Genomic DNA, 72089 nt, shown 5'->3' with positions numbered 1-72089 from the left:
ACCCAGTCAATCAAGGCACTGTCTGGTACACTCATGATCAGCAACAGGACATCCAAAGGTTCTCCAGTGCCACCTGGTCATGGGAATTTCAAAAATTTCATGGTATTTATCAAGCCATTTTTCCAGGATGAACTTGGAGGCACTGTGGGTTTCTATTCATTCAGGAACCACTAAATGGTGAGGAAGCTCATTTCAATGAAAGCTCTGGAGAAACACTCAGAGGCAAGGCTTCCCAAGACTGGCCAAAAGGTCACATCAAACCAGGCCCATTTGGGGTCTACAAGGTGAGGTCCATGTGTGTTTTGACTCTCAATTATGGCTGCCAGGTCTTTAAGAATAAAATCATGTGATATCCTGGCTGAGATTCCCAGTGCTCTGTGGAAAGCCACCCTGGGCCTAGATCTCAGTTTCCAAGGGGCAACTCTCATGCGTGGCCTCCTAAAATCCCAACACAATTCATGGCAATACTTCTCTGAGTTCAGTTCCAGAACTCAGTCTCTAAGGGGAATCACGCCAGAGTTCAAGCCCAGGTGGACCCAGTCATCCCTTCCAAATGCCTCACACATGCCCAAAATTCAAACCAAAACACTGCCACATGGCCCTCATCTTCTTCCATATAGACACTCATCATAACCTCTGGCTGGAGGTTTCCATGAGGGGGGCAGCCCAAGACAGTGTCTAGAATAAGCTCCCCTGCCCCTCATTTGCCTAATGTCAGGGTGGCCTGGACACCCTTCCTGTGAACCAGGAGTGATCAAATACGCCTGCCATTAATACTGCTCTGCTTCTCCAATTTGAGGCCTACTGACTTTCGGGTATAGATTCCTTGTGTGAATTGGAGACAGGAGAAAACCCAAGAACCTATGGGCTAGCCTCTGCAGGGCTTTGAAGAACTCATTTGACCCAAAGGATCCCTATTCTCACTTGATGCAGGTCAGGAACTTTCCAGAGGAAAGCGAGAGACTTCATCCACAATGACTGCTCTTTTTGCCATTTTGGCTTTGGATGCACACATGGGATCTTTCTTTAATCCATCAGGTGCTGAGAATCTAAGCCACAGCCTCACACAGGGCCAAGAGGCTGATTCACACACATCCCTTTGCACAGGAATTAAGCAAAAAGCCACAGGTGATGCCCATTCATTTCCATTTGAAAACTGTTTACTTCAGGCTTCACAAAGGGGTAGCCTGAGGCAAAGACCTTCCTGAGAGTCAGGGCAACAGAACAATAGGTAAGCAAAAGGCCCAAAGCAGGGTTTCTCCACTGACACTTTACTGGTCACACTGATATCTGAGTTTTCTGAGATGCTTGCCATTCCCTTCAGTTATCCAGTACATGGCCATGTCACAGAGCTGGGAGGTGGTACATATCTTGGACACAAAACCATGAGCCTATTCTGGAGAGTGGCCAGAATTCAGGAAGAAAACAGGAACTTAGCAAGATAGTAGGTGTTGCCCATAGATAAGGCAAGCCCCAGTCCATTCATAAATTGGAAAGGATGAATGCTGGAAAGTTTTCTACTAGACAGGACACATCCATTGATTCATTCTCTTTTCCAATGTCTACAACCAGGGATACAGTGGGATACACAGACATAGAAACACTCGCCTTGTCAAACGACTTACTAGAAACAGTCCACTCCAAACCAAACAAACTGCCTTTCCTACCTATTCTCAGAACATGACACAAAACCATAAACTCACACCCACACCCACTAAGGCACCTCCTTCCCCCAAGTAGGTCTGTGACTATCCGGAGTGTCTTCTGACTGGTGGGCCATACAATGTTCCCCCCAAATGGCCTGTCCTCTCTCAGATCTGGCCTCCTTGGCCTACTCAATGAGGTTGTCAGGAGCCACCAGTGAGCCAGTCACTACCTGCTTTCTCAGAAAAGTCCCCTCTTCAGAGCTTTCCTGGCATTTGGTCATCCTCACATCAGTAGGTACCAAGAAAGACTGACTCTGTCCTTGGTAAATGCAAACAAGTGAGCCCACTGGGACTGGGACTGAAACTGGCTCTGGGTGCCTGGCTTCCTGGTTGCCAAGTTCAGAGAGTTCCATCACAAAAGAAGTGAGGTGAGGTCACTTCCTTCAGGAACTGAATGAGGTCACTGCCTTGGCAACCAAATTGTCCTAACAGTTGCTTCCAAGGGTCCTATGAGATGGAGGCTGCCCCTGCTTCCTGTGACACTTTCACAAGTTAGAACGGTATATCCTCCATAGGCACCCAGGAACAGCTTTCCACACAGGCCTGGTTTGGTCCATCTTGTCTACATTAAGAAGAGTGCGGCTCATTCAGACACAACCCTTCATCCTGACCAGGTTGTTTGCCATGGAAGATGACTTTTGCTCTCTCATGTCCTTCAGAGCTGCCTACATCTTCTCCAGGGATCATTTCTGCATGGACCTTTGAGTTCTCAGCAGGTGGAAGATCCCCTACATTCCTCTATTGTAAGACCAACTCTGTCCCTGCTCTTCTGTAAAGTTGGATTGAGGGAACAGTGTATGGTTAGGGGTAAGAACATGTTTGATTTGGGTTAGGAATCATTCTACTGGATGAAGAATGGTATTGGGAACCTGTGATATTTATAATAATATATAGGTGAAGTATATGTATGAAAACAGAAATCTAAGTAAGCTTTGAAGCCCAGAAGGGCATTGGGCCCTTGACTGGGATACTTAGCTTTGAATTACATTCTGCACAGATGTCTCAGATAAATTGATATGCAATGGCATAAGACCTTGTACCTTGGATGATTGAATGTGGAAGAGAACATCCAGTCAAAAAGGGATAGTAGGTAGGATTAGGAAGATAGTAGGTTTAGGAAGAAGAGTGAGTATAACATTTGGACCTAAAGTTCTTTAGCAGTAGGGTGTCAGAGAGTAGATGTAAATGTCAGCACATGTGAAGGGTCAGTCACAATAATGAATATGGGAAATTATGTAGGAAAGCAGATATCAATAGAGACATTGGGAAATCAGTCAAAGTATAAAGTGAGTGATAGGATTAGATATTTTCAACAGGGTTGAGGTTGAATATGTAATCTTAGGACGAAGCAACTGTGTAGTCACCAATAGGATTGACATTTGAGAGCATTAAGCCCCTGGGCAAGGATGTTTTTAGTAATCCATGCTCACTTTGCATTTAGACTTTGGTACAATCATAAGTGTGAACTTTGCATTATGTGTCCAGAATATCACTGTGATAAAATGTATATGTAGATCAGGTGACATGAGTATTTCTTCCACCATTTCTGGGAGCAATATCTTGAAGACGTATTGATTAGTATTTGGGGGCACCAATAGGTGTACCCTGGGTCTATGAATATAGAGACAATGCATGAATAGACCATACTGTGAATAAATAATATAACTGGTTCCAATTTACATAATGGATTGAACTGATACCTGAAAATATATAGGAAATCTAATATTGATACAAAATCATTCATTCCAACCAGTTATATATCTAATGGTAATGTTAGGGTTATGGTTTACCATGAAGGCTGTGTGAGATTTGCTTGAAAAGTGATTATGGAAATCGAAAATAATGTGTTTGGAAAGAAGTCTCATGAAAAGGCCAGTCCAGAAATATACAAGAGTACATGTGTTCTGAAGCAGGAAGTGATTGAAAGTGAACCAAATGCCTGGAAATTGTGAACTTGTGGATGAAATATATATCCTATGCTGTGCATCAACTGAAGAAACAGTGATGTACCAGTGTCAAAAAAAAGAAACGTCAAAATACATATCATGTATCATAGGAATCTACTTGCATTGATGCTAAACTCGGTCAGTTACTGTAGAAATATTAGGATTTCTAAGCACCATTCACTAGGAAACAAATGTGTATTTCAGGTGGATGAATATTTCTGAGAATAATCTTTTGAAAAGATAATTATAAATCCACATACCTGAACATGAATGAATTTAGGGAGTGTATAATAAGACACATATATTTCATACTTTGAAAAATCTGGAGAGAGAGTGTGTGTGTGTGTGTGTGTGTGTGTGTGTATATATATATATATATATATACACACACACATTCAAACAATACAAACACACAGAGACTTCAAAAAGTAGAAATATATATGCCAATCAAAATTCATCATGAAATATATATCATCCACAGATCCAAAAATATTCAATTTACTGAATATGGATTTATGTATCATGTTGTTCAAGTAGAAAGCGCACCCATAGGTTGAATTTTCAGTTCCAACAGCGTTTAGGAGGAGTGATCTCTTCTCACAATTTGTATCTGCCATGTCAGCCTCCTCACAAGAATGTACGTGGGATACCAGGTAGGATTCTATATGTGCATGTAAAAATACATGTGCTGAATAGGCTACAGAGAAAGGGAGACAGGAATTCACATATTTGTTAACTTTACAAACACATGGAGAACGACTTCTCTTAAATTGGACTAGATTTATAACACCTAGCCTTTATAATGCCAAAGGAAAGTCCAATTATACACCATGCCTCCTCTGAACTGCATGTATTGCTATTCTGTTTGGGTTATTTTCCTCCATCATATCAGGATTGGTAATCAGAGTCTAGGAGGGTATGGGTTAGTGTCAGGGATTCAGTATTTTGAATGGAAAATAGGAAAATGAATCCAATGTGTATGCAATTATGTGCTACACAAAAATCTTCCCACTCTCATCAAGAACAATGCCTTGACATTACCTTTGCCCCAAGTAAGACACAATTCGAAGAGAAGAGTTAGAAAATCTGTGAATACATATATATAATGGAAAATGCTCAGGAGTTCACAAGCTTGGAGGTGGTAGAGGAGTTTCCATAAATAAGGGACAGGGTAAACACTCCACAAACATGGAGCTCTGCTGGCCTAAAGACTTCTTGGGAAACTGCCTCTGAGGTTGGACCCTTGAAATATATGTTGTTGTCAGCAGCTTTATCTTCCTTTGTAGTGAGACCATCAAAGCTTTTTCTGCATCTATGTGACCTGGAGGACATGGTTTCTGATTTTCCAACGAACATGAGGCAGCAGTGCTGAATTCTCTCTTTGTAGGTCAACTGTGGCCACTGGGGTCTAAGTGTTTCCCCGTGTGGACTGTGAGGCCATTTGGTCATCCTCCACTTTTCCTGGTGTTTCTTGCTGCTTCACTGGGAGTTTCCTATTTGCTTCATGAAATACAAGGAGTTCAACTGGGACACAGTGCTGGAGGGAGTTCTGTCACGTGTGCTGACTCAGGGTCCTAGGAGAATGCACCAACCAGGCTTCTATCCCACAGAGCTTGCCCCCTTGACCACAGCAACCTGATTCTGAATATTGCCCGGAAACCTCTCCATATAACAAGATGCCTTTACATATAAGGGTCTGCTGGCTGCACCGTGTCAGTCACAAGCCATGTGGAAGCCAATGGCAGATCCACATGGCCCCACCACAGATGTTTTATCACACACCTGCACACCACTGCTCTAGGCCCACTAATCAGCAGGCTCCAACTTACTGGCATCTCTGTTCTACACCATTTTCATGAAACCCAGTCAATCAAGGCACTGTCTGGTACACTCATGATCAGCAACAGGACATCCAAAGGTTCTCCAGTGCCACCTGGTCATGGGAATTTCAAAAATTTCATGGTATTTATCAAGCCATTTTTCCAGGATGAACTTGGAGGCACTGTGGGTTTCTATTCATTCAGGAACCACTAAATGGTGAGGAAGCTCATTTCAATGAAAGCTCTGGAGAAACACTCAGAGGCAAGGCTTCCCAAGACTGGCCAAAAGGTCACATCAAACCAGGCCCATTTGGGGTCTACAAGGTGAGGTCCATGTGTGTTTTGACTCTCAATTATGGCTGCCAGGTCTTTAAGAATAAAATCATGTGATATCCTGGCTGAGATTCCCAGTGCTCTGTGGAAAGCCACCCTGGGCCTAGATCTCAGTTTCCAAGGGGCAACTCTCATGCGTGGCCTCCTAAAATCCCAACACAATTCATGGCAATACTTCTCTGAGTTCAGTTCCAGAACTCAGTCTCTAAGGGGAATCACGCCAGAGTTCAAGCCCAGGTGGACCCAGTCATCCCTTCCAAATGCCTCACAAATGCCCAAAATTCAAACCAAAACACTGCCACATGGCCCTCATCTTCTTCCATATAGACACTCATCATAACCTCTGGCTGGAGGTTTCCATGAGGGGGGCAGCCCAAGACAGTGTCTAGAATAAGCTCCCCTGCCCCTCATTTGCCTAATGTCAGGGTGGCCTGGACACCCTTCCTGTGAACCAGGAGTGATCAAATACGCCTGCCATTAATACTGCTCTGCTTCTCCAATTTGAGGCCTACTGACTTTCGGGTATAGATTCTTTGTGTGAATTGGAGACATGAGAAAACCCAAGAACCTATGGGCTAGCCTCTGCAGGGCTTTGAAGAACTCATTTGACCCAAAGGATCCCTATTCTCACTTGATGCAGGTCAGGAACTTTCCAGAGGAAAGCGAGAGACTTCATCCACAATGACTGCTCTTTTTGCCATTTTGGCTTTGGATGCACACATGGGATCTTTCTTTAATCCATCAGGTGCTGAGAATCTAAGCCACAGCCTCACACAGGGCCAAGAGGCTGATTCACACACATCCCTTTGCACAGGAATTAAGCAAAAAGCCACAGGTGATGCCCATTCATTTCCATTTGAAAACTGTTTACTTCAGGCTTCACAAAGGGGTAGCCTGAGGCAAAGACCTTCCTGAGAGTCAGGGCAACAGAACAATAGGTAAGCAAAAGGCCCAAAGCAGGGTTTCTCCACTGACACTTTACTGGTCACACTGATATCTGAGTTTTCTGAGATGCTTGCCATTCCCTTCAGTTATCCAGTACATGGCCATGTCACAGAGCTGGGAGGTGGTACATATCTTGGACACAAAACCATGAGCCTATTCTGGAGAGTGGCCAGAATTCAGGAAGAAAACAGGAACTTAGCAAGATAGTAGGTGTTGCCCATAGATAAGGCAAGCCCCAGTCCATTCATAAATTGGAAAGGATGAATGCTGGAAAGTTTTCTACTAGACAGGACACATCCATTGATTCATTCTCTTTTCCAATGTCTACAACCAGGGATACAGTGGGATACACAGACATAGAAACACTCGCCTTGTCAAAGGACTTACTAGAAACAGTCCACTCCAAACCAAACAAACTGCCTTTCCTACCTATTCTCAGAACATGACACAAAACCATAAACTCACACCCACACCCACTAAGGCACCTCCTTCCCCCAAGTAGGTCTGTGACTATCCGGAGTGTCTTCTGACTGGTGGGCCATACAATGTTCCCCCCAAATGGCCCGTCCTCTCTCACATCTGGCCTCCTTGGCCTACTCAATGAGGTTGTCAGGAGCCACCAGTGAGCCAGTCACTACCTGCTTTCTCAGAAAAGTCCCCTCTTCAGAGCTTTCCTGGCATTTGGTCATCCTCACATCAGTAGGTACCAAGAAAGACTGACTCTGTCCTTGGTAAATGCAAACAAGTGAGCCCACTGGGACTGGGACTGAAACTGGCTCTGGGTGCCTGGCTTCCTGGTTGCCAAGTTCAGAGAGTTCCATCACAAAAGAAGTGAGGTGAGGTCACTTCCTTCAGGAACTGAATGAGGTCACTGCCTTGGCAACCAAATTGTCCTAACAGTTGCTTCCAAGGGTCCTATGAGATGGAGGCTGCCCCTGCTTCCTGTGACACTTTCACAAGTTAGAACGGTATATCCTCCATAGGCACCCAGGAACAGCTTTCCACACAGGCCTGGTTTGGTCCATCTTGTCTACATTAAGAAGAGTGCGGCTCATTCAGACACAACCCTTCATCCTGACCAGGTTGTTTGCCATGGAAGATGACTTTTGCTCTCTCATGTCCTTCAGAGCTGCCTACATCTTCTCCAGGGATCATTTCTGCATGGACCTTTGAGTTCTCAGCAGGTGGAAGATCCCCTACATTCCTCTATTGTAAGACCAACTCTGTCCCTGCTCTTCTGTAAAGTTGGATTGAGGGAACAGTGTATGGTTAGGGGTAAGAACATGTTTGATTTGGGTTAGGAATCATTCTACTGGATGAAGAATGGTATTGGGAACCTGTGATATTTATAATAATATATAGGTGAAGTATATGTATGAAAACAGAAATCTAAGTAAGCTTTGAAACCCAGAAGGGCATTGGGCCCTTGACTGGGATACTTAGCTTTGAATTACATTCTGCACAGATGTCTCAGATAAATTGATATGCAATGGCATAAGACCTTGTACCTTGGATGATTGAATGTGGAAGAGAACATCCAGTCAAAAAGGGATAGTAGGTAGGATTAGGAAGATAGTAGGTTTAGGAAGAAGAGTGAGTATAACATTTGGACCTAAAGTTCTTTAGCAGTAGGGTGTCAGTTAGAGAGTAGATGTAAATGTCAGCACATGTGAAGGGTCAGTCACAATAATGAATATGGGAAATTATGTAGGAAAGCAGATATCAATAGAGACATTGGGAAATCAGTCAAAGTATAAAGTGAGTGATAGGATTAGATATTTTCAACAGGGTTGAGGTTGAATATGTAATCTTAGGACGAAGCAACTGTGTAGTCACCAATAGGATTGACATTTGAGAGCATTAAGCCCCTGGGCAAGGATGTTTTTAGTAATCCATGCTCACTTTGCATTTAGACTTTGGTACAATCATAAGTGTGAACTTTGCATTATGTGTCCAGAATATCACTGTGATAAAATGTATATGTAGATCAGGTGACATGAGTATTTCTTCCACCATTTCTGGGAGCAATATCTTGAAGACGTATTGATTAGTATTTGGGGGCACCAATAGGTGTACCCTGGGTCTATGAATATAGAGACAATGCATGAATAGACCATACTGTGAATAAATAATATAACTGGTTCCAATTTACATAATGGATTGAACTGATACCTGAAAATATATAGGAAATCTAATATTGATACAAAATCATTCATTCCAACCAGTTATATATCTAATGGTAATGTTAGGGTTATGGTTTACCATGAAGGCGGTGTGAGATTTGCTTGAAAAGTGATTATGGAAATCGAAAATAATGTGTTTGGAAAGAAGTCTCATGAAAAGGCCAGTCCAGAAATATACAAGAGTACATGTGTTCTGAAGCAGGAAGTGATTGAAAGTGAACCAAATGCCTGGAAATTGTGAACTTGTGGATGAAATATATATCCTATGCTGTGCATCAACTGAAGAAACAGTGATGTACCAGTGTCGAAAAAAAAGAAACGTCAAAATACATATCATGTATCATAGGAATCTACTTGCATTGATGCTAAACTCGGTCAGTTACTGTAGAAATATTAGGATTTCTAAGCACCATTCACTAGGAAACAAATGTCTATTTCAGGTGGATGAATATTTCTGAGAATAATCTTTTGAAAAGATAATTATAAATCCACATACCTGAACATGAATGAATTTAGGGAGTGTATAATAAGACACATATATTTCATACTTTGAAAAATCTGGAGAGAGTGTGTGTGTGTGTGTGTATATATATATATATATATATATATATATATATACACACACACATTCAAACCATACAAACACACAGAGACTTTAAAAAGTAGAAATATATATGCCAATCAAAATTCATCATGAAATATATATCATCCACAGATCCAAAAATATTTAATTTACTGAATATGGATTTATGTATCATGTTGTTCAAGTAGAAAGCTCACCCATAGGTTGAATTTTCAGTTCCAACAGTGTTTAGGAGGAGTGATCTCTTCTCACAATTTGTATCTGCCATGTCAGCCTCCTCACAAGAATGTACGTGGGATACCAGGTAGGATTCTATATGTGCATGTAAAAATACATGTGCTGAATAGGCTACAGAGAAAGGGAGACAGGAATTCACATATTTGTTAACTTTACAAACACATGGAGAACTACTTCTCTTAAATTGGACTAGATTTATAACACCTAGCCTTTATAATGCCAAAGGAAAGTCCAATTATACACCATGCCTCCTCTGAACTGCATGTATTGCTATTCTGTTTGGGTTATTTTCCTCCATCATATCAGGATTGGTAATCAGAGTCTAGGACGGTATGGGTTAGTGTCAGGGATTCAGTATTTTGAATGGAAAATAGGAAAATGAATCCAATGTGTATGCAATGATGTGCTACACAAAAATCTTCCCACTCTCATCAAGAACAATGCCTTGACATTACCTTTGCCCCAAGTAAGACACAATTCGAAGAGAAGAGTTAGAAAATCTGTGAATACATATATACAATGGAAAATGCTCAGGAGTTCACAAGCTTGGAGGTGGTAGAGGAGTTTCCATAAGTAAGGGACAGGGTAAACACTCCACAAACATGGAGCTCTGCTGGCCTAAAGACTTCTTGGGAAACTGCCTCTGAGGTTGGACCCTTGAAATATATGTTGTTGTCAGCAGCTTTATCTTCCTTTGTAGTGAGACCATCAAAGCTTGGTCTGCATCTATGTGGCCTGGAGGACATGGTTTCTGATTTTCCAATGAACATGAGGCAGCAGTGCTGAATTCTCTCTTTGTAGGTCAACTGTGGCCACTGGGGTCTAAGTGTTTCCCCGTGTGGACTGTGAGGCCATTTGGTCATCCTCCACTTTTCCTGGTGTTTCTTGCTGCTTCACTGGGAGTTTCCTATTTGCTTCATGAAATACAAGGAATTCAACTGGGACACAGTGCTGGAGGGAGTTCTGTCACGTGTGCTGACTCAGGGTCCTAGGAGAATGCACCAACCAGGCTTCTATCCCACAGAGCTTGCACCCTTGACCACAGCAACCTGATTCTGAATATTGCCCGGAAACCTCTCCATATAACAAGATGCCTTTACATATAAGGGTCTGCTGGCTGCACCGTGTCAGTCACAAGCCATGTGGAAGCCAATGGCAGATCCACATGGCCCCACCACAGATGTTTTATCACACACCTGCACACCACTGCTCTAGGCCCACTCATCAGCAGGCTCCAACTTACTGGCATCTCTGGTCTACACCATTTTCATGAAACCCAGTCAATCAAGGCACTGTCTGGTACACTCATGATCAGCAACAGGACATCCAAAGGTTCTCCAGTGCCACCTGGTCATGGGAATTTCAAAAATTTCATGGTATTTATCAAGCCATTTTTCCAGGATGAACTTGGAGGCACTGTGGGTTTCTATTCATTCAGGAACCACTAAATGGTGAGGAAGCTCATTTCAATGAAAGCTCTGGAGAAACACTCAGAGGCAAGGCTTCCCAAGACTGGCCAAAAGGTCACATCAAACCAGGTCCATTTGGGGTCTACAATGTGAGGTCCATGTGTGTTTTGACTCTCAATTATGGCTGCCAGGTCTTTAAGAATGAAATCATGTGAAATCCTGGCTGAGGTTCCCAGTGCTCTGTGGAAAGCCACCCTGGGCCTAGATCTCAGTTTCCAAGGGCAACTCTCATGCGTGGCCTCCTAAAATCCCAACACAATTCATGGCAATACTTCTCTGAGTTCAGTTCCAGAACTCAGTCTCTAAGGGGAATCACGCCAGAGTTCAAGCCCAGGTGGACCCAGTCATCCCTTCCAAATGCCTCACAAATGCCCAAAATTCAAACCAAAACACTGCCACATGGCCCTCATCTTCTTCCATATAGACACTCATCATAACCTCTGGCTGGAGGTTTCCATGAGGGGGGCAGCCCAAGACAATGTCTAAAATAAGCTCCCCTGCCCCTCATTTGCCTAATGTCAGGGTGGCCTGGACACCCTTCCTGTGAACCAGGAGTGATCAAATACGCCTGCCATTAATACTGCTCTGCTTCTCCAATTTGAGGCCTACTGACTTTCGGGTATAGATTCTTTGTGTGAATTGGAGACAGGAGAAAACCCAAGAACCTATGGGCTAGCCTCTGCAGGGCTTTGAAGAACTCATTTGACCCAAAGGATCCCTATTCTCACTTGATGCAGGTCAGGAACTTTCCAGAGGAAAGCGAGAGACTTCATCCACAATGACTGCTCTTTTTGCCATTTTGGCTTTGGATGCACACATGGGATCTTTCTTTAATCCATCAGGTGCTGAGAATCTAAGCCACAGCCTCACACAGGGCCAAGAGGCTGATTCACACACATCCCTTTGCACAGGAATTAAGCAAAAAGCCACAGGTGATGCCCATTCATTTCCATTTGAAAACTGTTTACTTCAGGCTTCACAAAGGGGTAGACTGAGGCAAAGACCTTCCTGAGAGTCAGGGCAACAGAACATTAGGTAAGCAAAAGGCCCAAAGCAGGGTTTCTCCACTGACACTTTACTGGTCACACTGATATCTGAGTTTTCTGAGATGCTTGCCATTCCCTTCAGTTATCCAGTACATGGCCATGTCACAGAGCTGGGAGGTGGTACATATCTTGGACACAAAACCATGAGCCTATTCTGGAGAGTGGCCAGAATTCAGGAAGAAAACAGGAACTTAGCAAGATAGTAGGTGTTGCCCATAGATAAGGCAAGCCCCAGTCCATTCATAAATTGGAAAGGATGAATGCTGGAAAGTTTTCTACTAGACAGGACACATCCATTGATTCATTCTCTTTTCCAATGTCTACAACCAGGGATACAGTGGGATACACAGACATAGAAACACTCGCCTTGTCAAAGGACTTACTAGAAACAGTCCACTCCAAACCAAACAAACTGCCTTTCCTACCTATTCTCAGAACATGACACAAAACCATAAACTCACACCCACACCCACTAAGGCACCTCCTTCCCCCAAGTAGGTCTGTGACTATCCGGAGTGTCTTCTGACTGGTGGGCCATACAATGTTCCCCCCAAATGGCCCGTCCTCTCTCACATCTGGCCTCCTTGGCCTACTCAATGAGGTTGTCAGGAGCCACCAGTGAGCCACTCAATACCTGCTTTCTCAGAAAAGTCCCCTCTTTAGAGCTTTCCTGGCATTTGGTCATCCTCACATCAGTAGGTACCAAGAAAGACTGACTCTGTCCTTGGTAAATGCAAACAAGTCAGCCCACTGGGACTGGGACTGAAACTGGCTCTGGGTGCCTGGCTTTCTGGTTGCCAAGTTCAGAGAGTTCCATCACCAAGGAAGTGAGGTGAGGTCACTTCCTTCAGGAACTGAATGAGGTCACTGCCTTGGCAACCAAATTGTCCTAACAGTTGCTTCCAAGGGTCCTATGAGATGGAGGCTGCCCCTGCTTCCTGTGACACTTTCACAAGTTAGAATGGTATATCCTCCATAGGCACCCAGGAACAGCTTTCCACACAGGCCTGGTTTGGTCCATCTTGTCTACATTAAAAAGACTGAGGCTCATACAGACACACCCCTTCATCCTGACCAGGTTTTTGCCATCGAAGATGACTTTAGCTCTCTCATGTCCTTCAGAGCTGCCTACATCTTCTCCAGGGATCATTTCTGCATGGACCTTTGAGTTCTCAGCAGGTGGAAGATCCCCTACATTCCTCTATTGTAAGACCAACTCTGTCCCTGCTCTTCTGTAAAGTTGGATTGAGGGAACAGTGTATGGTTAGGGGTAAGAACATGTTTGATTTGGGTTAGGAATCATTCTACTGGATGAAGAATGGTATTGGGAACCTGTGATATTTATAATAATATATAGGTGAAGTATATGTATGAAAACAGAAATCTAAGTAAGCTTTGAAGCCCAGAAGGGCATTGGGCCCTTGACTGGGATACTTAGCTTTGAATTACATTCTGCACAGATGTCTCAGATAAATTAATATACAATGGCATAAGACCTTGTACCTTGGATGATTGAATGTGGAAGAGAACATCCAGTCAAAAAGGGATAGTAGGTAGAATTAGGAAGATAGTAGGTTTAGGAAGAAGAGTGAGTATAACATTTGGACCTAAAGTTCTTTAGCAGTAGGGTGTCAGTTAGAGAGTAGATGTAAATGTCAGCACATGTGAAGGGTCAGTCACAATAATGAATATGGGAAATTATGTAGGAAAGCAGATATCAATAGAGACATTGGGAAATCAATCAAAGTATAAAGTGAGTGATAGGATTAGATATTTTCAACAGGGTTGAGGTTGAATATGTCATCTTAGGACGAAGCAACTGTGTAGTCACCAATAGGATTGACATTTGAGAGCATTAAGCCCCTGGGCAAGGATGTTTTTAGTAATCCATGCTCACTTTGCATTTAGACTTTGGTACAATCATAAGTGTGAACTTTGCATTATGTGTCCAGAATATCACTGTGATAAAATGTATATGTAGGTCAGGTGACATGAGTATTTCTTCCACCATTTCTGGGAGCAATATCTTGAAGATGTATTGATTAGTATTTGGGGGCACCAATAGGTGTACCCTGGGTCTATGAATATAGAGACAATGCATGAATAGACCATACTGTGAATAAATAATATAACTGGTTCCAATTTACATAATGGATTGAACTGATACCTGAAAATATATAGGAAATCTAATATTGATACAAAATCATTCATTCCAACCAGTTATATATCTAATGGTAATGTTAGGGTTATGGTTTACCATGAAGGCTGTGTGAGATTTGCTTGAAATGTGATTATGGAAATCGAAAATAATGTGTTTGGAAAGAAGTCTCATGAAAAGGCCAGTCCAGAAATATACAAGAGTACATGTGTTCTGAAGCAGGAAGTGATTGAAAGTGAACCAAATGCCTGGAAATTGTGAACTTGTGGATGAAATATATATCCTATGCGGTGCATCAACTGAAGAAACAGTGATGTACCAGTGTCGAAAAAAAAGAAACGTCAAAATACATATCATATATCATAGGAATCTACTTGCATTGATGCTAAACTCGGTCAGTTACTGTAGAAATATTAGGATTTCTAAGCACCATTCACTAGGAAACAAATGTGTATTTCAGGTGGATGAATATTTCTGAGAATAATCTTTTGAAAAGATAATTATAAATCCACATACCTGAACATGAATGAATTTAGGGAGTGTATAATAAGACACATATATTTCATACTTTGAAAAATCTGGAGAGAGAGTGTGTGTGTGTGTGTGTGTGTGTGTGTGTATATATATATATATATATATATATATATACACACACACATTCAAACAATACAAACACACAGAGACTTCAAAAAGTAGAAATATATATGCCAATCAAAATTCATCATGAAATATATATCATCCACAGATCCAAAAATATTTAATTTACTGAATATGGATTTATGTATCATGTTGTTCAAGTAGAAAGCTCACCCATAGGTTGAATTTTCAGTTGCAACAGCATTTAGGAGGAGTGATCTCTTCTCACAATTTGTATCTGCCATGTCAGCCTCCTCACAAGAATGTACGTGGGATACCAGGTAGGATTCTATATGTGCATGTAAAAATACATGTGCTGAATAGGCTACAGAGAAAGGGAGACAGGAATTCACATATTTGTTAACTTTACAAACACATGGAGAACTACTTCTCTTAAATTGGACTAGATTTATAACACCTAGCCTTTATAATGCCAAAGGAAAGTCCAATTATACACCATGCCTCCTCTGAACTGCATGTATTGCTATTCTGTTTGGGTTATTTTCCTCCATCATATCAGGATTGGTAATCAGAGTCTAGGACGGTATGGGTTAGTGTCAGGGATTCAGTATTTTGAATGGAAAATAGGAAAATGAATCCAATGTGTATGCAATGATGTGCTACACAAAAATCTTCCCACTCTCATCAAGAACAATGCCTTGACATTACCTTTGCCCCAAGTAAGACACAATTCGAAGAGAAGAGTTAGAAAATCTGTGAATACATATATACAATGGAAAATGCTCAGGAGTTCACAACCTTGGAGGTGGTAGAGGAGTTTCCATAAGTAAGGGACAGGGTAAACACTCCACAAACATGGAGCTCTGCTGGCCTAAAGACTTCTTGGGAAACTGCCTCTGAGGTTGGACCCTTGAAATATATGTTGTTGTCAGGAGCTTTATCTTCCTTTGTAGTGAGACCATCAAAGCTTTTTCTGCATCTATGTGGCCTGGAGGACATGGTTTCTGATTTTCCAATGAACATGAGGCAGCAGTGCTGAATTCTCTCTTTGTAGGTCAACTGTGGCCACTGGGGTCAAAGTGTTTCCCTGTGTGGACTGTGAGGCCATTTGGTCATCCTCCATTTTCCTGGTGTTTCTTGCTGCTTCACTGGGAGTTTCCTATTTGCTTCATGAAATACAAGGAGTTCAACTGGGACACAGTGCTGGAGGGAGTTCTGTCACGTGTGCTGACTCAGGGTCCTAGGAGAATGCACCAACCAGGCTTCTATCCCACAGAGCTTGCCCCCTTGACCATAGCAACCTGATTCTGAACATTGCCCGGAAACCTCTCCATATAACAAGATGCCTTTACATATAAGGGTCTGCTGGCTGCACCGTGTCAGTCACAAGCCATGTGGAAGCCAATGGCAGATCCACATGGCCCCACCACAGATGTTTTATCACACACCTGCACACCACTGCTCTAGGCCCACTAATCAGCAGGCTCCAACTTACTGGCATCTCTGGTCTACACCATTTTCATGAAACCCAGTCAATCAAGGCACTGTCTGGTACACTCATGATCAGCAACAGGACATCCAAAGGTTCTCCAGTGCCACCTGGTCATGGGAATTTCAAAAATTTCATGGTATTTATCAAGCCATTTTTCCAGGATGAACTTGGAGGCACTGTGGGTTTCTATTCATTCAGGAACCACTAAATGGTGAGGAAGCTCATTTCAATGAAAGCTCTGGAGAAACACTCAGAGGCAAGGCTTCCCAAGACTGGCCAAAAGGTCACATCAAGCCAGGCCCATTGAGGTCTACAATGTGAGCTCCCTGTGTGTTTTGACTCTCAATTATGGCTGCCAGGTCTTTAAAAATAAAATCATGTGAAATCCTGGCTGAGATTCCCAGTGCTCTGTGGAAAGCCACCCTGGGCCTAGATCTCAGTTTCCAAGGGCAACTCTCATGCGTGGCCTCCTAAAATCCCAAAACAATTCATGGCAATACTTCTCTGAGTTCAGTTCCAGATCTCAGTCTCTAAGGGGAATCACGCCAGAGTTCAAGACCAGGTGGACCAAGTCATCCCTTCCAACCACCACAGAAATGACCACAATTCAAACCAAAACACTGCCACATGGCCCTCATCTTCTTCCATATAGACACTCATCATTACCTCTGGCTGGAGGTTTCCATGAGGGGGGCAGCCCAAGACAGTGTCTAGAATAAGCTCCCTTGCCCCTCATTTGCCTAATGTCAGGGTGGCCTGGACACCCTTCCTGTGAACCAGGAGTGATCAAATACGCCTGCCATTAATACTGCTCTGCTTCTCCAATTTGAGGCCTACTGACTTTCGGGTATAGATTCTTTGTGTGAATTGGAGACATGAGAAAACCCAAGAACCTATGGGCTAGCCTCTGCAGGGCTTTGAAGAACTCATTTGACCCAAAGGATCCCTATTCTCACTTGATGCAGGTCAGGAACTTTCCAGAGGAAAGCGAGAGACTTCATCCACAATGACGACTCTTTTTGCCATTTTGGCTTTGGATGCACACATGGGATCTTTCTTTAATCCATCAGGTGCTGAGAATCTAAGCCACAGCCTCACACAGGGCCAAGAGGCTGATTCACACACATCCCTTTGCACAGGAATTAAGCAAAAAGCCACAGGTGATGCCCATTCATTTCCATTTGAAAACTGTTTACTTCAGGCTTCACAAAGGGGTAGCCTGAGGCAAAGACCTTCCTGAGAGTCAGGGCAACAGAACAATAGGTAAGCAAAAGGCCCAAAGCAGGGTTTCTCCACTGACACTTTACTGGTCACACTGATATCTGAGTTTTCTGAGATGCTTGCCATTCCCTTCAGTTATCCAGTACATGGCCATGTCACAGAGCTGGGAGGTGGTACATATCTTGGACACAAAACCATGAGCCTATTCTGGAGAGTGGCCAGAATTCAGGAAGAAAACAGGAACTTAGCAAGATAGCAGGTGTTGCCCATAGATAAGGCAAGCCCCAGTCCATTCATAAATTGGAAAGGATGAATCGGCCCGGGTTGGATCCTCAGCAACATATACCAATGAAGATGTTGTGCAAGGAAGATGTTGTGTCCGCCGAGAACTAAAAAAATAAGTAAATATTAAAAAATTCTCTCTCTCTCACTCTCTCTCTTAAAAAAAAAAAAAAGACCAAGGGAGTCTGAAGGCTAATGACTAATATGACTAATACATAACTAATACATAACTCCCACACACTAACACATATACACAAACATTCCCAATACCTGAAATATAGAGACCTCTCTCAAACACCTTATCCCCAGATATTTCCACACACATGTAGACACCCCAGCATTCTCCAAACAAATACACTTTGATATAACAACCACATCTGAAAATAAACTTACGTGATTCATCCACCCCATAGATCAATATACATAAAGTAGTACACATGCCAAAGACCCAAAATATTCTCTAGCACACCGCTTAAAAATATACATCAGCCCCATGGCGCTCCTCCCTGGCGGGAGGGCGGGAGCTGTAAGGCTGGGAGGCGACAGCTGGGCCCCTGGCCAGGAGTGAGCGCGGCGGTGTGAGCGGCGGCAGTGAGGCTGCGGGGAAGGGGACTAGTAGATCCCGGAGATGCCAGAGTTCCTGGAAGACCCCTGGGTCCTGACGGAAGACAAGTTGAAGAGTGAACTGGTCGCCAACAATGTGACTCTCCCGGCAGGCCGGGGAGCAGCGCAAAGACGTGTACGTGCAGCTCTACCTGCAGCACCTCACTGCACGCAACCAGCCGCTGCATGCCGCGGGCGCCAACAGCAAGGGGTCCCCGGACTTCTCCAGCGATGAGGAGCGCGAGCCCACCCCAGTGCTCAGCTCCGGGCCCTCCACCGCGGGCCGCGGCCGCGCTACCATAGGCAGGAAAGCAGCAAAGAAAACTGATAAGCCCAGACTAGAAGATAAGGATGATCTAGATGTAACAGAGCTCTCTCATGAAGAACTTCTGGATCAGCTTGTGAAATATGGGGTGAATCCTGGTCCTATTGTGGGAACAACCAGGAAGCTGTATGAGAAAAAGCTATTGAAACTGAGAGAACAAGGACCAGAATCAAGATCTTCTACTCCTCTACCAACAGTTTCCTCATCAGCAGAAAATACTAGGCAGAATGGAAGTAATGACTCTGACAGATACAGTGACAATGAAGAAGACTCTAAAATAGAGCTCAAGCTTGAGAAGAGAGAACCACTAAAGGGCAGAGCAAAGACTCCAATAACACTCAAGCAAAGAAGACTTGAGCACAACCAGAGCTATTCACAAGCTGGAGTAACTGAGACGGAATGGACAAATGGATCTTCCAAAGGCGGACCTCTGCAGGCATTAACTAGGGAATCTCCAAGAGGGTCAAGAAGAACTCCAAGGAAAAGGGTGGAAACTTCACAACATTTTCGTATAGATGGTGCAGTAATTTCAGAGAGTACTCCCATAGCTGAAACTATAATGGCTTCAAGCAACGAATCCTTAGTTGTCAATAGGGTGACTGGAAATTTCAAGCATGCAACTTCTATTCTGCCAATCGCTGAATTCTCAGACATACCCAGAAGAACACCAAAGAAACCATTGACGAGAGCTGAAGTGGGAGAAAAAATAGAGGAAAGAAGAGTAGAAAGAGGTATTCTTAAGGAAATGTTCCCCTATGAAGCATCTACACCAACAGGAATTAGTGCTAGTTGCCGCAGACCAATCAAAGGGGCTGCAGGCCAGCCATTAGAACTCGGTGATTTCAGGATGGAGGAATCTTTCTCATCTAAATATGTTCCTAAGTATGTTCCTTTGGCAGATGTCAAATCAGAAAAGACAAAAAAGGGACGTTCCATTCCCGTATGGATAAAAATTTTGCTGTTTGTTGTTGTGGCAGGTTTTTTTTTGTTTGTTTTTGGTTTATCAAGCTATGGAAACCAACCAAGGAAATCCTTTCTCTCGTTTTCTTCATGATGAAAATAGAAAATCCACCTGAATTATATCACTTTGGCACATTCAACTTGGTCTCCTATTTTTAATAACTAGAAAAACATTTGTGTATATTTGTTGACTCGAGAACTAAAAATAATGTGATTTCACTTCAAATTTAATATTCCATGGAAAAGCAAACAAGATATCTGAATGAACTTCATTTAAATGTTTTGGACTTTGGACTAGTGGGAGATCACTTTGTGCCATATGGATAATCTTTTTTAGCTCTGGAACTTTTTGTAGGCTTTATTTTTTTAATGTGGACATCTTATTTCATTTTTGGGAAAATATATTGTTTTGTGTATTTGGAAAACAAGAAGGGCAAAACATGGTAGTATAATGTGAAATTACACATTTAAATACTTTGAATTCTTACAGAAAAGATTAAGAATTATTCTCTGCTGAATAAAATTTTACAGAGGTGGAACATTGAAATTTGGTAAGAGAAAGTAATTTGGTTGTACTTTTGTAACTGAAACAGTTTGACAGTGTTTATGAGGGAAAGTACAGCAATAATCTCTTCTGTAACTTATTAATAGTAATGTTGCTATTGTAGCCCTATCATACTCACTTTTTAAAAGATTTCTAATATCATGAATGTCCTCTTTCAGTAAGACCCATTTAAATATAATTGATTTTTAGCAGGGATCTTTTAGGGTGACATAATACTTGTTTAGAGAACTAGCTGGCTGTACATGTTAGCTAGCTAGAAGGCTAAAATTGGAAATTTATACTTTTTATTTACAACTGAAGATTCTGTCAATCCAATTTACTACCAGAATTTTTTTTTTTTAAGAAAAGTAAGTGTGTGTATGTGTTTTGTTTAAAAGTTAGAAATTTAAATACTGGTGTTGTTATATTTGGATTCTTTGTTACCTTGTCTTCTATTACCAAAAACAAACTTTTGCCAAATGTTTTATTTCCCCCCTATATTTCCAGCTATGGTTTAATTAAAAAGTAAAAAAGTATTTGCTTTTAAACTACATACAAGTAGTAGTTAAAGTTGTAAACTCTCAGTGCAAAGTGAGCATTATGATTTTGTATTCTCTTGAAATATGGTTAGCTTTATCTTTGTGGTTGATTTATTTTAACTTTTTAGCTAAAACTCACCTCATGTATAACTTGGTTGCATAAAATTGTAGGTGATGGAAAGAAATTTCAGTAGAATCAGGTAAAACATAAAAACTTTAAACTTAATCATTTGACTTGCAACTTTATCGTCATTGACCATAAAGCATACTAAAAACATAAGTTATTTTTAAAATACCATCCAAAATAAAAGATAATTTTAACAAAGGAAGAAATTGAAGGTGTATTTAGACCGCCAAACTTTTTGTTTGAACTAGCACTATTCTGATTTTTAGATTTTAGGTATTTTGTAGACATTTTTACTCAACTTCTGCAATTCAGACCAGACACACTTATAGGTCTGATTCTGCAGAGGCACTCATAGATCTGAAAAGCTTTCCTCTTTGAATTAAAATGTTGCTTTGAGATGAGCCACAGAGGAGGCATGTTTTACTCAACTTTTCAACTATCAGGTAATATCCATCTACACTATTTTTTTTTCAGACTTTGTTCCCATATTGTTTTCAGTTGTTTGGTTATAATTAGAAATTGTGAGGAACTCCATTTAATGTTTAAAAATGTGAGGAGATAAATCAGACTTGACATTTATGTAAGATCAGTTCTCTAATAGGAAAAGTATGGTACAAAATAGCAAAAGGACTGGGTAAAATGTGTACTCTTTTTTAAAAAAACAAACATGTATTTGGTCTTTTGTCTGTGTTTGTTTATTCCACTAGAGTAAATGTGTCCTTGTTGTATTAAATCATAGATGTAGATTTACAGTATAATTCAATAAAAAAAATAATTAAACTCTAAAAAAATATATACATCAAACCACTTATAAATTTAAAAAAAAATTAATTTTTAAAAATGGAAACCAGCTCCTACATCCCCCAAATACTAAGAAATACTTGTAGCATATTACATTCCTGTAATACGTACAAACATAATTCCCACTTTTTGGCATAAATGCACAAGCCCAGCATTCCATCAGATACAGACAGCCTTACTTCCCAGTTACATACTAGTAAGTCCTCACTTAAAATGCATTCCCCCAGAAGATATTCATCAAAACTGCCAGACCCCTGGAATACTTGTACCCATGTCCCCTGAACAATCTTACTTCACACAACTCTGTTCCTAAAACACCCTACAGACACCCAAGGAATGCTAGTAACTACAAATTCAATACACATGTAAATCTCCACAAGCATCAAATAGCTACATATAAATATGCAAATGTCCTATTATCTCACACTACCTGCATATACAAAGTCACACCTTTCCAGATATTCACAAAGATATAAATTATCCATCTCCCAAAATGGAGAATAACATACACTTCACAATCACACATGTTCAATTGCCACTCAAGATTAGTCATAGACCTGACCTCACACAAGGAAATACAAAAATCCATAAAACAACAAAAAGCAAACCCACAACTATACATGATATCCTGAATAGGCAAACATTCCCACTGCATTTCCCAAAATATACTATATACCCACCAAAAATACACCCAATGATGTTACTTAACATTGCCCATATGCACATGCACATACAGATATCTTTTCCAAATAACCCATGATACAAACAAAAATTGCAGCATTAGGGGGAGGGGGGACTGCAGAGAACCACAGGTGAAATACTCCAAAGCCAAAATACAAACACCTACACCAAACTCCCTGAGTTTATATGTATTATTTCCCACACCCTCCAAACGTAACCAGTCCTACTCTCTCATTAGAGATACAACTTTCTTTCAATAATCCATCCAGACACATACAAATCTCATATTCTCACCAGCCAACTTGAAACATAACTAACCCAAAACTATGAATGCAAATAACACATTAGGAATACCATCTTCAAAATGGACATGCAACCAAAAATTCATGGCCTCTAAATTTCCACAATCCCCAAGAAGGAAAAAAGTCTGCAACATAGTCAGATGCAACCATGCACCCCACAATTCTTACACAGTAGGCAAAGGCAAAATCAAAACGTATTAGCATCCCCAAAACCAAACTCTGACACCCCAGTGCCAATGAACATTTACAAAAAAGAACACATAACTTTACTCATGTAAAAGATGAGTACCACAAAATTTAATAATAATAAAACATGACTATTTATTGCACAATACTTGTGGTCACACAGTTCTCCCATCATCATTCAGGTGCTGTGTCTAGAGGCTCCCACCAACAGCCAACCTACGACAGCATGTCAGTCACGGTGTGACCACATGCCACTCAGCAAACTCGGCTCAGTATATTCCCTTAGTGCAAAGTCGCTAAGATCACAGGAAAAGAGCATCCTTCAGCTAACAACCCAGGTGCCAGCTGACGGTGTCCCCAACATTCACAGATTTCACAGGGAACAAGAAGTTGATCATCACCACTTCGTCTGACATCGACAGGAGCCAAGTCGAAGACCTGCTGACTGGGACCCTGCTTCTCAAGCACCGCACAGGTGCCCTGGAGCCCAGGGGCCGCACAGGCTGCAAAGGACATGGATGGACGACGCCTCGACGCCGCACTGGACAACACACCCCTCACTTCTGGGTCTGGTGCTGATGGTCCGCGTCCTAGGGGAGGCAAGGCAGGCTCCTGGGCTGCCCTGGGAGCACAGGACCAGGCAGGGACACACTGGGGACAGGAGAGGTTCGCGAGGCCAGTACCTCCGGGCCTATGGGACTGAGTCTGGACGCCGCCATGGGAGCCCGGCCGGCCGTTGGGAACCTGCCGTCAGCGCTCGCGCCTGCGCCTTGCCCTGCTGGAGCCCTAACAGACGCCAGAGCCCCAACTGACACTGGAGCCCTTGGGTGGCTGCCCGCGAGCGCCAAAGCGCCTCCAGCCAAGGGCTTGCGCATGCGCGAAGGGTGCAGGGTGGACTGGAAGCCCAGAGCTGCCTACAAGAAGAAGACCAAGGGGGGCTGGGGATGTGGCTCAGCGGTAATGCGCTCGCCTGGCATGCGTGCGGCTCGGGTTCGATCCTCAGCACCATATACCAACGAAGATGTTGTGTCTGCCGAGAACTAAAAAAAAATAAAAAAATAAATATTTAAAAATTCTCTCTCTCACTCTCTTAAAAAAAAAAAAAAAGACCAAGGGAGTCTGAAGGCTTCTGGGTATCTCAGGAAAGGCTCCCTCTGGCCCCTTTATGCCTGGCTCTGCTCCCCTGGGACCTGCTACCCCTTGCCCTACTCCCCTGGGCCCTGCTTCCACTTGTCCTTCTTCCCTGCTCCCCATGGGCCCTGCTCTTCCTGGCCCTAATCCCCTGGCCCTGCTCCCCCTGGATCTTCTCTCCCTGGTATTGCTGTCCCTGAGCCCTTCTCCCCTTGGCCCTTTTCCCCCTATCCCCAATCCCCCTGGCCCTGCTCCCCATGGGCCCTGCTCCCCTGGCCCTACTCCCTGTTGGCTCTGCTCCCCCTAGCCCTGCTATTCTGGGCCCTGGTCCCCTTGATCCTCCTATCCCTTGGTCCTGCTCCACCTTGTCCTGCTCCCCTGGGCCCTGCTACCCTTGGTTCTTCTCCTCCTAGGCCCTGGTCCCCCTAGACCTCGTTCTCTCTGAGTCCTGGTCCCCTCTGGCCCTGCTCCCCCTGGCTGTGTTCCCTCTAAGCCTGCTCCCCTGGGCCCTGCTCCCCTGCGCCCTGCTCCCTCTGGTCCTGATTTCTTGGTCCCTGATCCCCCTGTCACTGCTTTCCATGGGTCCTGATCCTCCTGGCCCTGATCCCATGGTCCTGCTCTGCTTGGGCCCTGCTCCACCTGGTCCTGCTCCCCATGGCCCTGCTCCTTCTGGCCCTAATCCCTTGGCCCTGCTCCCCCTGGCCCTGCTCCCCAGGTCCATTCTCTCCTGGTCCCTACTTCCCCTGGTCCTGCACCCCTGGGCCCTACTCCCCCTGGGCCCTCCTCCCCATGGACCCTGCTCCCCATGGGCTTGCTCCACATGGGTAGTGCTACCTCAGGTCCTGCTACCCCTGATCCCTGCTTCTCATGTACCCTGCTCCTCATGGCCCTGCTCTCTTGGACCCTGCTCCAACCTGGGCTCTGCTCCCCCATGGGCTCCGCTCCCACTGAGTCCTGCTCCCCCTTGGCCCTGCTCTCCATGGTCCTGGTTTTCCAGGCCCCACTCCTCTGGCCCTGCTCCCCATGGCCCTCTTCCCCCTGACCCTGCTCCCTCTGATCCTGTTCCCCTGGGCCTTGCTCCTCCTGGCCCTGCTTCCCTGGGCCCTGCTCCCCCTGGCCCTGCTCCCTGGGCCCTGCTCCCCCTGGTCCTGCTCCCCATGGGCCCTGCTTCCCTAGTCCTGCTCCACCTGGCCCTACTCCCTGTGGGCTCTGCTCCCCCTAGCCTTGATCTCCTGGGCCCTGCTCCCCCTGATCCTCCTCTCTCTGGGCCCTGCTCCCCCCGGTCCTGCTCTCCCTGGACCCTGTTCCACCTGGGCCTGATCCCCTGGGACCAACTCCCCCCTGTCCTCTACCCCTGGGCCCTGCTCTCCCTGGTTCTGCTCCCCCTGGGCCCTGATTTCCCTGGGCCCCACTCCCCCTGGGCCCTGCTCCACCTGGGTCCTGCTCCACCTGGTCTTGCTTCCCTGGGCCTGCTTCCCCTAGACCTCTTCCCCTGGCACAGCTCCCCTGGCCCTGATTCCCTGGACCCTCTCCTCCAGGCCCTGCTCCCTGTCATTGTGCTCCCCCCTGGTCCTGCTCCCACAGGACTTCCTCCCCCTGGTTCTGCTCCCCCTGGGCTCCCCTCCCACTGGGCCCAGCTCCCCCTCAGCCCTGCTCCCCCTGGTCCTGCTTCCCTTTGCCTTGCTCTCCTTGGCCTTGCTCCCCCTGGCACTGTTCCCCCTGGCCCTGTATTCCTGAGCCCTATTCCCGCTGGGCCCTTCTTTCCCTGAGCCCTGCTCCCCATGGACTTGTTCCCCATGGGCCCTGCTCCCCAGGCCCTTCTCCCCCTGTCCCTCTTTCTCCTGGGCCCTACTCCCCCTGGCCCTTCATCCCCTTGCCCTGCTTCCCCTGGGCCAGCTCCCCCGGGCACTGCACCCCCTGGTTCCGCTCTCCTTGGGCCCTTCTCCACCTAGCCCTGCTCCCCCTAGCCCTTTTCTCCCTGGCTCAGCTCCCACTGGCTCTGCTCCCCTGGGCCCTGCTCCTCTAGGACTGCTCCCCCTGGCCCTGCATCCCCTTGCCCTGCTTCCCCTGTGTCCTGCTACCCCTGGCCCTGCTCCCCTGGGCCATGCTCCCTCTGATCCTGCTCCCTCTGGGCTGTGCTCCTCCTTGCCATGCTTCCATGGGCTCTGCTTCACCCTGGGCTCTGCTCCCCCTGGGCTCTGCTCCCCCTGGGACCTGCTCCCCCTGGGCCCTGCTCCCCCTGGGCCCTGTTCCCCCTGGTCCTGATCCCCTGAGTCCTGCTTCCCTGGACCCTGCTCCCCCAACCCCTGCTCCCCTGGGCCATGCTCCCAATGGCCATGGTCCCCCTGGCCCCACTCACCCTGGCCTTGCTCCCCTGGGCCCTACTCCCTCCAGTCCTGCTCCCCTGGGTCCTCTCCCCCTGGTTCTGCTCCTCCTGGGCCCTGCTTCCATAGACCCCACTCCCCCTGGGCCCTACTCCCCCCGCCTTGCTCCCCTGGGCCTTACTCCCTCTGGTCCTGCGTCCCTTGGGCCCTGCTCCTCCTGGTGCTATTCCCCTGGGCCCTGGTCCTCCCTGGGCTCAGCTCTCCCTGGATCCTGCTCCCCATTGGCCCTGTCCCCCTGGTCCTGCTTCCCCGGGCCCTGCTCACTGTGGCCCTGCTCCCTCTGACCCTGCTCCCCCTGGCCCTGCTCCCCTGGGCCCAGTTCCCATGGGCCCTGCTCCTTCTGGTCCTGCTTTCCTGGCACTGCTCCCCCCTTGCTCTGCTCCCCTGGGACCTGCTCCCCTGCAGCGCACCTCCTTCAGGTAGGGTGGTGCTGGGTGGACTCAGTCCTTGGAGGCACCTTCAACTGTCCAGTTTCCAGATCCCTGAAAGGATCAAGTAGTCATTATTCCTAGATTTGCAGAATAGTTCTCATTTCAAATATTTTTTTCCACTAGGTTCATAAAATAGTGGTTTTCAAATTGTCGAGCTTTGGAATCTTTAGAGGGAACCTAGAAAATAGGGCTCTGTGTCTCCCATTCCCAGTTAAGCCAATGAAGAAGTCTATTAAAAAAATTGAGAACACAGAATTTATTTTAATATTGTATCTCCCAGTCTATTTCCAGCCTCCAGAAGGGGAACAAAAATCCTTTTTTTTTCCATGTGTCAAGATGGGACACTTATCAGCACATCAGTGATTCATAGGGCCCACTTTTGCAGGGTGGCAGCTAAATGGGATGGTGGAGAGGAACCAGGGATACCTGGACACAAAACTGCAGCCTGTTGGCTACAGTTCAGGCCCTGCACAGTCCCAGAAGCCCCTGCTTTACCATCTGGCTTCCTCAGGAGAGGTGCCCTCCCCCATAGTCAGGCTCTGGAGGCTGTTCCTCCCAGCCCTGCCTGAGCAGCCTTTCCTCCTTATGCCTTTCCTCCCAGTTCCAGTCCAGGGAGCTCCCAAGGAAATGGTTGACCCCTCCAGTGGCCGGGCCACTCTGCTGGAGTCCATCCGCCAAGCTGGGGGCATCGGCAAGGCCAAGCTGCGCAGTGTTAAAGAGTGCAAGCTGGAGAAGAAAAAACAGAAGGAGCAGGAACAAGGTGAGGGGACCCTTGGTCCACTGCAGGAAGACTCCAAACAAAAGGACACCTGCCCCTCCATCTCCCACGAGTCCCCACAGTGTTCTGCCCAGCCACACCACCCCAAGCTTTTCCTCCAGGTATTCACTGGAAAGCCCAGTGGATATCCTCACGTGGGCCAGGCACTCCTTAGTAGAGCCTTCCCCTCTAAGCTCACCCAACTCAACCACAAAGGAGAATCTTGGCCCAGTCATTTAACAAAATGGTCAGGGACCCAAAAGACTGAAGATCTGGGGGGTTAGCTCAGTCCTACTTCATGTTTCAGGCTTGTCTGCTGTGAATCCCAACTTGGCATCATGCATTACCTTGGCATAAAGCAGCAGGGCCCTGGGTTTGTGTCCCAGTCTGCTTCTGACCTGCCTGGTAACCACAGGCAAATTGCCTAACCACTCTGGGCCTTGTCCTCATTGTGAGAACTAAAATGTTAACTACTTTGTTAATGCCACTGCAGGATCCACAGAAACCAAAGCTCCAAGAGTCTGTGGTGAACGTGTGGCTGGGGAGCAGGATGGGGAGTGTTGTAGAGGTGGGATGAGCAAGCCAAGAGTGTGAGGCTGCACCTAGAGATGTCCTATTTGGCCCATTTGCACTCCCTCACCATGGCTTCCCCATTGCAGTGAGAGCCACGAGCCAGGGTGGAGACCTGATGTCAGATCTCTTCAACAAGCTGGTCCTGAGGCGTAAAGGTAGGAGGCAGGGTGCCCTGCCTTTCGGCCTTGAGACATTTTGTATTATATGTAATCCTGTATGTCTTCTTATTCTTAAATCTCCCAAGGGCTGGGTAAACTAGTGCCCTGACCAACCTCCCTAACTAGTCTTTTCCTTCCCAGGTATCTCCGGGAAGGGACCTGGGACTGGAGCCAGTGAGGGACCAGGAGGAGCTTTTGCGCGAATGTCAGACTCCATCCCCCCTCTGCCACCCCCACAGCAGCCACCAGGAGAGGAAGACAAGGATGACTGGGAGTCTTAGGTGGCTCCTCCCTCCCTAAACCCTGACTGTTGCCTTCTTGGAACCATCCAGGAGCAGCTCCTGGGCATACCATCCTCTCAGCCTAAGGACCTCAGCTGGGATAGTGGACAGTCCCAGATCTGCACCTAGACCCCCTGCACAGGGTGTATGTGTATGCCACCTGCTTGTGCTCTGCTCATGTGACTTCCTTACCCACCCTTTACCAGGGTGTTCTTCTAAAGATCTTTGAGAAAAGAGCAACATGAATCAATAAAGAAGGGTAATACAAGAATGGAGCTCAAGCCAGCAGTGCAATTTTAATTAAGGAATCATAGTTGTGCAGGGCATAGCTCTGTCCTTGGAGCCTGTCCCCTACCCTGGTGGTCTCCAGGTGATGGGGCAGGACTTTAACGATACTGAAGCCCCTTTCTCCAGGTAGGGGGTGTGGGAGCAGGGGCAGCTATTGTAGAGGGAGGGAGATTTTCCACAGGAAAAAAAAAAGTGACACAGTGTCTCTAAAAATAGTCATGCTGAGAGCCTAATGGCCCTTGGCATGATCACTGATGTCAGAGTAGAAGGTGTCTTGGAGTTTGCTCGAGTGGCTGAGAGGGAGGGAGGTGCCGCTGACTTAAAGGAGGAATTGGAGCCAAGCCAGGGAGATAAAACCCTTGCAGAGACTGAGGGACAGGGGAGGGAACAGGGCTGCAGCTGGGAAGTGAGGCTGTGGGGAAAGGGGCTGGAAATGGACATCATTAGCTGAGAGGGTGAAAGCACAGAGGCAAGATGGGCCTCACCTCTGAGAAGGTGGTGGCTTCCCACATAGCCTCCTACAAAGGCTGGGCAGGAAGCTGACCCTGGGCTTTGCCTAAGCATGGCTGGGATGGACCTACTAATTCTTGAGGATGAACGAACCTGCTTCTGGCTTTTCTATGTAAGCTTGGATCCTGACAGCCCTGGTGGGCTGGTTTGAACACAATTCTACACATGGGTTCCACCTTAGGCCTAAGACTAAGGCCAAATGGAGGGACGGTGACAGGCAGTGGTGCAGTCAGGAGGGGCCTGACTTCTCCCGATGAAACTGTGGAGACAGGAAAAAGCAGTAAGAAACTATATCTCGGGGAGGAGAGGCTCCCAGGGGAAGGAAAAGGCAGGCCTGACCTTCCGCATAGCAGCAAATGCAGGGCCAAAAGTGGCTTTGACCTCGACCCGGTCTCGAATCCAGGCTGGCAGCTTTGCCAGGGTAGAGGGGCGAGCGTACCGCTGGTCCAGAAGCACTATGCTGGCGAAGTCCCTCTGATGCCTGATGGCTCTACCTGGGTAGGCACAAAGATTATGGCTTTGAGTAAAACAACCTCCTGGACAGCCATGTGTCGTTGTCCTCCCTTCCACAGCCCTCAGGCAAGAAAGGGCAGGTAAAATCCCTCCTTCCTGTCATAGCCATCCATCTTTCCTAACTGCCTCGATGGCCAGGAATAGTCCCAGGCTTACCTATGGATTGGTTGACAGCCTTCATACACAGATTCTCCACCAAAGCCTTCCCTGGGAGGGCCTGACCTGGGACCCTAGGCTAGAAAGGATAGAGACAATCTGGGTCACTTCTCACCTCTTCTTGGAGCAAGGCCAAGAGGCTCTATGAGCCTAAACCAGCAGCTGGCCTAACAGGTGATATCATGGAGAAATCAAGAGGGTGGGCAGAATTATCCCAAACCTTTAGAGGAAACATCAGCATAGTGGAAAGTTGCACCCTAGGGCCTTGCTACCATAGCCCTAGGGGTGACACAGCTCTTCTCCAACCCTCTCATCCTCTGGAACATTGGAAGTACTCACAAGGGTCTGATCCAAGTAGGCCATCTTCTCTTGTAGCTCTGGAGACCTGATGTTGGGGTAGGGCATGCCCACCATCACCACACACCTGGTGGAGACAAGTCAAGGCCTCCCTCACATCTCGTCAACTGCTATCTTTCGTAGCTTGCATTACCCCACCCAACACCTACTATCTGGAAAGCTCTAGCCCAGGCCAATGAATGGATCCTAATAAAGTTATGGTCTGCCTCATATTCCCCTTGCTCCAAGGGGGCCAAATCAGGGATGCTATAATTCTAACATGCCCTTGCCCCACAGTGGACACTGAATGGTCAGTTTGGGTGCAGACCCAGATGGCATCAGACCCCAGGCAGGGGCCATTATCTCAATTCCAGCAGAGAAGAGGATCACTACTTACCGGCCCAGGTCATCAGAGAAGTTGATCCCTTCACTCATCTTTCCTCCAACCACAGAGAGAAGCAGGGCACCCGTCACTGTGCCTCCCACCTGGCCACAACTCTACAGGAGAAACCCAGCCCAGAGCTGCTGAGCCAAAGCTGGATGCCTCCCAACTACACCCAGCTGCCAGGCCTACTTGGTCTCTGGACCCACTTCTCACCGTGATGCACTTAGAATATGCCATCAGCACCTGCTCCACTTGGCTTGCTCTCTTGGGTTCCTGGAATATCTCAAGAAGGGAAAGAATGTCTCCCAGAAAAAGGCTTTGGAATGCTGGGTCTCAGGTCTGCTTGAGACCCTGGGTTTTGTGACCTAGAAACAGGAGGACCTCACTGAGTACAGCTTTGAGGAACCCTCTGGGCCTGTAGTCAGGGGCCAGAAGAGGTGGGGTTGAGAACTAGGAGAAGCTGAACCATCCCAATTTGACAGCAAGAGAATTGCAGGAGGAGCTCTGGGCAGCACTGTCCTCAAAAGGGGGAGGGGTCCAGCTGAAGGGCCACTCACCTTTTTCCTGACAGCCAGGCGGGCCAGCAGACCACTCTTGTCCCAGTGAGCATGGACCTGGCGCTGGTACTCATAGGAGGGGAAAAAACAGACTACCCCTCCAGGGACCACATTGCACAGGTTACAGAGAATGCGGCCTGTCTCGTCCATCTATGGAAGACAGATAAGAAGCCTCATGGCAGTAATACCCACATAAGAGTTGCTTGCATTACCCCAAAACCAAGGATAGAGAACCATTGTGTGACTAGGCCATAGAGGATTCCACTGGCTTCCCTAGTGGAATGTGCCAGCCACCTTCCTACCAAACGTGCCCAACTCCTTCTGGTGATTGCCCACCTTTATGGCACATGTCCCAATGTCAGCATCCCAGTGATAAAATATAATGTTGGTTCACCAACGCCCAATGTCCCAAAGGACATCATCCATGATAAGCCGGGCACTGAACACTCCAGGCATGCCACTGGAGATGTGCCTAAAACCTGCAACCCTGGTCCGGGCAGGGGCCCATAGAACCAAGGGACCATAGAACCAAAGGAAATGAGCAGTGTTCTCATTCCACACTAAAGGGATACATGAAGGTTATAAGAGAGTTTACTTACCAGCCTAAGGGGTAGGGGAATGGCTCAGGCCTTCCTTGATAAACATCTATAGATCCTACTCATCCTGTGCCAGGACTAGTCAGGACCACCCACCCAAGAGCTCTCTCCCCTGCCCTAGGAGGGCTGTAGGAAGGCTGCTGCTGGCACTCACCATCTGAGGCAGCTCTCTCTTCTGGTATGTGAATTCCAACTGCTGGTTGGAGGGCCCGCTGCAGATGACGAGGGGCAGGATGTTGTCTGGAGGGATCACGTGGCCTGGTCAGACCCAGGAAGGGGATGAGAACCTGGCAGACTATTCTGCCAGGCAAAGTCCAGGGAGGGTGTTTTCCTAACCTGTCTCCCAGATGAGGAAGATTTATAACATACCTACCCACCCACCCCATTGCCACAATAACAGTGGGCAATGCTGATGGTGGGGCAGAGTGTAAGGGCAAGGGGAAGTGTGCTGGAGAAGGCAAGGCCCCTATCCTGTGGTCTCCTCAGCCCTGGGTCTCGCATGCAGCAAAACCAAGACTACTGGGGCCAGAGTGTGCCTGGTTTGTCCCACCCTGGACATGGATCCTCACCACAGGAAAACTCCACCACTCGCTCAGCTTCCACCCCAGCACATGCCAGCAGCTGATCTCGAAAGTCAGACACCTGTAGGTCACAATGTCAAGACTTTGTGACCTCCAAGGGCTGAGGAAAAGGAACCTCAGGCCGTGACTTGGGGGTCCATGGGTGAGGGTAGAGCCCTGGCACAGAGAGCAGAGAAGTCTGGGCCAGGAGGCAGCCAGTATGGTAGAAATAGGACCTGAAAGAAAAGGTGGGTGATACATTAGCAAAAAAAACAACCATTAATGACATCCAGTGTTGGCAGCCTCATTAGACAACCTGTGGGAATAGCAAAGGAAATTTGGCCAATTTGGCACAGAGATTCTCAACCTAGCTGTGCACTAAAACAAAACAAAACAAAAAAACACCAGAGGGGATTTCAAAAAAAATCCAAGTGCCAGGTCCTAGCTCAAACCACTGAATAAGAACCTCCAGGGTTTTCACCTATCAAACTGGCAAGAATCCAAGAGTTTAATCACTCTGTGGAGAAATAGGCATTCTTAGATATTGTTGGTAGGATACAGAATAGTTGCCATCCTTGGGCAGAGGAATCTGACAGTATTTAGCAAGTTAGATGTAGTTTTTAATCGGCATCCTATATCTAAGATCTACTCTGATGATACAGCCTATAAATACCAATTAACCTGCACATAAGGATTTTTCTTTGGAAGTTATTTGCCCATAAGAGACTGGTTGAACTAGCCCTGCTACATCCAGTGAAGAATGACCATCTTTAGTGCTAACAGATGGAATTGCCAGGACACACAGGTAAGAAACAACTATCATCATACCTTTGATGTTATTTAAAAAGGAAACTATATATATATATATATATATATATATATATATATATATATATATATGCTTATTTTTGCAAACAAAGCAAAAACACTCCAAATTACGACAATGAAGAGATAAAGCATTAGCTACTGAAAATGATTACTTTATGGGGGTGAAGAACCAGCTGGTAAGGGATGGGAGTGGGGGATGGGGTTGTAGCTCAGGGTAGAGTGGATGCCTAGCATGCGTGAGGCATGGGGTTTGTTTCTCGGCACTGCATATAAATAAATAATACAAATAAATAAAATAAAGGTCCGTTGACAACTAAAAAAATATTTTTTAAAGGGATGGGAGTGAGATATGGACAGAATTAAATCAAAAATGAAAAAGCAAACTCTGAAGTTGGAAACAAAAACAAAAGCCTAGTGACCTGTCAGACTGTGAGCAAGCACACAAAAGAAAAGCCTGATTTCAAATGACTTTATATTCTTACAGAGCAAAGAAATCTTAAAAAATGAAACTTGGATCAGTTAGAAATAGTGTTGTCTTATAATTTTGAAACTTTTAAGTATATTGTGGGATTGAACAAATAAGTAGTTATATTAATAAGAAACCAAATGTTCATTCAGCATCAAATGTCATAAACATTTTTTCTTGTAATTATATATTTATTCTACCATGCGCTAGGGGTCATATACATTGATTCTTTGATTTTGATTAGAAGCATCAATACAGACTTGTGCTTCTGAAAGCACATTTCCTAGGTCTGTCTGCTGAAATACCCAGGAACAATGATAACTCAGAAGCATCAGGGTCACCCTAGTACCCAGATTTTTACATACTGCCCCCCACTGAAAGAAACCAGAAACTCTGGAGAAATGGAATGACCCCACTGTGGAGCCAGGCAAACGTAAGTTCAGTCTGGGACATCTGGTTGTCCAGAAGTAAAGAAGGCATTCCAAGACTATGGGGTGGCAGGAGGGGCTCCTCCCATCAGCCAAATTTGGGATGATCTGAGTCAAACACAATAATGACTACAAACTTTAATATATGGGATGAATACAAATCTATGAATCTAGTCAAACAGAATGAAAAGAAAGCCACATGGGTGATTCCCACAGGGATCTGAGGCGGGGAACCACTGCCTGAGGCTCTGAGCAGTCAGCCAGCCAGTGAGTTCTCTTCAGAGTGTGAGGCTAAGGAAATAATCCCCATGCAGAGATCCAGTTATATTTACCCAGTACTGTTTAAAACAGAGAAAAACTGGGAAGAGCCCAAATGTCTAACAAAACATGAGTGGTTACATGAAACAGAACACATTCATATAACTGGAATCCAGTGCAGCTAGAGTATGATGAAATAAATCTATACTTGCTGTCAGGGAAAAATGTTTATGAAATTTTGTTGCTGAGTGAAAAAGCAATTACTAGCAGCATCTAGAATGCCATTTTTTGTTTTTAAAATATGTATGCACACATATAAAAATTATATGTAAAAAAGACTATTACAAAGATATATGCCAACATAAATCTTCCGTTGGTGAAATTATGTTCTATTTTTTCCCATTTTTACTTCTCTCTGCTTTCTATAAGAATTAAAATGTAATACTTTTACAAGAGCAGGTTGATACCTCTGGTGATGGGTGCAGAAAGGGAATGGCAAGGAGGCACCGTAGAGTTCCGATTACTGCAGAAGGCTTCAGAAACCAGAGGAAGCAGTGGTGCCCCCACCTACACCCAGAGCCCAGACAGGAAAAGTACAGCAGTGCCACCTAGCGGACACTGCTGGGCCTGCATGAGCTGACCCCTTCCTGGTGTGGAGGTCCAGGGGATTGACAGGGAAGAGGCTTGGTGTGCAAGGTTGCCCCTGCCTGCCCCATCCCAATACCTGGGACACCAGAGGCTGGGATTGGTGTCCTTACCGGCTGCATGGTGCCACCTGCAATGACTACTGCCCGGCATTCTTTCACCACCTGGGCAAAGTGCACAGCTGGATTCAGGAGCAAGAATTTGAGGCTGCTCTGACTGAGGCTGCCTGAAAAGAGATACACACACATGGGGAGAAGGTTGGGAACAGCCTGAGCAAGGCTCGAGTTGAGTCCATGAGCTATATCTTTCTCTTTAATAAAAACAACCTCATTTCATCTCCAGCACAACCCACCGAAGTAGACAGTACTATTGTCTTCCTTCCTACGTTTCCAATTTCTAAGAGGAAACTAAGTGCAGAGAGAAACTGGTCAGTCACATAGCATGCAGGTGATGGAACCAAGACTCGAATCCAAGCCCACCTAATCTTAACACCGGGCTATAGGGTTCTCCAGCAATGCTGTCTGCGAGGACCCAGCATCTCTGCATCCTGGCTCCCTAGGAACCCTGCTTGCCCCAGGCCATGGGAGGCCAGCCAACATTCTATGCTACGCAGGTACAGGATGTGTCAAGTCTCTGGCTTGATTCCCTGGCCCCATCAGGTTTTCTCTTTCTTGGGAAATGAGCCTGACCGAACCATGACCCCAGTTCTTTTAAGTAAACAGCTAATTACCTTGGCGGCTCAGGATGACCCTGCCATCTTGGTTGGCAGTGGTGAGAGCTGCAAGGAAGCCTTCGATGTGCATCAATGGGGAAGTGGGCCACGGGGCCCTGGTCTCATCCTCCTCCACAGGGGTTGCAGGAGCTGTACAAAGCAGGACAGGGAGAAGGTGCTCTGAAGTTAGGTCCACATCCTTACCCTAAGCCTGCAGCTGGCTCTGCTTTTCCACCCTCCCAACTCACCCTTGGTGACACCAGGCTGCAGGCTCTTTAGGAAATGCTGAAACCCAGTCAGTTTGGGCTGCAACCGGGAAGATGGGAGGACTGCTCCATAGCGTTCTGTGAAGCCAAAGAGCTGGGTAGGGAGGAAAAAGGGTGATGGAAGAATGAGAAGCAGTATGAGTGGTGACCCCACAGCCTACAGCCCGCCCAGCTCACAAACAGTTCCCACCATGGAGAGGGAAGACAGAGATGAATCCATGGGCCAGACAGGGAAGCAGTGAGGCAGCAGGCAGGGCGCCACTGGTTCCCTCTGGAGCCACAGTAAAGGGGGTTACCTTCCTGCTGACCATTCTCTTCTCGAAATACCGCTGAACCTGCAAAACCAACATCGATGGCACGCGTGTGTCACAAAGAAGCGAGTTATAATCTACATGAGAAACCAGTCATCCCAACCACCAAACAGAGCGGCTCACAAGGTGGGGGCTCTGCCAAATCACAGATACAACCTTCTCACCAACACCTCAATAGCTCTGATCTAAGGGTGATCGACAGAAGTTATACGTCCTCTATTTTCCTTCCAAGTGATATCATGTAAGTTGGGCCTCAAAGAATTTAGACTCAGCTGGGCATGGTTATGCACACCTGTGACTCCAATAAGTTGGGTGGCTGTGGTAGGAGGTTTCAAGTTCAAAGCCAGCCTCAGCAATTTAGTGAGGCCCTAATCAACTTACTGAGACCCCATCTCAAAAATGGGGTCATGGTTCGGTGCTTAAGTGCCCCTGGGTTCAATTCCCAGTACCAAAATATAAATAATAATAATAATTTAAAAATCTATGAGCAAAGGCACAAAGAACAGAAACTTGGGGCTCATTTCAAGCAAGGCTGGAGTGCAACTTAGTTGGCGGTGAACATGTGTAGATTGGTCTTGACGAGGAATGCTAAGTTGATAAGACTGAAGTCTGGGAAGATTTGTACAAAGAAGCTGGGCACACCTATAATCCTAGCAACTTGGAAGGCTGAGGCAGGAGGATCCCAAGTTCAAAGCTAACCTCAGAAACTTAGCAAGTTCACTAAGTAACTTATGTGAGACCCTCTCTCAAAACAAGGGCTGGGGATGTAGCTCAGTGCTAAACATTCCTGGGTTCAAGCCCTGGCACCAAAAATAAATAAAAGATTTCTACAAAACAGTGACATCCTAGCCAGGTGTGGTGGTTCATATCTGTAACCCCAGAGGAGGCTGAGGCAGGAGGATCATAAGCTCAAGAATAGCCTGGCACAGTCAGCGGCCACCATCCGGGAAAGCTGAAGAATACACCACCACTCTCCAACAGCTTGCAACATCAAAACAGCCAGCAGCAGGACCCCGGAGATCCAGGCCAACTGATTCGCGCGGCCTGCCCCGCAGCTACAGAAGGCGTGGCGCCTCAGAGAAGCCATTAATTAGCAAGCAGGGAGGTTAGGGACTGCCATTAGGTGGAATCCCGCCAGCCAAGCCCACCGCCCACGCCCGGAACAGGCCCAGCGACCTGCCAGCATTGTAGTCACGACACCCCAATTGGAATAGGGACAGAGCAGAGCCGCCTTCCACTCCCGGAACAGGCCCAGAGAGCCGCCAGCGTGGTAGACACGTCACCCCAATTGGAGTAGGGGCACAGCCGCCGCCCGCACCTGCAAGGGAGACTTTTCAAGTATACAAGAGCAACATAAATAAATAGGGGGTAAATTTCAAAACACAACAGTTGCACCAAGCAGAAAGAAACGCGAGCAGTATGAAAAGACAAGGAAAGAAAGGACCACAAGCAATGCAGGTCAACTCAACTTTAGAAGAGGTAATAGCTGCAACAGATGGAATATCAGATAAAGAGTTCAGGATATATATGCTTCAGATGATCTGGAGTCTCAAGGAAGACATGAGACAGCAAAATCAGACAATGAAAGATCACATTGACAAACAAATCCAGGAAGTAAAAGATCAATTTCACAGGGAGATAGAGGTAATAAAAAACAAACAAATTGAAATTCTAGAAATGCAGGAAACAATAAACCAACTTAAAAACTCAATTGAGAATACTACCAGCAGAGTAGATCACTTAGAAGAGAGAACATCAGACAATGAAGACAAAGTATTTCAACTGGAAAAGAACATAGACAGCTCAGCAAGTCTGCTAAGAAACCATGAGCAGAACATCCAAGAATTATGGGACAATATCAAAAGACCAAATTTAAGAGTCATTGGGATACAGGAAGGCACAGAGCTCCATTCCAAAGGAATAAACAGTCTATTCAGTGAAATAATACGAGAAAACTTCCCAGAATTGAAGATTGAGACAGAATCCCAAATCCTAGAAGCCTACAGGACGCCGAATGTGCAAAATCATAAGAGATCCACACCTAGACACATTATAATGAAGATGTCCAACATACAGAATAAGGAGAGAATTTTAAAAGCTGCAAGAGAAAGAAAGCAGATTACATTTAGGGGGTAAACCAATCAGGATAACAGCTGATCTCTCAACACAGACTCTGAAAGCTAGAAGATCCTGGAATAACATATTTCAAACACTGAAAGACAATGGGCTCCAACCAAGAATCGTGTATCCGGCGAAATTAAGCTTCAGGTTAGAAGATGAAATTAAAACCTTCCACAATAAACAAAAGTTAAAAGAATTCGCAGCTAGAAAACCATCTCTTCAAAAAATCCTTGGCAAAACATTACAGGAAGAGGAAATGGAAAACAACATTGAAAACCAACAATGGGAGGTAGGACAGTAAAGGGGGGAAAGTAGTCAAAGAGGATAACAAATCAGGTTTAGTAACATCAATAAACAAATATGGATAGAAGAACAAACCATATCTCAATAATAACCCTAAATGTTAATGGCTTAAACTCACCAATTAAGAGACACAGGCTAGTAGAATGGATCAAAAAACAAGACCCAACAATATGCTGTCTACAGGAGACGCATTTGATAGGAAAAGATATACATAGACTGAAGGTGAAAGGTTGGGAAAAATCATATCACTCATATGGTCCGCGGAAACAAGCAGGAGTGTCCATACTCATATCTAATAAAATAGATTTCAAGCCAAAGCTAATCAAAAGGGATATAGAAGGACACTTCATACTGCTCAAGGGAACCATACACCAACAAGACATAACAATCATAAATATATATGCCCCAAATAATGGTGCAGCTGTATTCATCAAGCAAACTCTTCTCAAGTTCAAGAGTCTAATAGACCAACATACAATAATCATGGGAGACTTCAACACACCTCTCTCACCACTGGACAGATCTTCCAAACAAAAGTTAAATAAGGAAACTATAGAACTCAATAACACAATTAACAACCTAGACTTAATTGACATATATAGACTATACCACCCAACATCAAGTAGCTACACTTTTTTCTCAGCAGCACATGGAACCTTCTCAAAAATAGACCATATACTATGTCACAGGGCAACTCTTAGACAATACAAAGGGGTAGAGATAATACCATGCATCTTATCTGATCATAATGGAATGAAACTGAAAATCAATGATAAAAGAAGAAAGGAAAAAGCAAGCATCACCTGGAGAATGAACAATAGGTTGCTGAGTGATCAATGGGTTTTAGAAGACATCAAGGAGGAAATTAAAAAATTCCTAGAGTTAAATGAAAACACAGACACAACATATCGGAATCTATGGGACACATTGAAAGCAGTTCTAAGAGGAAAATTCATTGCTTGGAGTTCATTCCTCAAAAAAAGAAAAAACCAACAAATAAATGATCTCATACTTCATATCAAAATCCTAGAAAAAGAAGAGCAAAACAACAGCAAAAGAAGTAGAAGGCAAGAAATAATTAAAATCAGAGCTGAAATTAATGAAATTGAAACAAAAGAAACAATTGAAAAAATTGACAAAACTAAAAGCTGGTTCTTTGAAAAAATAAATAAAATTGACAGACCCTTAGCCATGCTAACGAAGAGAAGAAGAGAGAGAACCCAAATTACTAGCATACGAGATGAAAAAGGCAATATCACAACAGACACTTCAGAAATACAGAAGATAATCAGAAATTACTTTGAATCCTTATACTCCAATAAAATAGAAGATAGTGAAGGCATTGATAAATTCCTTGAGTCCTATGATCTGCCCAGATTGAGCCAGGAGGATATAGACAACCTAAACAGACCAATAACAATAGAGGAAATAGAAGAAACCATCAAAAGACTACCAACTAAGAAAAGCCCAGGACCGGATGGGTATACAGCAGAGTTTTACAAAACCTTTAAAGAGGAACTAACACCAATACTTTTCAAGCTATTTCAGGAAATAGAAAAAGAGAGAGAACTTCCAAATTCATTCTACGAGGCCAACATCACCCTGATTCCGAAACCAGACAAAGACACATCAAAGAAGGAAAACTACAGACCAATATCTCTAATGAACCTTGACGCAAAAATCCTCAATAAAATTCTGGCGAATCGGATTCAAATACATATCAAAAAAATTATACATCATGATCAAGTAGGATTCATTCCTGGGATGCAAGGCTGGTTTAATATACGGAAATCAATAAACGTTATTCACCACATCAATAGACTTAAAAATAAGAACCATATGATCATCTCAATAGATGCAGAAAAAGCATTCGACAAAGTACAGCATCCCTTTATGTTCAAAACGCTAGAAAAATTAGGGATAACAGGATCATACCTCAACATTGTAAAAGCAATCTATGATAAGCCACAGGCCAGCATCATTCTGAATGGAGAAAAATTGAAGGCATTCCCTCTAAGATCTGGTACAAGACAGGGATGCCCTCTCTCACCACTTCTGTTCAACATAGTCCTCGAAACACTGGCCAGAGCAATTAGACAGTCAAAAGAAATTAAAGGCATAAAAATAGGAAAAGAAGAACTTAAATTATCACTATTTGCAGATGATATGATTCTATACCTAGCAGACCCAAAAGGGTCTACAAAGAAGCTATTAGAGCTAATAAATGAATTCAGCAAAGTGGCAGGATATAAGATCAACACGCATAAATCAAAGGCATTCCTGTATATCAGCGACAAATCCTCTGAAACGGAAATGAGGACAACTACTCCATTCACAATATCCCCCAAAAAAAGAAAATACTTGGGAATCAACCTAACAAAAGAGGTGAAAGATTTATACAATGAAAATTACAGAACCCTAAAGAAAGACATAGAAGAAGACCTTAGAAGATGGAAAAACATACCCTGCTCATGGATAGGCAGAACTAACATCATCAAAATGGCGATATTACCAAAAGTTCTCTATAAGTTCAATGCAATGCCAATCAAAATCCCAACAGCATATCTTGTAGAAATAGATAAAAGAATCATGAAATTCATATGGAATAATAAAAGACCCAGAATAGCAAAAACAATACTAAGCAGGAAGTGTGAATCAGGCGGTATAGCGATACCAGACTTCAAACTATACTACAGAGCAATAGTAACAAAAACAGCATGGTACTGGTACCAAAACAGGCGGGTGGACCAATGGTACAGAATAGAGGACACAGTAACCAATCCACAAAACTACAACTATCTTATTTTTGATAAAGGGGCTAAAAGCATGCAATGGAGGAAGGATAGCATCTTCAACAAATGGTGCTGGGAAAACTGGAAATCCATTTGCACCAAAATGAATCTGAATCCCTATCTCTCGCCGTGCACAAAAGTTAACTCAAAATGGATCAAGGAGCTTGATATTAAATCAGAGACACGGCATCTGATAGAAGAAAAAGTTGGTTATGATCTACACGCTGTGGGATCGGGCTCCAAATTCCTCAATAGGACACCCATAGCGCTAGAGTTAACAAATAGAATCAACAAATGGGACTTACTCAAACTAAAAAGTTTTTTCTCAGCAAAAGAAACAATAAGAGAGATAAATAGGGAGCCTACATCCTGGGAACAAATCTTTACTCAACACACTTCAGATAGAGCCCTAATAACCAGAATATACAAAGAACTCAAAAAATTAGACAATAAGATAACAAATAACCCAATCAATAAATGGGCCAAGGACCTGAACAGACACTTCTCAGAGGAGGACATACAATCAATCAACAAGTACATGAAAAAATGCTCACCATCGCTAGCAGTCAGAGAAATGCAAATCAAAACTACCCTAAGATACCATCTCACTCCAGTAAGATTGGCAGCCATTAGGAAGTCAAACAACAATAAGTGCTGGAGAGGATGCGGGGAAAAGGGCACTCTTGTTCATTGCTGGTGGGACTGCAAATTGGTGCAGCCAATTTGGAAAGCAGTATGGAGATTTCTCGGAAAGCTGGGAATGGAACCACCATTTGACCCAGCTATTCCCCTTCTCGGTCTATTCCCTAAAGCCCTAACAAGAGCATGCTACAGGGACACTGCTACATCGATGTTCATAGCAGCTCAATTCACGATAGCAAGACTGTGGAACCAGCCTAGATGCCCTTCAATAGATGAATGGATAAAAAAAATGTGGCATTTATACACTATGGAGTATTACTCTGCATTAAAAAATGACAAAATTATAGAATTTGGAGGGAAATGGATGGCATTAGAGCAGATTATGCTAAGTGAAGCTAGTCAATCTTTAAAAAACAAATACCAAATGACTCCTTTGATATAAGGGGTGTAAACAAGGACAGGGTAGGGACGAAGAGCTTGAGAAGAATATTTACAGTAAACAGGGATGAGAGGTGGGAGGGAAAGGGAGTGAGAAGGGAAATTGCATGGAAATGGAAGGCGATCCTCAGGGTTATACAAAATGTCATATAAGAGGTAAGGAGGGGTAAGTCAAGAGAATACAAATGGAAGACATGATTTAGAGTAGAAGGGGTAGAGAGAGAAAAGGGGAGGGGAGGGGAGGGGAGGGGAGGGGGGATAGTAGACAATAGGACGGACAGCAGAATACATCAGACACTAGAAAGGCAATATGTCAATCAATGGAAGGGTAACTGATGTGATACAGCAATTTGTATACGGGGTAAAAGCGGGAGTTCATAATCCACTTGAATCAAACCATGTAATATGATGTATTAAGAACTATGTAATGTTATGAACGACCAATAAAAAAAAAAAGAATAGCCTGGCAACTTAGGAAGATCCTGTCTCAAAATTTAATTTTTAAAAAAGGCTCAGTGGTAGAACACTGGCATGGTATATAGGAGGCCATGGGCTTGATTAAAAAAATAAATAAATAAATAAATAAATAAATAGAGTGACATCTTTAGTTAAGATCCACTCAATTGTACCTTGTAAAGTAAATGAAAGGAAGGAGGTGAGAACAGAAGCAAGCAGGGGCCAGGAAGAAAGCAGGAGCAAATAGAGCCTGCACGGAAGTCACAGCGCTGGGAGGGAAAAGCTGGGATAATTCCAGAGTTATTTTAGGCCACGGAGCTTGACAACTATTTAGCTATAGGACACAAAGGGAAGAAAAGTACCAAGGATGACTCAGATTTCCAGGGTGTTTGATGGGAAAATGGCATTGACAGTGACCAAAAGGGGTTAATTGGGGAAAGCTGGTTTGAAGAAAGGTGGGCAGAAAGGGACAGTCTAAGATAGTACAGCTGGGCTCAAATGTGCACTCGTCCACTCTGCACTGATGCACTGGGGTGAGTCCTGGGCTCCTTATCCTCCTGAGCAACCTCCCTGAGCCTTGGCTTCCTTTGTTTTCAAATGGCAACAGCACATCCACCTGGGAATCACAGACCCAGCACACAGCCCCAGTATGTAGTAAGTACTCTGTCCATGAAGGTGATCATGGTTATCAATTTGTAATCGTAGGCTGTCATCCCAGTGACAGTGCTGTACCCCATTAGGAGAATCCTGGACATTCAGGACTAGAGTAAGAAACATCTGTGGCTGTGACTGAACCCAAGGCTGCAACTGGGAGTCAATGGGTCAAGCGGCACCAGCACCATTCTCACTCAGCTCAGCCCTACCAGATGGAACCAGGATCATGCTCCTTTAATCAGCTCACTGCTTCTATCCTAAAGTCCAGGGGAAAGACTGTGTCTGAAGACAGATGGAAAGGGGAGGGGGGACGTGGGAGAGGGGTGGGGAGGACCTGTAAGGTACAAAGAAGAGCCTCTCTTTTTACCAAGCTGGAAACCCCATGACCCTAGACTGTTTGGTTCCTGCCGATATGTTACTTGAAGGGTTAAGTAATTATTGTATGTATGTTTTGGTTTCTCAGACCTTAAACTACTCAACTACAGAAGGAATTTGCTTTTTATTTCTCCCATAGTCTTAATGCAGTGTCTGCCTATAGGCAGTAATAAGAAAGAAACCTGATGTGCTAATAAGTGGTGGCGGGGGCTGGGGTAGTAGCTTAGTGATTGAGCGTTTGCCTCACATGTGTGAGGCACTGGGTTAACCCTCAGCACTACATAAAAATAAATAAAACAAAGATTTAAAAAAAAAAAAGGGGGGGTGGGGGCCTTTACCTTGAACAGGTTAATGTTGTCCACCTGGCTCTGAAAGAGGAAGTCATTGATGGTCTTCAGCTCTGTTCCTAAGAGCAGACAAATGAAGGGCGCTGGGAATCTGCCCTGAAGCCCCTAGCTTTGGTCCCAGATTAAAGCTTAGAAGTGGCTCAGATCCCTCTGGGCCCTAGAAGAGCAACTCCCTCACCTGTCTTTGAGAGGTTCTGTGTATTAGGATTTTGCTTAATGTTCCCTAAAAAAAAGAAAATGTAAATAGGTCAGGATAGTGGTCCTCTGACCCCCATTTCCCCGTCTTCTCGCTCTACACTGTACCTACTAAGAAGAACATCCATATTCAAACATATTTTTGTTTGTTTTTGGTTATTTATAGCATGCAAAAAAGCCAGGGAGGGCAGGGGGTTCCATGAAGGAACACAAAGCCTTGCGATTTCATTCAGCCCCAGGTAGACAGGGGCACAGGAACAAGCACAAGCTGCCCTCGGCCATATGGTGTTGTGGCCAAGGCAGAGATAGAATCTAAGAGCAATACAGGATGAGATCCTTCCAGAAAACCCCACTGGGTTTCAGGAACTTTACTTTCTACAAAAACCTTCAAAGGCACTACCATCTGACAAAGGAAAGGATCCCAGCACAGACTAGCATGAGAAGCCTGGGCCTGGAACCAGAAGGCTCACTCACTGGGCTCATCAACCATAGGCAGGTCCTGATTTGAGATTTAGTTACTCATCTATAAATGAGGGCTAAAACACCTGGCCTGCTCTCCTCACAGGGGCAAATGAGAGCATACATATAAAAATGCTCTGAAAACACCCCAGGACAGTAACTATGTCACAAGGTGTCATTAATTTAATAGTATAATGTATTATTATTGCACCCATAGAGTACTGTCTGGCAAAATAAAAGGATTCAGAACCTGGGCAAATGAACGAGGATTCTAAAAAACAGAAAATCAGTCAACTAGAATAAAAAGGAATGAGAATTTCCTAAATTAATGACCCAGACAATCCTAAAGGGCACAGAAGATCTAGGAGCCCTAACCGGCATCCAAGGACAAAGACCGACAAGTTTTGCAGGCCAGGGGTGAGCCTGGGGAAGGTGCTCTCCTACCTCCCAGCATAGCCACAAACTTCTCCAGCAAATACAGAATCTGCTTAATGTACATCAGGTTCTTGGCCTTCAAACGCTTCCTGAGGAGAAATCAACAGACATCACGTGGCTGTACTCAAGACAGCAGCTTCCCTCCATCTGCCCCCAGCCACAGCCTGTCTTTCTGCTACCTCTCAAGCTGGGCCACAAACTACAAATTCTCCCTAGAAAAAAAGGCTGGCCAAGGCCCAGGGCCCTCGGAGCCAGCTGTTCTGTTCCAAGCAGCCTAGGTCTCATGAAGGACATACCACAATGGACTTAGGACCTGAGCAGAAAGCCGATGCCCGGTCTGAGCCCAAGCCAGAGTCTTGGAGGCTGACTTGTGAGGCCACTGAAACTGAGCAGAATTCTCCCATCTACCTCAGAGGGTAAGTGTCTCACCCATATCTTTCCATATACTGGAGCAACTGGGAATGGGCCTGGCAGAGCTGGGGAGAGAACACAGACAACGGTGTGAAGGCAGACCAGGCTCTGGCCAAGAACGGAGGGGGCTATCCAGGTGAAACCTTAGACCATGTACAGAAAATGCCCACCAGCACACACAGGAAGGTCAAGGTGATGGGGAGCAAAAGTGAGGCTCATGTAAAGGCATGGTTTGAGGCCCCTGGGCTGAGGTTGTTGAAAGAGAGGAAAAGGAGGTTCTGCTTCATGTCTGCTATGGGCCTTGTCAAAACATGAGGGAGAATCCCTCAAGCCATCTCCCTGCTGGTTTTTACTGGGCTGGGAAAAAAACTTGTAGTCTACTAAGAGTGAGGTTCCAGGTAACCACTGCATCCTGGCCTAAGGTCAACCCAAGCTTTGGTCAGCACAGATGGTAGATGCTCAGTGAGTTTCATGGTCAAAAACCAGTGGTCAAATCCTGGCTCCCACCTGAGCTGTGCGCTTCTAGGCACAACTGATTAACCCTCTCTGAATCTGCAAACTCCTAAGTAAACTTACCATCCCACTGTAAGGTCAGCATAAAGAGCAGAGAGACCTGGTATAGTATGCAATACATAAGAGAGTAGATTACAGAGATCTTGTGCCTTCCTCAGAGCACCATCACAACTGATGAGTCCTGCTTCCCTCATGCCACCATCCCAGCTAAGACAGAACATTAGTAGCATCCTGGACTGGAAGGGCCCAGGATGACATGGGCAGGTGAAAAGCAATGAAATAAGCTGGGTCCCCACAGTTTTATGGAAAGCCAAGACCAGTACCTTGGCTCAGTGCAGCCTCTGCCCAACCCCATGTTCCAAGGAATTCCAGGTATAGGTATCTATAGAGGTAAGACAGAGAGAGGCCAACCCACCTGGGAACCAGTGACCTCTGTGCTGTAGATGCCTGTGATGGTATCAATCAGGTTGTGTGCCTCATCAATGATGACCACCTGGCCCTGCAGCCGGATGCCAGCAGCCTCCTGGGTGGCAGCATGCAGCAGCATTGGATAGGGCAGCACCACCAGCTGGAGGGGGAGAGATACAGGGCTCAACCTGCAATGAACTTGCCCAGCCCACCTAAGTCCTGACGTGACCTGTTCTATTTCCAGTCTGGACCATGAGTAGAGATATTCAAGTGAGAAAGTTACAGCAGAGTAGCATTTATAGCAATAGACCTTTTCTCAGGAGCTTGATGTACGATGTCAAGTATATGAAACAGTAAAATTGGAGATGATCTGACTGAAGAGAATCGAGGGAAGGGACTGAACTCCTGCTACTGAGCTTCATCTTAGCCCCCAAGGCTCCTCTCACTGTAGTTTCTCAGAAATGTACTCTTTCCTGGCTTCTATCTGGTATCCCCCCAAAATGCCAATTGGCCCTGAAGCCCGAAGCCACTAAGGCTCCAAGGGCCTCCCCTGACCCTACATTCTGGAAAAAAATGGTTAGGTGGCATCAGTATGCTGTATGACCTGAGCCTAGCCATAGTGGGGGCATCCTCTCAAACTAAAGAGGAACAAGGAACTGCTTCATGGCCTGCAGCTCCAGTTACAGCCAAGAACTACCTCTTCCCCCTCCGGAGTACTTACCTGGGCTGCAGGGATAGCAAACTGGCTCCCATAATAAGGGCAGGCCCAAGCCTCCTTCCCAAGGGTCACCAGCTGCTCCATGTCCTTCACCTCCACCAGGATCTCATCCCGGAGAAGCTGCATCTGCTCATGGTTATAGAAGGGGCAGGCAGCCTTGGTCTCCTGCCGCCTCTTCTTTGGCTTGTCTTCCTCAGCTCTGTTTTTCTTCTCTGCAGGTGGTATAGGTGCAGGGGAACAATGACAGGAAGAACAACTCTCTCTGGAGCCAAGAGTATGTTTGGTGATGTTGAGACCCACTCCCACCAGGTGGGGTCTATAGGACCCTTCCAAATGGTCTCATTAGAAAACTCTGAAACTGTACTTTGTGTTCTCTGTAAAGAGCCTGTAAAAGTATTTCCAAGGACTAGAACTTGACACTGACCTAGGAAATAAGTACGCCTTCCCAAGAAGGGGCCCTCAGGAGGGAACCAGGGCCTGCTCTGCCTTGTTACCACGTCCCTGGTCAAACCCCATCACAGTCCTAGTGCCTACCGTGTTTGCTTCTCTGTATCTCCATGCAGCGGTCATTGATAAGCTGCACAGAACCCAGGTTTTTCACATCTTCATTCACACAAAGGTTCTACAAGATAGGAGCAAAAAAGAGGCAAAGAAATGGTGCTGGCTAAATGACATGCAAGCAACCAGTAGACCTGCCCTGTTGGCCTCTCCTCCTCCCAATAAGGGGTGGTAGGGCCAGGGACAGGGCTGTGCTTCTACTGCTCAGCCAGCCTCAGCCCCATCGACTTTCTATGCCTGGAAGATAAAGGCACAGAGAGGAAGCTGAATGGCACCTGGGCTGGGACATCTGCCTCTGCTAACCTGCCGGGAGCCAAGGGAGACGAGCCGGGTTTCCTTGCCAAAGGGGCTCTTCTGTACTTCGTGCACAAACTGGGCCAGCTGGGAATGTGTCCGACTGCAGTAATAAATCTGGTCAAGGGAAAAAAAGGGGACTTCAAAGAGGGGACTCTAACATCCCCAAATATTCTCTGCACATAGAGGGATGCCATGGCTTTAAACCCTGTGGAGACAGGAAGAGTGGCTGTAAAGCACACACCTGAGGCAAGATAATGTCATCTCACATCACATCTCATCTGATGAGGGGACTAGGAACTGCACAGGCCACCTAAAGTTCTAGTTCAAGGGAATGCCCAGAGGCCACTCCTCCCATAAGTCATGCCCATCTTCTAACCCAACCACTCTGAAGGGCTTGTGATCGTAGGAAGGATGATTTCCCCAGAGCTGATTTTTAACATGGCAAAGATTCCTCAATCATCTGGGGAGAGCATGTCAGGGGAAGATTGTCCCCCTGAAGAAAGAGGTAGAGGTGGAGCTGAATACCTTCTTTCTACTCTGGGATTTAGCAGAGAGAGAAGAGGAAAAGAGAAAAATGGGGGGGGGGAGATATCTACTTTGAACAGAAATCAAATATTTTTAAAATTTTTAAATATTTTCAAATATTTTTAAAATTTGAGAAGTATCATAGCCATATCTCACTGCACTCCATGCAAACATGAATACAATCGAGAAGAAACACACACAGGAGAGTCCAAAGGCAATGTGCTCTTCCCTGTCCCACCCCTCACCTTGTACCACTGCCCACTGGAGACAAACCACTGGAGCCCTTGGCCCCGAACAGCTGCCTTCAATGATCTGGGGCAACATGCCCAGGCCCTGGGAGCAGGCCCTTCTGGTAAGTTAACAAAAGGCCAATCTTTGGGCCTGGGAAACCATGAAGCCTGTGAGTTTAAGTTCTTCATTGAAAGAAGGCTAAGAAGCTGCTGCAGTGACTTTCTTGTTCTCGTCAGAGGCAGAGAGCCCTTGACTCAGGCCCACACACAGACATACACAAGGACTCGGCATCTTACCTTAGTTATATGCTCTTCCTCCAGGTCATCCTCATCCTCATCTACTCTGTGAGAGCAACAGAACACAGAATAGCTTCCCTCAGCAAACTCAGGTCAACTACAAAACATCACTGGTAAGTAGAGTGGAGCCCCTTTCCTGAGAAGCCCACAAAGCTTCAGTGTGAGCGCTGAGCCTGAAGGACAACACAGAGCAGCAGCCCAGCAACAAGCCTCTACCAAAGCAGCAGGTACTCCTTGGCTCAGGACACTCAGGCAGGCTCCAGGCCCAGCTTCCACTGCCACTGTGGAACCCAGGGAAATGTGGAGAGAAAAAGGGAAGGGCATCACGTCCCCAAACCTATGTTGCAAGCTGAAATGCTGGAGACTGGGTGTTTGACTCTGAGAGTCATAGTGGGCTCCTCTCCTCCCACTGTCCACCCTGTAGAAAACTACACTCCCCTCAGTTTTCCAAGAGAATTTTGATTTCTTCAGGGACTTTGGACAAATTGTTCTCTTGGCCTAGAAGGCTCTCTCCCCGACTGTACTAACTCCTGCTCCATGTTAAGATCTCAGCATCAACATGGCCTTTCTTGCCTTGACAACCTGAAGTAGGTCTGCTGCCCTGACATACCCCATGGCAATCTGCACCTGTTCACTGTGACATCTCATTCAAAGCCACATATTCCTGATCTGTCTCCTGTCATGTGTACAGGGCAGCAAGAAGGTCTGTGTCTGCTGAGTCTCCGGGCCCTACTCAGAGCCTGGCAGCAGTAAGAATTTCACAGACATTTCCTGGTGAAGTCACAACCAACCAACTCAATAAGTGAAAGATGCTGTCACTTGTAACCAAACCTCTACTCTTCTCAGTGCTTCAGACTTCCCTTCCCAAAAGTGAATGAGAAGCCCACTGGCACTGAAATTAGGAGATAAATTTAGCCAACATTATCAGTTGAGGCTGCTTAAAAACAGAAAATGCTCTTATAGACTCATGCCATCTACTGGAGCATCATATGGAATAGAAATGCTTTGTTCACCATGAATGAGTTTTTTTCTTTTTTAAGCAGAAATGCAATTGCCTGGTACCATTAGAAAAGTTATTTACAAGGTTGGCTTCTTGATCAATAAACAACAATTGTCAGTTTTGTCTCAAAGGCTTGGATTTAAATTACTCATCACAAGTCAGACAAGGTCAGCAGGATCTAGGTGAGGGGAAGGACATGTAAAGAACTGCACAACAGAAGTTTTGTATGAGGAATCTGTAATGTCCTCAGAGGCTCACGTCTCTCTGAAAACACCAGGGTATCAGAAATTGGGGAAGCTAAGCTACATGATTACAGCTCTTGCCCAGACCCTAAGAAGCATTTTATTCCTCTAATATTCACAAACACCTCTCAGTTCTTTACCTTGTTTCCAACGGACTTTAGGGAAGAAGTAGAAGCTACAAAGCCACCTTTGGGAAGGGTTTATGGGACACTCAGGATTTTCCCCATCACCCTCAGGGAAGGGTCAAAGGTCTATTTTCTCATCCTTGCCCCGAACTGCTGGAGTGCAGATCCCAGCATCTCCTCCCCACCACCAGTGATGCCATCATCCTTCTTCCCTCCAGAGTCTTGGGGTGTGTTTTAGCACAGGAGGGAAAATCAGGGGAAACTTTTCAGAGGATGACAGTACTTATGAGGAAGAAATCTAAACTAATGCGCCCAATCTTCTCTTCTACAAAGTTTCAAGCAGAAACAGGAAGTATACTCTCCAAGTCCTACTCAGCAACACCCTAGAGGGCCACATTCATGATCTTGGCTGTCACCAGGAGGACTGCAGGTGAAATGGCCAATACATAGTGGAGCTTAGGTCAGGACCCTTAGGCATTGTTTTGTAGAGGTGGCGGGGCAGGTCACAGGCCTTCTGCCTCTGGACTGAAAACTCATAGGCCCTCTCCTACCAGTAAAATGCACCTCCACACAAACTTGGAAATAATTAAATGAAGGCCACGGATCCTCTTTAGACCACCTATAGACTTTGACGTTTTGGCATTTCTGAATTTCTACAAGGACTGAAACTAACCACTGTCTGATTATTCAGTCCAACTAACCTGCCCAGAGTACAGCTAGCTGCAGCCAAACACTGTGGGCCCTGGGCATGAAGAGTTTAAAAGTCCAGGCTCCTACCCCACAGCACACAGCCCAGTCAGAGAGAGGAAGACAGACCCAATCAAAGCTAGTTCCTGAGCAAAACACAGCATGGGGCTAATAACCAGGACCACTTAGATGACAACTGAGCAGGGCCTGAAAGGAGGTGAAGGCATTTGCCAAGGGAGGAGAGAAGGATGATTTAGAGGGAATAGCATGAGCAAATCCTCAGACAGAACAGAAATGCCCAGCACACTTAGAGTGTGACTTCAAGCTGCAGCATCCGACTAAGGCCATACCTAGAGCACACACTCATAGGGCACCAGTGGAATCAAGCTGGGGTAAGAAAAAAGGATCTCAGGAAGGGCTATGTGGCCTGGAAATGGCCTAGTTGTTCTCTTTAGGGTTTTCTGGTGCTCCCAGCAGGTGACTAGTGAAGTGGAAACCTAAGCATCTGGACCAGCAGATGCCGTAAGGAGGAAAAAAAGCTCAAACTAGGGATTCCTTGGTTTGGGTCATGAACTTCACACAGTGCAGTTTGGAAGCTGAGAGCATGGGATCTAGAGCCTGGCTGTCTGGGTTCACATCCCAGCCCTTCTACCTATTTAGCCTGTGGCCTCCGTCAAGGCACAGCACCTAGTTGGGCTGCAGTTCCAATTACTGTCATCACTGAGCTGCTGTAAGGTAAACTGAGTAAATACATAAGAGGCCACTGACAGGCACAGGAGAAGAGCCAGCTATCACTGGACCTTGAGAAGGCTCCTGGTTTAAGCAAAAGGGGCAGGTGGCTGCCACTCCCTCTGAGCAGATTCTTCACAAGTGTCTCTGGCATGGGGGAAGAGCTGCCTCCCCAGAAGTCCCCAATGACTGTGGGTGGTGGCATGAGGTGGCAGCAGCTGTCTTACCCGCGGGCTGTTCTTTTCTCCTCATCACTCTCATATTCCACAAGGACAAGCTCCTCCTCCCCAGATTCCAGTTGCTCTAGTTGCTCTGCCTCTGTCCCTGCTGCCAGCATCTCCCTGCTGAGGCGGAGGAGACTCTCAGTCTCTTCTTCTTCTTGTCTCTGTGTAGAATTGGCAGTGGGAAGAGGAAGAAGACTCAGCACTGGGGCCCCCACCTCCTGAAGGAGTTAGCCTGCATTTGTGGCCATCACCAAGAACAAAGCACCCAGGGAGGCCTATTAACACAAACCTCACTATTTGACTGGAGAAGTCCATTCTCAGGCTCTATGCCTCCACCACTCAAGCTGTCCTACTACTGGGTGAGGAGAATGTGGCCAGTGGGGGACAGGGAGGAGTCTGAGGCCCTGGTCACTCACTTGAGTCTCCAGGCAGTGTGACCTGCCTAGACTCTATGGTGGGACAACACTCACCAGGCGCTTGGTTGCATACTTGAACTGTGCATTGTGGTGGGTCTGCTGCAGGCGCTCTTCCCACTTCCTCCTCCTGATCTGCTCCTCCTACAGAGGGAAGCAGTTATAAAGGATATGCCAGCAGGAGGCCAACCATGCCTTTCCTAGGAAGCCCCTGCCACACCTTCAACCTCTGCAGGTCTCAGTGCAGGGAATCTATCCTCCCTCTTGAAACCACACTAGTAACCAAATTCACTGCATAATTGAGTTTGCAGCCTCACCCCTCCAAACCACATTGTCAAGAGCAACAATAGGATCCTTTCCCAGGGAAGTAATGACTGGAGAAGGCCTAGACATCAGCTCAAACAAACAGGAAAGAGGCAGCACCAATGATTCAAGAAAACTGACAAGAGGGCTAAGAGGCAATGCAAAGGAGAAGGACAAGGGATACGTAAATCTCAAACGTGGCCCAAGACAATGGCTGAGGCCCATTTACTTGATTACCACTGTTCCTTACTACACAAGATCTCACCTTTAGTCTCTCCACCAGATCCCTTTCTTCTTTCTTCTGTACAAACTGGGTAACCCAGTCTGGTTCCCCGGCAGGCCTCAGGGTGTCAGGGGGCTCTTGGCAGGAAGATGAGGAAAATGGGGGCTGGTCCCTCCCACCACCTAAGAGGTTAGCTCCAGGTTCCAGGAGACGTGCCTCTTCTTGTTGTTTCTTATGCTCAAAATCACGGAGCCAGGAGAGGCCCCACAAATGAGACTTTAGGACTTTCCCTACAGGAAGAAAATGACCTTTAGAAACAGAGCAAAATGTAAAGCTTCCCAAATGACTTTCTCCATTTTAGTATGGTGTCAAAGCAGCTCTGGCTTTAAAAATTAAGATGATACTCTAAGACCACCTAGGAGAGGAAAGGAAGATAGGCCACAGAATAGCCAATAAAAACAAGAAGACAGGAGAAATAAGAATTGGGCCCAAGAAGCAGGAGAGAACGCCTTTTTAAGTATACCAGTTCACTGTTCCAAAAGAGAATTTAAAGTGGTTTATCATGTTATATATGAATACAGATTGTTAATTAGACAGTGGTGAGATATAACATAAATAACTGCCCCCCCAAAGAATTATAGCCAAAACATTTATAGCATGAAGTCTCATATACTTGCCAAGGAGAGCCACACTTGACTCTCAGCTTCAATGCAACTGATGTGCAAATATAAAATGACCCGTCACATGAGTACCAGCGTTTTGTTTCGTTTTGAAAGGAAGCCAACTGCTCTAGAAAATCTACTCTTAGGTTATTTATTTATTTTTGGTACCAGGGACGTAACAGAGAAGCTTAACCACTGAGATACATCCCCAGCCCTTTTTTAATTTTGAGACTGTCTTGCTAAATAGCTGAGGCTGGCCTCAAATTTGCAATCATCCTGCTTCAGCCTCCCAAGTTGCTGGGATTACATGCCCACATTTCTGGTTTTGATTTAAAGATCAGAATTTCCCAAGAGTCCTTGTTCTGGGTTGAATGTATCTCCTCAAAACTCCCATGCTCAAGTCCTAACCACAGTGTCTCAGAATGTGGTCTTATTTGGAAACAGGATCATGGACCCTAGATGAAGACAAGGTCAGAGGTGAAGCAATGTAATCAGACATAGGGAGAAGATGGCCTCCTACAAACCAAGGAAAGAAGCCTGGATGGATCCTTCTGTCAGGAAACCTTAGAAGGAACCAACCTGCTGACACCCTGAAGTCAGAATTTGGAGTTCTGTTGTTTAAGTTCCCCAGTCTGTGGCACCTCATTATGGAGCCCTAAGAAAATGACCCAATTTTTTTAGAGAGGAGACTGCAGTGAGCCCCAAAGGCTGCTACTTGTAGGGTCCAGACGGTGGTTTGGTTTCAGGTGAATCTTCTGTCTAGGCAGTTAGCATTCAGAGCCTGCTTAATCCAAAGGGATCTGAGCATCCAGGGTGGATTTCTAGACCTGCTCCAGTTAAGTGCACTGCAGTAAAACATGTGCAGCGGGGGAAGCAGCCAGCAGAGAGGGATGCCACCACCAGGCTGCCTGGGTCATATTCCGGCTCCTCTGCTTACCAGCTTTAGGACTCTGGGCTGACCTCTGAAGAATCATTTCCATATATGCAAAAAATAAATAAATAAATAAAAGGGAATAATAATAGTAATATCTTCCTTATACAAGCATTCAATTGGTTAATATACATAAAGGTTAATATTTAGGGCAGGATCCAAACAATTCCTGGGACACGATAACTGAATTGGAGTTAGCTATTTTTTTTGCTATTAATAAGTAATAATAAAATTACCACTCTGCCAAGATGCAGACTATCAGCTTTCATCAAATCTTGGAAGGCCCTATGCCAGAATGACACTTCTGATTAGTGGATGGATCACACTGCTTTAGAAAAGCCTCATATACCATTTCCCTCAGCTTTTGAGAGAAACTAAATGGCAGAGTTCCAGGCAGCACTCCTCAGCTGAACCCAGGGCAGCTGTTGCCTGTGATCTGAGGAGCCAGGGGCTTTACCTGTCACTGGGCTCAGGCAGGCAAGATGCACCACCCTTCCTCATAATAATGACCCAGGGACAGATGCCTGGTTACAAAGCCTCTACCCTTCACCTGAAAGTGAGCTGAGGAAATGAGTATTCACTTACATAAGACTAATTGAGGCTCCACAATTTTATATCCTATAAGAAGATACAGAAAAATCTACAAAAATTGTAGATCTAGAGTGCTGGGGTGGAGCTCACTGGTAGAACACTTGCCTAGTGTGCATGAGGCACTGGGTCCCATCCCTAGCTCCATGAAGAGACCAAAAAAAAAATTGTAGATTGAAACCTTTTAAAAGGCTGTATAACCAAATGTTCATCTCAGCAATGAAATAAACTCAATAAAGCATTCACAGAATACTTAGCTTTAAGCAATGTTATTTCATGCAGTACCATCCTAGATTAACAATTTACGTCAAGTAAATTCATTTATTCTAACCACCTGCTGGTTGCAGGAGCCCTGGGCTTAGAGCTGAACATGCAGAGGTGCAGAACCCTCTAGTCAGTGATGCACTGGAAAACGTGGCAGAAAACAAAAACAAAAACAAAACACACCTCCATTCTGGGTGTGATGCCAGGCATCAGCAGGTACCAGGGCACTGACAACAGGAGAGAGTTCCACTGATAGGTGATTTAGAAGATATTAGAACATAAAGGGCAACTGAGTCATAGGAGTAGGTTCACAAAGGGCCACAGAACCAAGGCATCAACATGCAAGGGCTGAGCAGAGGAAGAAGATGAGAAGTAGGAAGCGAGCAGAGGATGGAGATGGAAAGCTCTGAGAGGGTTAAACAAGGATGAAGTCCACTCTCCCAAGTTCTTTTCCAAAAAGAAACATACTAAAGCTGCATCAAAGTCATAAAAGAGCACAAAAACAAAGAAAATAGAAGAGGGGAAATAACCAATTTAAGAAAGATGCAAAAGAGAGAGAAATGGAGGGCTGGGGTTGTGGCTCAGCGGTAGAGCACTTGCCTAGCATGTGCAAGGTCCTGGGTTTGATCCTCAGCACCACATAAAAATAAATAAATCAAATAAAGATATTTTTTTAAAAAGAGGGAGAAATGGAACTGACTTAGCAGAGTGAGGACTCTAAAGCCCAAGGGCCTGCAAGTCAGCCTCAGAAAGGCCCTGAAGCTGGCAGGGCCACAGTTGGCACTGAAGGCAAAGAGATGACCTGACATGCTGGAGAGACAAGATGAGAGTGGGGAAGGGAAAGAGGAAGAGATGGAGAGCAGGGGACTGAGGGAAGGACCACACCTGAAGCTAATAGGAGCTCTTCTGAAGAAACTGAATGACTCCAGGGAAAATTCTGGATTTACCCAAACCTTGAGGCCCCAATAAAGCAGCGCAATCTACAAGATCACAGGATGGCTACCTGTACAGACTCCTCGACCACCCTGTTGGTACCTGTCCTTAAACAGCAACAGAAGGACAACAAGATTCACCCCATGAGGATAGCCTCCACACAAGGAACCCAAACTGAGAGGAAAAACAGCAAACAAACAAAATGAAACAAGGTGAAGGGAAAAAAAAACCTTCAAATACTATTAAAATTGATATTCTCAGAAAGATACTCTTTTCATAAGTACAAATAGGATACTGTTTGTAAAAATCAGAGACGTGAATAGAAAAACTGGGCAATAAAAATTCAAAGAAACTTGGTCAAATCCCTCGAGCACTCAGTAACCTAGATCCTGAAGACCAGACCTATTTCTTTAATCTGTGAAAAATCCAAAGTCATTTTCATGTTCCTCAATTGAAGCAGCTAGGTGCCAGAAAAATCTGGAATATTTCTGTGTTATGGATGAAGTTCTGCCATTTAAATTGTAGGTTGCCTAGTGTTTTTCAGACCCTGGAGTTGTATTCAATAATTTAATACAAAAGTGACTATTACTCAGAAAGATAAACTGAGCGACTACTTTGCCTAACTTCAAACCATGAAAATCTCTGCAGAGGTAGGCAGTAAAGCAAGTCAGGCTCCCTCCAAGTTGTGTTAATTATGGTTCTTCACCACTCATACTCACTGTGCCTGTTGGACTCTCAAATATCCCAATCTTGCCAGCTTCCAAAACCTGGTACAGCTCTGCCATGAAGTCTTTCTGGATGGGATATGGTGGGAAGGGAAAAGGGAAATGGATGCCAACAACTTCCTGAGTTTTATTAGTCATGGTCCTGAGGACAAAAAAAGAAAAAGAAATGTGATTATTCTCCCATGAGAGAAGAAATGGTTTGAAAACTACAGAGATGCCATACTAAAAAGCCATAATACTTGTCACTGAATTTTCTCCTTGGTTTGTACTATTTTTTTTTCCTTTTTGCAAACAAAGACTGTGTTCTTTTTACCATGTGTGTATCCTCAAGATGCCATACCAAAATCATGCAAAACATCTAGCAACATTCATCAGAAATGGCTATAGCAGAATGCAGCCTAGGAAAGTCCCTAAGCCAAATCCCCCTGCAACTTCACTGCTGCTTGGATACCTTTCTGATGCCTCTGTGGAAGGCTGACAGCTTTCCTCTTGAAAACAGGCGTCAGTGGGACCAAGGCTGTTGCTTGTGGTTCCATTTTGGCAGCATCCTTCTCCCACACCTCTGCCACGCAGTACTGGCATGCCAAAGCTGCTCTCCCTCTGTTGTGAAGGCCTATAAAACCATGGCACAAAGCAAAGAATTATCAGTTCAGCTTGTTTAGAAGGCACAGTGAACATACACAGCCCTATTTTACAGATAGCTTGCATGTGCTTATTTCATCCTAGCCTCCATTTCTAGTACAAACCAGATCTGCTCCCTACTACTGTTTCTGGCCTCAAGAAATAAATGTTTGCTGTTTGGTTCCAGACCAGAAGAGCTCTCTTAATTGCCACCGAGCTCTAGTTGGACCATCTTCCCAACACTAAGACCACAACATTTGTCTTTCCTTGACAAGCCAAGGTTTTCAAGAAACTTCTCTGCTCCATATTTATTTCATCTTTGTTCTCCTCAAACTAATTTTCCTCTGAGACAGCTTTTAAATATCCTTTTTTCCTTTGATTGCCATTTGGAGAAATGACTCTTCCACCCCGTTTTCATACCTCTCTTTATAGATGTCACTTCTCTAAGATATCTGGAAGGACTTTCTCTTCTATTAATAAGTATAAAACACATCTTTACTACACTGGCCTCAGTAAAAACAGTGATAGTGTCAATCTATCTATGAGAGGAAAGGTAGTTGCCAAGATGTTCTTCATTACAGTTTAGGGCAGTTAAAATGACTACCCTCATGTAGAGATTACTACAAAAGGGGTGAGTCAAAAACAAAACAACCAAAGCAAAAATCAGGTAGGGTCTCACTAAAGCATGGATGCAGGCCTCAAACTTGGAACCTCCTGCATCAGTTTCCTGAGTTGGTGGGATTACAGGTTATGTGCCACCATGCCCAGCTTTTCATATTTTTCTGTTTTCATTTTACACTGGCATCATGCAATCTTTCATCATATAATGCACATAAATTTTATATGGAAAGATTAAAACATTTGGGTATTGAAAATAAAAACAGGTGTATCTGTTGATTATTGGCGCTATCATGGTTTTGAAAGGTGAGGTCAAATTTTTCTTTGCTAAACACCTGAAATATCAATCAGCTCCTCTTTCTCCAAACCCCTGATTCCCATTCCCTACTTCTTTTGGGGGACCTTGGTACCAATTAAAGAGCATGGGTTCACAGAAAGAGTCCTAAATTGGAAATTCTTGTACTAATTCCTCCACGATTCACTTTCATGACTTTGGAGAAATGTTTCAGCCCCTGAAATTAGGAGGGTTATAAATTTGGGCTAGTAAATGCTTCTCTGTAGTACTTCTAACTATAGACAGAAGAATAAACTGGTAGCCTCAGGGGTCTGGCTGAGATGCCTCAAACTCCATATATTTTACAAACTTTGGAATCTCTTTCATACATAGCTTTTATTCTTCTCTATAATATGTCCACCATAATTTTAATGCTTTAATTTTAAGAGCATCATTTAGAAATGCATACTAAAATACTTAGAGATGAAATAATATGAGATCTGAGATTTTATTCAAAATAATCCTGACAGGGAGAAGGTATAGGTAGGAACAGAAAAAATAAGGTTGGCCTTTAATTGATACTAGGAGCTGAAGGATGGGTACATGGTAGTTCATCATACTATTTTCCAATATTTTCTGTAGAAAACTAAAAAGAAAAAAAAAATCTTAAAATATCCCGAGAGAAAGTACAGATCAGCTACAAAGGACAAAATTTAGAATGACTTCAGCCTTCTCTACCCCCATCAAGGAAGCCCAAAAAATATGAATATGGTGTCTTCCAAGTGCTGAGAGATGGGGCGTAGGATATAGCTCAGTGGTGGAGCTTTCACCTTGCATGCCAAAGGCCCTGGGTTCAATTTTCAGCACCACAAATAATAATAATAAATTCAACGAAGTGCTGAGAAAAATAATTGTGGACCTAGACTTGTTTCACCAATAATGCTTGCTGTATTTTACGAATGACCATAAGAATCCTTACAAATACCAAGAGGGCACACCATCTAGATATCAGCACCAAAGAAATGTATAGAAGAACACCACCAGGATGAAGAAAAATGGTCTCCAAAAGATAGAGAAGCAAAAAGGAAAGTGAGGAATATATGAAATTTAAAGTTTGTATAAAATAACAATCTTAGCATTTAAAGAGAGAGAGAGAGAGAGAGAAATTAAAATACTAACAAAATCCTATAAGCTAGGTGCTATAGTTTGGGTCTTAAATGTCCTTCCAAAGCTGGTTTATTTGCCAGCTTGCAGTGGTATTGGGAAGTGTGGGAACCTTTAGGAGGTAGGGCCTTGTAGAGAGAATAAAGAGAAGTTAGGTCATTGGGTCGGGGCATGTCCTTGAATGGGATATTGGAATCCCAGTTTCCCCCTTTTTCTTTTTTTAATTTTTTTAAAAATTTTTTTAGTCATACATGACAGCAGAATGTATTTTGACATAAAATACATACATGGAATGTACATACATCAATCATATTGTCTATTCTGCTGCCCTTCCTATCCTCCCTACTCCTCCCCTCCTCTCCCATCCTTTCTCTCTATCCAATCTAAAGTGACACACTTTTTCTTTTTCTCATTACAACATCATATATGTATTCTGTATAACAATGAGGTTCTCCTTCCATCTTCTGTGCAACTCCCCTTCTCCCTCTTTTTCCCCTCCCACCTCTCTTCCCTATTTAGTGGTAGTCTTTTTCTCATGCTCTTCCTCCCTATCCCATTTTGAGTCACCCTCCTTATATCAGGGAAGACATTCGGCATTTGTTTTTTAGGCATTGGCTAACTTCACTTAGCATAATCTGCTCTAATGCCATCCATTTGCCTGCAAATGCCATGATCTTGTTGTTTTTTAGTGCTGAGTAATATTCCATTGTGTATAAATGCCACATTTTTTAATCCATTCATCTATTGAAGGGCATCCCCCTCTTTCTTTATCTCTCTCTCTCTCCTTCCTGGCTATCATGAGATAAACAGTCTTACTCTTTCACCAGCTCACTATGATATGTATGCCATAACAAGTCCAAAGCAACAAGGCCAAGAATTCAAGAACTGAAATCTCTGAAACCATGACCCAAAATAAACCTTTACTGTTTATAAGTTGATTACCTCAGGTAATCACAGTAGTAGTCACAGCAAAGTGGAGCTGACCAATATATTAGGAAAAATAATGATTGAAATCAAGATCAAAATAGGAGAGAAGGTTAAAAAATGCTTTACTTAAAATTCTGTTAAGCTAAATTTGCATGGCAAAGTCCATTTTTTGGTCTCTAACCTGGAGAAACATTTCAAAATGCATATAAGGGGACATATATAAGAAATATTCACGGAAACATTGTTTGAATAGCAAAAAAATTGGAAATAACTTAAATGTACCTCTATATAAGAAATGATCAGTAAACTATAACATATCTATACTATGGATTGCTATGCAGCAGTTAAAGGAATGCAGTAGCTCCATATGTTCCAACATATTAAGTAGGGAAAAAAGCAAGTCGGAGAAACTATCCATATATATGTACATATACATATATACACACACATATATATGTATCTGTGTATATGTCTGTATGCAGTACATAAAAATAGTATGCATGTAATATATACACAGAAAAAGAATACAGGACTAGATAGGAAAGAAGCAGAAGAGGAGGGAGAGTAAGGAGACTGCCTGGAAAGTAAATGAAACTTTACCCTTATTGATAATGTTTATATTTTTGTAAAGAATCTGTATTTATGGATTTTTTTCTATAAATATAAATAATATTAAAATATTTTAATGCAATAAAAAGTAACAAAACACTGCAAGTTCTTTGTAGGCAGGAACTAAAGCACCTACAGCACAAAATCTATGTTCAGGGACTGCGAGAACATTAATAGCACTTCTTCCTTACTAGGAGGACAACAGATAAGGTTGTCCCTTTCCACAGGCTTTGTTGTGAACAAAGACATCTGTAAGCCAATGTTAGCAAGGAATACATCTAAGAGATGCCTGGCAGACCAGATGTCAGTGTCTTATAAAAGAACAACTTCATGAGTGTCTGTGACTCCAAAATTATTTTCCACAGGTTAAAAGAAGAGCATGAGACCAAAACATTGAACTTCTTGGGGTCCCTACAACAATAGAAAGATGAACAAGGGTCATGAGGCAATTAATTTATAAAAATTAAATGTGCCCTGCCAATCAACATACAAAAAAATTTAATCTAACTGCCAATAATTAACATTATTAATCAAAACAACAAAATAAGTGTTTTTCACCTATCAAATTGGTGATGATTTAAAAAATATTACCCAGGGTTGACAAATGTCTATAGAAGGGGATATTCACATACAGTACTGGTGGGGGTAGAAAATAATTCAACCTTTATAGAAAGCAGTTTGGCAATAAATATCAAAATCCAAGAGCTGCTTTGTGCTCCTTTGGTGAGGACCTGGTACCGTGTAGGGGAAGCAGCAGCTGAGAAGACTACATTGCTTGGCACGATCTATGAAAAACCTAAGAAATAATCAAGACTGAGAACATTGATTATATTATATTCACTTGAAGGTGGTGGAGATGGATGGTTCTATGATACATCATTTAGTAAACTAATGAAAGCCTACTGTGAACAACAGGGTTTATCCATGAGGCTGATGAGATTCTGATTTGACTGGCAGTCAATCAATGAAACAGACACAGTTGTGCAGTTGGAAATGGAGGGGGAAGATACAATTGACACATTCCAGCAGCAGACAGGAGGCATTGACCAAAAAGGGAACCTGCTGCTTTACTCCAGAATGCTGTTCTTACAGACCAAGAATATATTCGCCATTAGAAAACCAATTTGATCCCACCACATCCTGACTACCGTGGTAGAGCTTTCTCTATTCTTTCATTTTCCCCTTCCTCTTTCCTTTAACTGGTGTATGTGCACAAGTACATTGTGTTTTTTAAAACCAAATGGACAATGATGTTTTGGTTGACATCAAATGTAGACAGGATGGGGGAAAATACTGGATCTGTGAAAATATCCCTTTCTCCATTAGTGGCATGCTCATTCAGCTTTAATTTATATCTTTATATTTCAGTAGATTATTTTGCTCTCAGTGTTTTAACATAAAAAACAAAACCCCAACAACATAAAAATCCTTGCATACCTTGTCCAATTGGAGAATTTTAATGGTTTACATTTATCCTTGTAAAACCAGACAATTTTATAGCTTTTTTGAATATAGCTTTTACATGTAGAATAATCTTTTAATAATTATTGACCAGCAAAATCCTATTTAAGTACTACATGGAATGTGCCAAAAATATATTTAAATAGGTAGCTGAGCTTGGAAGAAAGTAGGAGAAATTCCCAAGGGCAAAAAAATAGTAGTTGTCCCTGGGGAAGGAGAGCATTACTCATCTTAATAACCCTGGGGCTTCAATGTCTGTCCACTGGGATCCCCACCTTCAGGCAAGGCAGACAGTGACAGTGGGCCACAGATAGCCCTGCAGCGAATGCTCAAGGAAACAGCAAGGGAACCCAAAATGCTCAAAGAAAGAGGAGGAACTTTAAATTGGGATAAATTACTCTTAAAAAAATTCTAGATAGTTTTCCCTTCAAGCATCTTCTTGTTTAATTCCAATAGAATTGGAATTAAAGTCAAAATCAGAACTCACAGTGTTGGCCACAAAGTACTGCTGCAGGAGGTAGCAGTGATTCTGGTAATGCTCTGAGCTTGGGGACTATGAATATAGGGAGTACAGGCAACTCTGGATGGCCAAAACGATGGGTGTTGGGGATATTGTAGTTCAACCTCAGGAATGAGTTTTTTCTAATACCCTACCTTTACCAAATAAGATGCAGCAGGGTCTGTATCATACCAACAGAACAGGAAGTTTCTTGAACAGAGAGATAGGACAGTTCTCTAGGTATCTAATAACACCCAGGAAGAGCAGGGGGACCTCAGTCAAAGACTGATTATTGGCATATCCAACTAGCCACATATCTCTGGATTCTCCCCAGTAATTACTGAAATGATGTAGTAGCCACTGCTTTCTTGGTAGTAATTTCTGGCATTTTTGTATGAGAGCCAAGTATAAAAGTGGGTCTCATACAAAGATGCCAAAATCATTACCAAGACTCAGCACACATCTAGGAAAACCTAGACTGAAAAAGAAAAGAACCACATTTGAGAAACAAACAAAAGTCTGCATCCAATGATACTGGAATCTAGCATCAAATGACACAGCCAATAATACAACCTGAACAAAACTTCAGGGAGAATATAATTGAATACTCAGAAGGTTTAATATTTTAAAGTGCTTACAAATTCAAACATGGATATTATAAAATAAATCAATATAGACAAAGGAATGGCAATATCCCCCAAAAGGTAATGTAATAATTATTGACCAGGAGAGAATAGCCATCAAACAAAAGTGAAAAATAAAGAGCCCCATTTTATTAAAAAAAAATAAATGAGTAGGTAAACATTCAATCAATGGGTAGAATAGAATAACTCAGCTAAAATGGTGAATGTATAAGAGAGGAGTCAGCCCAGGAATTCTTCCAAAGTAGACAAAGAAAAAAAACAAAAGAGGATAAATTAAACCAAAGAAAGAAAGAGAAGAAAATTTTATGGATGATAAACTAGGCAACTTTGCCTCACTGACTTGCCTCAATTCAAATGACTTGGCAAATGGTCGAGCAGGACATGGCACGCAGATCTCAAGAACCCTGCACCCGCTCTTCCCATGTCACCAGGCTGCCATTCTGCTAATGATGACCACTTAACACTTCTTATTTATTGTATAAATTCTGACTCAAAGTCCAGCAAAATCCCATTTAAGTACTACATGGAATGTGCCAAAAATATATTTAATTAGGTAGCTGAGCTTGGAAGAAAGTAGGAGAAATCCCCAAGGGCAAAAAAAAAAAGTAGTAGTTGTCCCTGGGGAAGGAGAGCATTACTCATCTTAATAACCCCTGGGGCCGGGGCTTCAGTGTCCACTGGGATCCCCACCTTCAGGCAAGGCAGACAGTGACAGTGGGTCACAGACAGCTCCAAAAGAAGCCCTGCAGTGAATGCTCAAGGAGACAGCAAGGGAACCCAAAATGCTCAAAGAAAGTGGAGGAATTCGCATTTCTCTTCTTTCCAGGCTCTCCTGAAGTAACCTCTAAGCACACCCCTGAGTTCATAGAAGCCCAAACTCTGAAGAATGGGGAACCCCTATTCTAGTTCTCCCCTCTCTCTGCCCTCCTGCCACTTAGCACCAGATGTGGTACCATCATAGAAATGCCTACTACTGTGGGGTAACTAGTCTCAGCTTTCTGTCCACAGGGCTGGAGACAGGGAGTCCTGGGGAACTATGAAGTGCCAGGGAGGCTGCACACCAGCAGCAGGTCAGGAAAGTGACCCTGAAAAGTCACTTATGAACTCTTGAGCTCACCATAACTCCCTAAACAGCAAACCATATCCTTTAAGAACTAAAATGTAGAATAGACTGGTGACTGGGGGCACAAACTCAATTGCAAAGGCTTTGAACTAGAACTGTTACTGAATCACAGGCTGGTCAGAATTGCAGCCCGAAGCTAAACAGGTCCATCACCTGTTAAAACAAAAGCATCAGAACTCTTCATAGGAGCTTCAAAGTCTCATGATATCTATAATATCCATGATATAGTCCCAAATCACTCATGATCACACAAGGATCTAGGAGTCTTTCAGTTCGCATGTATGTGGTCTTCAGCCCAATTGTACTAATGCAGGGGGACAGACTGCAGAAAGACCAACTAAAATATCAAAAAAAAAAGTATAGAAAACATAAGGGTTGTTGAAACTTGCCCATAGGGAAGGTCCAATGGCAATGAACTGGATAAGTCATGCCTCCATGCCTCACAACACTTCACCATAAAGTCCAATGGTGGTTGGCTGGACAAGTAGCTCTTGTCCTTTCCACAATGTTCTGTTCTGTGGCAGTTCATTTTCTGTGGCAGGGGAAAATGTTTTATATGTTGAGCTACACAAGCAGTGACTTCATTAGCAGTGACTTCATTAGCTTACTTTGTTCTGTTGTATGACTAGCATTCCAACAAACTAGTTTCTACAGATAACACTGGTTTGCTATAGTTTCCAGTAAGCCAGAGAGAGAGAGATGACCAGTGTCCTTCAGTATTATACTTATCTGGATATTCCAGTCTGGGCCTACTTTCTTTGCTCCCTTGACTTGACTGAGCTATGGAGGATTGAAGTAACATATTCCGAGGCTATATAGCTCCAAAGGGGAAGAGCCAGGATTCAAACTCAAGCCACCTAGCTCAGAGTCCATGCTCCTAAGTATACTGCTCTGCTTCCCACTTGTCTTCTGAGAGTCACTAACAAGGAGGCCCTGGGCAGGATTTTTAAATAAGGGACATTTTACCAGGATTGTCACATCCACTTTCTGTCCTTCTCTTAATGACACAGCACATCCTCAGGTCTCTTTCAGTCCCTCCCTCTCTCGTGATTAGGAAAAGGCTTTATAAATTCATCCAATATAGATATTATGATAATATCATATATATACATAACACACCTCACCTGCAACCATTATGGACGAGACAGGGATCTTCTGACCATGGGGCTATGGTGGCCTTTCTGTTCAGACTCCTCTGGAAGTCCAATTCTTTTAGGCATAGTACTACGTTTAGGCTGTAGAGGGGACATTATTCCAGCTCCCAAGGTTTAGTAGTAAATGGTTACCCACCGGTGTGTCCCTAATCCATCTCCAGTCTAGCCCCATCATTTTAAAATCTTGTCCCTTCAGAGTGTACAACAGCATTATTGGTCATTTATACTTTAATGATAATATTATTAATATTAATAATAGTTTTGGTTTTGATCATTCACTACATGTGCCAGCTACTCTTTCATGTAATTTACATATATTAACTGACTTAACTCCATAAGGGAAATATTATATGTGCCAATTTTATGATGATGAAATTGAGGCTTGGAGAATTCAGTCACTTATTCAAAACAAGCAGCTAAAAAGATCCAGGATTTTAACCCAGGTAGTCCTTATGCCAAGTCTGTCCTCTTATTATATTATTATGTATATAATATATAATCTATAATGTATAACATTATATGATAATATAATAATAAATAGTGAGGAATAAGTTTCCATGCTGTTTTTTTCTGCAAGAGAAAAGTAAATCAGATGGAACATCCCATAGTTCCTCCTAAGAGCCTCCTGGGGCAACAACTAAAATCAGAATGTCTGATTTCACCTGCCACAGGGCTAAGGCAACTCTGTCGTAATACCTACATCACTAGTTCTTATCATTCATTAGCCCCGCAGCCATGATCTTGAGCAAAGCTATTTCAGAAGTTGCCTGATGTGGCCAAGAGAGCCCTGAATCCAAGACTGGTCCTTTCCTGCCATGTTAGCACTACCCATTGGCCAACCCAGCAGGAGGCCCAGTGAAGGAGAATTCCTTGATACAGTTTACAGAAGTCAAATCTTGAGGTATAAGGCATAGTGAAAAGGATGGAGAGCAAGGAAAGACATACAAGGAGCATATAGGAACACACTTAAAACTTCACAAAGAAAAAAGTGTGACTATAGTTCCATAGGACCAGAAAAGGAGCCCACAGAATTCTAAGGTAACATTCTCTGTACTTTAGTCAGGGAGACAAACCTAATACTTTTGAAATAAAAGCAAAATTTAAGAAAAATAGTTTAAATTTAGTTTTAATATTAGCATATTTATGTATTATGTACTTATTATTTTGCAAAGTTCTTTTTACAAATATTCCACTTAACTCTTGCCCAAAGCTCTTAGAATGAAAAATATTATTGTCTTTTTATAAATGAAGAAACTTGGGTTCAGAAAGGTTAAATATTACCCAGAGTCACTTGGCTGGGAGTTAGTGTATCTAAAACTGAATCCAGGTTTTTATTTAAAATTCTCAGACCCCAGTGTTCCAGAAGATCAGAAGAGGAAACTTGGTGGGCAGGAGAGGGTACTAGAAGCTGCTACAGACTAGAACTGGGTCTCCAGGAACTGATGAGATGTGAATGGATGAGGGATTAGCCAATTCTTTCTATGAAGGGTCAGGCAGTAAATATTTTAGGCTTTGCAGGCCCCATGTGGTCTCTCCTGCAGCTCTGCAGCTCTGCAGCTCTGCTCTGTAGAATGGAAGCAGGCATAGACAATGCCAGATGGATGGCCATGGATATGCCCCAGTAAAACTTTACTTACAAAAACAGAGGGCAAGCTGGATTTGGCTAAGGGCTGTGGTTTGCTGACTCCTGCTAGATGAAAGGAGGGGGTCAAGCACTCCAGAGAGAAGACATGGTATATGACACCATGTGAACAAAAGCCCAGAGTTGGAATAAAGATGGCACAGTCAAGGGACAATGAGGAGTGCAGCCTGACTTGGCTGGAGAGTTTCTGCAGGAAGCAACAGGAAATGCAGGTGGAGAGATAACACTTTAGTCCCCTGGGGCTGCCTAATACAGCGCCACAGACTTCAGTCACAGACAACGATTTTCTCACAGTCCTGGACCAGAAGTCCGAGATCAAGGTGCAAGTGAGGTTGGTTCCTCATGAGTCGTGAGGCAAGGATCAGTTCTAGGCCTGTGCTCTTGGCTTAAAGATGGCTGTCTTCTCCCGAGTCTTCATGAGGTCTTCCCTAGGTATGTGTCTGTGTCCAAATTTCTTCTTATAAGGATGCCAATTAGATTAGATTAGAGCCCACTCTTGTGACCTCAGTATAGTTTATTTTTTTTAAGACCCTATCTCCAAATATAGTCACATTACGAGGTACAGGGCTTTAGGATGTGTAAATTCTGGGAGACATAATTCAACCTATAACAGACAGGATGGCCAAACTGTAGGGAGTTTTGGATTCCAGATTACAGTGAGGCAGGAAATTGGATTTCTTTTGCTTGGTTATAATTCTGATTAGTACTTTGAGAAAACAAATACTAGTTAATATTCATATCATAAAAGGGGCATCTGGCCAAGTCAACAACAGGCCAGGTTCCATCAGAAGAGCATGGGAGCCTCGGCAATAGGGTCCCAGAAGGCTGGCTGTCCCAGGACTCAGCCTTTGGCTCCTTATAGCATCCACCACACACCACGGATGTTCAGGTTGGGTGAGAAATGCCTTCAGCTCCTTCAGCTTCCACTCCAGCTGCTGCTAGGGGTGCCTGGTCCTGATGCCTCAACCCCTTCCCAACAGAGGAGCTAAAAGGTGGACAGTAGTGGATGTTCTCTGAGCTTGGGTAACAGGCTACCAGCTGTTGTGCATAATGAAAACTGGGCATTTCTCTTAGAAAATCTCATTAAGAGACCAGATATTTCTGCCAATTGTCACAGGAGTAACTCCCAATGCCACATCCTGGGACAAAGTGAAAGCTATTTTGGGCAACTAAAATTTTCAGAGCAATGCATGTTTCACCACCTCTCCTCAAATTCATCCCTCCTTTTCCCACATGGAATTTTGCTGTGATGCCTCTCCAGGAGTCAGGATCCAGAAAGACAGGGCAGGCCCAGATTTCAGATGCAGATGGTTCTCCACATATCTCCCCCCAGCTTCCAGGATGGGAAGGAAGGGAGAAAGGGAGAGAAAAGGGAGGATTGCCTAGAAGATTTTGTTTGCTATTTCCTTTGTGATTTATTGCCAGGTAACCTTAGTGACTTTTTTCTTCTTTATCAAAATACAAATTGCTCTGACTCTCAAAACGCTTACTAAAACCCCTTCCAGAGTCATTTTTTATTCACACGGATGGGTTTGGTCATTTTGGACACACACCTTATGTCACGTGGTCATCGTGGGGGTTAAGTGAGACCTGATTCCTTTTTAAGGAAAATATGAGGGTTGATGTCCTGGCCCAGCCTGGAGCAGAGCCACCATGAAGAGATTTATTTTAGATAATTGAAGGAGTTGTCCAGAGTCAGTCATTAGTTTTACAGAGAGTTCAGTTCCTACAGGGGAAAATAACGATGGTGTGTTGTGAGCCTCTTTCTCTGGTGACCACAGCTGCAGACAGCCAGGCCAACTGTGCTGCCTAAACACCTGGTGTTTCATGGGAGATTCCCTCAATCAGGTGTATAAACCCTCGGGAATTACAAACCCAGACATACCAAGGAATGCCAAACCTGACCCTGCCTAGAGCTAATGCCCCTCCCCCAAATCACAGGGTGATCTGTGTGGTTTCCAGTGTCAGGAGATCAACATGCACACAACTGTTTTCCAAGCAGACCAGGGAGAGACGATAGCTGTGCACCCCTATTTCTATACAAATAGCCTTACTAAGCACCACTTAAGCAGGAGTGGCCACCAAAAGTAGATGTTTCGGGGAGAGGGAGAGAATGATTAATTCAAGGATGTAATCAATTATGGGCAAGATGGAGTTTCCACTGGGCATGGTGGCTCCCTGCAATTAGAAAAGCTGAGGCAGGAGGATCCCTTAAGTCCGGGAGTTAATCTGTCAAATGAAAAGGAAAGAAAGAAAAAGAAAAAAGATAGAGTCTATACATCTCTTTTAGCCACTGATGATATTACTAAAAATGCAATGTTGAGAAGCCAAGGGACAGGACAGCCCAGAACCCACATTTGGTCCATAGTACCTGGTACCAGTGAAATAAGAAAATCGGAAACAATCTTTCTCTCTACTTTTCTTCCTCAGCATTTTCTTTCCCAAATCTGACATGTTTTACAGAGGTGTGTTACCCTGACATTGCCTTCAGATGATCAGACAATCAAGCTTCCAGATTGGGGTTTTGGTTCTATTTTCCAAGAGCATTGGAGTAGGTAGCTTTTAGGGGAAAGTTGCCCTGGAGCACCTGAATTCTTTGCCATCTTTCTGTCTTAGTTTCTAACCCACTCATTAGTTGAGTGGCAAAGGAGGGATCTGGCTTTCCATCTCATCCATAGAATAAGTAGCCAGCATTTATGATTCCAAACTTTCAACAGTTTGGCTGTTCAGTTTCCTGTAAGTTCCCCTTAAAGAATCAACTATGACATTGCTTTCTAATCCCTTATACTAGAAATATGAATTTCACCTTCATCCGTTTTGTTCCCCCAGGTGTTCATGGGACTCAGAACTAACACATTGCTCTTCCTAGGAAGATAATATTCTATTTCAGCAGGAACCTTGAGACATTTAAATGACTTGACCCAAGAAGCAGATTTAAAGGAGATACTGAGGGCATCAGGGAGATCAGCACCATGTGTTTCATGTGAGAGGTTTGCATCATTTGTTGGCTTGATTTCCTTAATATGGGTTTGACACACCCATGCATCCATGTGCTTCTGATTTAATTCAGTAATTTCAGAGATGGTAATTTTTTATTAGCATTATTTATTTTTCAGTTTGTGCATATTCTTTTTTATATGATCTTAATGTTCAACATCTAGTGGCTATTTGCCCAGACAGTCATTCTGCCTTAGCACTTACACTCAAAATGGAACAGCTCAGAGCAAACTTTATAAAATGGAGCAACTCAAAGCTACTCGAAACCTGTGCTATTCTATATGGCATGGAATAACTCAGAGCAGGGCACAATTATACTGGTGAGCCTTATTTGCGTATAGCACCCTACATAAATGTCTTTCAAAAGTAATATGGGACACATCATACTTCGTTGGGCAGAGTTGACCCATTGTGAAACATACAACATCCTTGTCCCTGCCCACTAAACACTAAATACCAGTTTTTTTTGTTTTTGTTTGATTATTTTTCCTCCTCCTGGAATCATTGCATTGCTTCT

At 44.3% G+C, this 72089-nt stretch overlaps 1 long non-coding RNA gene and 2 pseudogenes across 1 annotated transcript; 2 read left to right on the top strand and 1 right to left on the bottom strand.

Moving 5' to 3' along the window:
* Positions 1-18646: 18646 nt before the first annotated feature.
* Positions 18647-20108, top strand: LOC144253497 (lamina-associated polypeptide 2, isoforms beta/gamma pseudogene; annotated as a pseudogene).
* A 7645-nt stretch (positions 20109-27753) lies between these two features.
* On the top strand, positions 27754-28882 carry LOC144253496 (uncharacterized). The gene is made up of 3 exons (XR_013343293.1): positions 27754-27792; positions 28449-28517; positions 28662-28882. It is a non-coding gene; the product is annotated as an uncharacterized LOC144253496 (long non-coding RNA).
* A 946-nt stretch (positions 28883-29828) lies between these two features.
* On the bottom strand, positions 29829-58356 carry LOC144253495 (putative ATP-dependent DNA helicase DDX11-like protein 8; annotated as a pseudogene).
* Between the last annotated feature and the right edge of the window lie 13733 nt (positions 58357-72089).

The sequence above is a fragment of the Urocitellus parryii genome, chromosome 3, assembly GCF_045843805.1.
Source record: "Urocitellus parryii isolate mUroPar1 chromosome 3, mUroPar1.hap1, whole genome shotgun sequence".
NCBI lineage: Eukaryota > Metazoa > Chordata > Mammalia > Rodentia > Sciuridae > Urocitellus > Urocitellus parryii.
This window is presented reverse-complemented; position numbering and strand designations above follow the sequence as displayed.